Source organism: Salmo salar, chromosome ssa13 (assembly GCF_905237065.1).
Source record: "Salmo salar chromosome ssa13, Ssal_v3.1, whole genome shotgun sequence".
NCBI lineage: Eukaryota > Metazoa > Chordata > Actinopteri > Salmoniformes > Salmonidae > Salmo > Salmo salar.
In genome coordinates this window covers 45496297-45558272 of record NC_059454.1, presented here as the reverse complement: position 1 = coordinate 45558272, position 61976 = coordinate 45496297, and the positions used below count along the sequence as shown (strand labels likewise).

Here is a 61976-nt window from a genome sequence, read left to right as displayed (position 1 = left end):
GACTAGGTGTGTTGATTTTAGGCAATCACTCAACTGATCAATTAGTACAGTTGGTCAGGGCTGCGTTCACTACATAAAAACGTAATAGAACATTAAATGGAACTGAAACGGTGCTGTATTGAACAACTAGTTGAGAAACGGGGAGGGGTTTGGTTGTGGGTTCAAAAGGTACCTTAAATACGTAACTTATTGCTTCAAGCCACACCCACCAAACGGAGGAAATTAATATCTGTTCAATACCATTCAATAATATTTTGGGAACAGGGTTGCCTACCCCTGCTCTAGGGACCTGTGGTGTAAGGACTGCTGTGCAACAGCGTTCTTCCAGGGACCATATTCACAAAGCATCTCAGTGAAGGCATAATGTATCCTAATATCAGGGGAATATGGGCCCTGGCCTATCAGCATGCTAGCCTGTCAGCAATGCCCCTCCACTTGAAATGCAACAAAAACATAAGTAAGAATTAGCTTAGTAACTTAGTTAATGAAACACTAATGTAAATGTGCACAAGCCCCCTAATCAGCGAAATTATATGGAAAATTTGGGACATTTTCTTGCCAACTTTCAGTTACAAAAGCATGAATAAACCCGGCAAGGGAACAAAGTAGTTTGACAAAAACTGTTCAAATTGCCAGTAACTACTAGTAGCTACCAATTATATAGCCAGTTATTTTCTAGAAACGTAACTAGAGTCCATTTAGCTAGCTAAAGTGAACTTTGTTGGTGGGGGTTAGCTAAGGTAAACTCTGTTGGTGGTGGTAAAACAACGTTAGCTAGTTTGCCCCCAGCTGTTTCAAGATAGCTGGCTAGTTAATGGCATTTTTTTTCCACACGGAAAGCAGGTAATCTGGAGAACTGTAATGTTCAGCATCGGCCAGCACTGTATGTGAAGCGAACCACTAAAATTAGCCACAATAGTGACATTTGCGGTTCGCCTTCAAAATAAAGGTCTCGCACTGAAACGGACAGTGGAATCATGACATCTTTGCACTAGATAATGGTTAATAATTTTGGAATGTTATATACATTCAACAAAATACAATTATTTGAATAAAAGGACAAATCAGTTGAAATCGCACTGTGGATGTGTTAGACTTCATAATTGCATTGATGGCATACTTATATCTCACTTATATCTCGCCTTACCTATGGATTGTGGATCAATTAAATGGGGTATTGGCCTTTGCAGTGACACCCACAGAACACAGCTGTGAAGAGTTTACACATTAGCGTCTTAGCTTTTATTGCATGACTTTGACTCACCTCACTATTCAGACTTGTGCATATTGAACATTCATATTGCAATGTACAGCCTAACCCCATATCATTGACCCAAGATCCATAGGTATCAGCCTACTCGGAGACCTACTCGGTGACACCCACAAAACACAATTGTGAAGTGTACATAAATATTACCATTGTAGCTCATTTTGCAGGACTTTGACTGTGGGAAATCACCTCCCCAGTCGGTCTATTGTGAATATTGGACATTCATACTGCAATGTGCAGCACAGTGGAGGTCGATGCCGTTTAAGATGAGGGAGGACGAGAAAATGTTTTGTGAGCGTTGCCTTATTTCTATTACAGCATATTTGATGACTCATTCATATTCCATTCATCCAGCTCAATGTAACATCGATAGGTTTTGCTACCACATGATACTTGAATTTTCCCGATACCAATCATGAGTTTTCTACAACCTAGCCAGTGGTGATTTTAGCAAAAAACATATATTTTTTTAGATGCATGCCAGCAAAGCCACAACACTAAACAATGATGTCGATTAAGGCAGCCCCGCGCACCTCTCTGATTCAGAGGGGTTGGGTTAAATGCGGAAGACACATTTCAGTTGAAGGCATTCAGTTGTACAACTGCCTAGATATCCCCCTTTCCCTTACATTAACAGCACTATAACGGTGACAAACGGTGCCCACAAAAGGGCCTACATAAAGCTGTCCCAACAGCAGAGTCCCAACCACAGTCCCAACACTGCTACACCTGGCTATCAGCGGAGCCTTGTCTGGCAGCAAAACAGTTCATTCAGCGCTTACAATATTCAATGATGATATTTCTCTAAAACAGGCTATAGGCTACATGTGCACCACCAAGTCAGAACAGTAGGCTAAGTTATGAGAGAAAGGGGGACCAAATTATTACGGTGAGGATTACTTTCTTAGCTGCAGTATACAGTGCCTTCAGAAAGTATTCAGACCCCTTGACTTTTTCCACATTTTGTAACATAATAGCCTTATTCTAAAATTGATTTTTTTTTAAACCCTCAGCAATCTACACATAATAAATACCCCATAATGAGAAAGAAAAAACAGTTTTTTTGATTTTCTTTGCCAAATGTATAAAAAAAAGAATAACACCGTATTTACATACATTACCAGTCGAACATTTGGACACACCTACTCATTCCAGGGTTTTTCTTTATTTTTACTATTTTCTACATTGAAGACATCAAAACTATGAAATAACACATGGAATCATGTAGTGACCAAAAAAGTGTTAAACAAATCAAAATATATTTTATATGAGATTCTTCAAAGTTTTTATTTTTTATTTATTTCACCTTTATTTATCCAGGTAGGCAAGTTGAGAACAAGTTCTCATTTACAATTGCAACCCGGCCAAGATAAAGCAAAGCAGTTCGACACATACAACAACGCAGAGTTACACATGGAGTAAAACAAACATACAGTCAATAATACAGTAGAAAAATAAGTCTATATACAATGTGAGCAAATGAGGTGAGATAAGGGAGGTAAAGGCAAAAAAGGCCATGGTGGCAAAGTAAATACAATATAGCAAGTAAAACACTGGAATGGTAGATTTGCAGTGGAAGAAAGTGCAAAGTAGAAATAGAAATAATGGGGTGCAAAGGAGCAAAATAAATAAATACAGTAGGGGAAGCGGTAGTTGTATGGGCTAAATTATAGATGGGCTATGTATAGGTGAAGTGATCTGTGAGCTGCTCTGACAGCTGGTGCTTAAAGCTAGTGAGGGAGATAAGTGTTTCCAGTTTCAGATTTTTGTAGTTCGTTCCAGTCATTGGCAGCAGAGAACTGGAAGGAGACATGGCCAAAGGAGGAATTGGCTTTGGGGGTGACCAGAGAGATATACCTGCTGGAGCGCGTGCTACAGGTGGGTGCTGCTATGGTGACCAGTGAGCGGAGATAAGGGGGGACTTTACCTAGCAGGGTCTTGTAGATGACCTGGAGCCAGTGGGTTTGGCGACGAGTATGAAGCGAGGGCCAGCCAACGAGAGCGTACAGGTCGCAGTGGTGGGTAGTATATGGGGCTTTGGTGACAAAACGGATGGCACTGTGATAGACTGCATCCAGTTTATTGAGTAGGGTATTGGAGGCTATTTTGTAAATGACATCGCCGAAGTCGAGGATCAGTAGTATGGTCAGTTTTACGAGGGTATGTTTGGAGGTTAGTTAACACAGTGTCCAAAGGAGGGACAGAAGTATACAGAATGGTGTTGTCTGCATAGAGGTGGATCAGAGAATCACCAGCAGCAAGAGCGACATCATTGATGTATACAGAGAAAAGAGTCGGCCCAAGGTTGAACCCTGTGGCACCCCCATAGAGACTGCCAGAGGTCCGGACAACAGGCCCTCCAGTTTGACACACTGAACTCTGTCTGAGAAGTAGTTGGTGAACCAGGCGAGTCAGTCATTTGAGAAACCAAGGCTGTTGAATCTGCCGATAAGAATGTGGTGATTGACAGAGTTGAAAGCCTTGGCAAGGTCGATGAATACAGCTGCACAGTATTGTCTCTTATCGATGGCGGTTATGATATCGTTTAGGACCATGAGCGTGGCTGCGGTGCACCCATGACCAGCTTGGAAAGGTACGGTGGGATTCGAAATGGTCGGTAATATGTTTGTTAACTTGGCTTTTGAAGACCTTAGAAAGGCAGGGTAGGATATATATAGGTGTGTAGCAGTTTAGGTCTAGAGTGTCTCCCCCTTTGAAGAGGGGGATGACTGCGGCAGGAGTGACCAGGAGTGGTTTACCAGGCACAAAGCCTGCCGAGTGTCCCAAGTAGCTGACACCATGATACTGAATAAATGGGAGACCATCAAAAAATCCCTGCACTTCAGTAACAATGAAGAGAGACAGGAGGAAAATGATGATCCACTCCACAAGATCCGACCACTGGTCACTCATCTAACCTCAAAACTGACGTCAATCCCAATGGGTGAGAAGCTGGCTGTTGATGAGCAGATGGCCCCATTCAATAGAAGAAATAGCAATACCTGCCATCAAAACCAAGATACTTGTCTTGGCAGGCTCTGATGGTGTCCCGCACAACTTAGAAATCTACACAGGGAGAGTTGTACAACCCCCTGAGCTAGCAGATGTGGGAGCAAGTGGCAACGTTGTCCTCCGCCTGGCCCAGCCTATGCCAAAGTGGAAAGAGTCTGGAGCCCAAGAAAGGTGGTCCCAGTTCCACAATTGCTGAGTATGAGGAGAAGACGAGAAAAGGACCCACTGCTTCAATTCCAGTCCATGATGTGCGCCTGGAACTACAACCCACTGGATGATTATGGCTAAAACAAAGAGGAGTTGCAAGGTACCAGGGTGCACAGGTACACCAAAAGCCAAGTGCCGGAAATGTGATGTCCACCTCTTTTCACATCCACCAGCAACTGCTTCCTGAGGTTCCACATAATAGGAAATCAGAGTGTGCTTTGTCAAAAAGAGAAACACTGATTCAAACAATAACCCACACAAACACACATTGACACACTGAAATACACACTCGCACATATAAACACACAGGCTAACCCCTCCACACACACACACACACGCACACGCACACACACACACACACACACACACACACACACACACACACACACACACACACACACACACACACACACTGTCACGTCCTGGCCAGTATAAGGGTTAATTGTTATTGTAGTTTGGTCAGGACGTGGCAGAGGGTATTTGTTTTATGTGGTTCAGGGTGGTGTTTTTGTAGTAAGGGCATTTGATTTAGTATTCCGGGGTTTTTGGGGCACTGTTTGAGATTAATGTATTCTATGTTTAGTCTAGGTAGTCTGTTTCTATGTTGAGTTAATTGGGGTGGACTTCCAATTGAAGGCAGCTGTGTGGTGTTGCCTTCGATTGGAAGTCCTATATTAGTTGGGTGTGTTTGTCTGTGTGTTTGTGGGAGATTGTTTCTTGTTTAGCGTGAGTGAGCCTAACAGGACTGTCTAGTAATCGTGAGTTCGTTTTGTTATTTTGTATGTTCAATTTTGAGTTTATTAAATGTTCAAAATGAACTATCTCAACTCTGCTGCATATTGGTCCTCATTTTCCGACGATGATTTCGCCATATCGTCTGACAACGAAGAAATCCCTGACAGAATCTCCCACCAACAAAGGACCAAGCAGCAGAGGAAAAGGGATTTCGAGTTGGACTGGCGGGAGAGATGGACCTGGGAGGAAGTTCTGGACGGGGCTGGACCTTGGCACCAGGCTGGGGAGTACCGTCGCCCACGGGAAGAAATTGAGGCAGCCAAGGCAGAGAGGCGGAGGTACGAGGCCTTGGACGCGCTGAGGGAGAAGCAAGAGAGGCACCCCGAATAAAAAAATTGGGGGGGCACAAGGGTAGTTTGGCTAGGCCTAGGAAGAGCCGGAAGCCAGCTACCCGTGGTTATATGGAGGAGCGTATGAGGTGGAGGGCGCCATGTTTCGCTGAAGAGCGCACTCTCACCCATACGTACGCACAGTCCGGTGCGCGTTATTCCAGCCCCTCGCAGGTGCCGTGCTAGAGCGGGCATCCAGCCTGGTAGGAGGATGCCTGCGCAGCGCATCTGGTCGCCGGTACGCCTCCGAGGACCAGGCTACCCAACTCCCGCTCTACGCACGGCTACCATCAGGCCCCTGCACAGCCCAGTCTGCCCTGTACAAGCACCCCGCTCGTACAGGGCTACTAGTTCCATCCAGCCAGGACGGGTTGTGCAGGACGTAAGATCAAGACCGCCTGTGCGCCTCCATAGCCCTGGGTTTTCAGTTCCTGTCTCTCGTGCGGACACGGAAGTGCGTCAGCCCAGTCCGACTCATCCTGTTCCCGCTCCCCGCACTAGCCTGGAGGTGCGTGTTCCCAGTCTGGTACGTCCAGTACCAGCACCACGCACCAGGCTTCAAGTGCGTCATCCCAGTCCGACGTCGCTAGAGCTGCCCGTCAGTCAAGAGTCGCCAGAACCGCCCGTCAGTCAAGAGTCGCCAGAGCCGCCCGTCAGTCAAGAGTCGCCAGAGCCGCCCGTCAGTCAAGAGTCGCCAGAGCCGCCCGTCAGTCAAGAGTCGCCAGAGCCGCCCGTCAGTCAAGAGTCGCCAGAGCCGCCCGTCAGTCAAGAGTCGCCAGAGCCGCCCGTCAGTCAAGAGTCGCCAGAGCCGCCCGTCAGTCAAGAGTCGCAAGAGCCGCCCGTCAGTCAAGAGTCGCCAGAGCCGCCCGTCAGTCAAGAGTCGCCAGAGCCGCCCGTCAGTCAAGAGTCGCCAGAGCCGCCCGTCAGTCAAGAGTCGCCAGAGCCGCCCGTCAGTCAAGAGTCGCCAGAGCCGCCCGTCAGTCAAGAGTCGCCAGAGCCGCCCGTCAGTCAAGAGTCGCCAGAGCCGCCCGTCAGTCAAGAGTCGCCAGAGCCGCCCGTCAGTCAAGAGTCGCCAGAGCCGCCCGTCAGTCAAGAGTCGCCAGAGCGGCCAGACTGCCCGGAGATGCCAGAGCGGCCAGACTGCCCGGAGATGCCAGAGCGGCCAGACTGCCCGGAGATGCCAGAGCGGCCAGACTGCCCGGAGATGCCAGACTGCCCGGAGATGCCAGAGCGGCCAGACTGCCCGGAGATGCCAGAGCGGCCAGACTGCCCGGAGATGCCAGAGCGGCCAGACTGCCCGGAGATGCCAGACTGCCCGGAGATGCCAGAGCGGCCAGACTGCCCGGAGATGCCAGAGCAGCCAGACTGCCCGGAGATGCCAGAGCGGCCAGACTGCCCGGAGATGCCAGAGCGGCCAGACTGCCCTCCGGGTCTGCCAGAGCGGCCCGACTGCCCCCCGGGTCTGCCAGAGCGGCCCGACTGTCCTCCGGCCCAGCCCGAGTGGCCCGTCTACCCGGAGCTGCCGGGGTGGGTCGTCTGCCCGGAACTGCCAGAACCAGAGCCACCTCCAGATATAGGTGGGTTGGGGAGGGGGGGTGTAGCACAGTGCCGTCGTTGACGGCAGCCACCCTCCCTTCCCTCCCTTTAGTTAGGGGGATTTTTTGTTGTTGTTTGGGGTTTTTGTTATTTTTGAGGTGCTTCCGGGGTTAGCACCTTTAGGGGGGGGGGTACTGTCACGTCCTGGCCAGTATAAGGGTTAATTGTTATTGTAGTTTGGTCAGGACGTGGCAGAGGGTATTTGGTTTATGTGGTTCAGGGTGGTGTTTTTGTAGTAAGGGCATTTGATTTAGTATTCCGGGGTTTTTTGGGCACTGTTTGAGATTCATGTATTCTATGTTTAGTCTAGGTAGTCTGTTTCTATGTTGAGTTAATTGGGGTGGACTTCCAATTGAAGGCAGCTGTGTGGTGTTGACTTTGATTGGAAGTCCTATATTAGTTGGGTGTGTTTGTCTGTGTGTTTGTGGGAGATTGTTCTGTGTTTAGCCTTGTGCCTTGCCCGACTGTTTGTTGATCGTTCGTTCTCTTTTTTTTGTTATTTTGGTGTTCATTTTGGAATTTATTAAAAGTCAAAATGAGCATACACATACCTGCGGCATTTTGGTCCTCCTTAACCAACGACAACCGTGACACACACACACACACACACACACACAGTCATTGGATGTTGGTTTATATGTTGATATGAAATGTGAGAAACATTTATACATGAGGTGTTAGTTGTAATTAGTAGTAGTTTGTTTATTTGATTGTTTGCTGTTTTGACTTTAAAGCTTCTAATTGTGATTGTTTGGAACTATTTGTGGTTGATGTTTTGTCAAAATAAAACTTTTTCTAATGCATTTATTGCTTGTTTTCCTTATTCCACGTATCATTTGTACTGTAGAAAACCTTGGTGTTTCAGTATCCTCGTAGCACATTGTTGCCCTGAGGCAACAAACCAATATGTGGTTGGGGGGGGGCGACAAATTTTACGATGGATGTATTAACAAAAGAATTGGGTGAAATATATTTTTTTCCCCAAAAAAATAAACATTCATGCCATAGAGGGTTAAGTTCTGCAATTAGAGCTGTGACACTAATATTTGTGTAAACTCTTCACAGTTATGAACATTTAATTGACCCAAGATCCATAGGCAAGGCTGTACAGTATGCCCCCAATGCAATTCTGAAGTCTAACACATCCACAGTGATTAAAACTGATAAAACATTTTGTTGGTCAAATTAACAAATTGTCTTTTGTTGAATTTATATAACAACAATCCAAACTTGTTAGGCATTATCCAGTTCAAATATGTAAAGATTCCACTATTTGTAACTGTCTACGACAGTTTCAATGCAGGACTATTATTTAAAAGGCGAACCACAAATTCTACTATTGTAGCTAATCGTTATTGTGGCTATTTTCACATAGGTGGTGCAAAAGCAGTCGAGCAACATGCTGTGATAGTGATCAACCAATGATGTGTTAGATACCACCCACAGACTTTTGATTGACACCCCCTCATCATATTGGAGGAAAAAAATACAGAAAAAAATGTATGAGTATATAAATTAAGAAAATTAACTCAAGTTTGAATAATTACATAATGCATAGATACTTAATTAAATACATACAGATATGTAGAGGATTTATTCATTGTAGTCAGTATTTTTTTATTTCTTTGCTCATCTATTTAATTATGTGGGGAAACATTTTATCTATTTATATGTGCATTTACTAATTAATTTGTAATTACGGTAGGTTTGGTCAATTAGGTAAAAGTTACTTAGAACACATGCTGAGTAATTCTCATTCTGGTCCAGACACTATTGATTTTTATGTTTAATAAACTGTTTCTTTGGACATACCTTATTTGTAGTATCAAATGTAGGGCCTCCTGTCATTTTAAACAAACAACGATTTCTAAAGGGTTTATAGAGCATTCATATAGTCTTCATAAGCACTACATAGGCTACGTCTTTCACAAATCATGTATAAGGCCTAAGCAAAGTCATATGAATGATATAAAATGTCCTTCTGGTGATTTGCCAAATATGACAGTGGCACAATTGCCTATGAATGATTTCTGAAGCCTCTATATAGGCCTAATTTTAAATAGTTTCATTTTTATTCTTTGTAAATTACTTTCTCACAGCGAGCAAGAACAACTAACACCATCGATCATAGTTAACGAGTTTTAATGTTATTCCGCCTTTGCCACACATATACCACAGGTGTCATAAAAGAGTGTCGTAAACCATCACTCAGAACCCCGTCAATACATCTTCCTTTTTTTTTCTTTATATATTATTATTTTCTATACAAATGTACACATTTCATCAACAAGCAATGTCAATTCACAAATATCAATTAATCTCCGTTTTCAAATAATCAATCATGAACATATCAAAACAACCCCCAACAACCCAATGAGTCAGTCTTTGGTCCATTAAACATCACTACTGAATATTCAGTCTTTCTGGAGGCCTGCTGGCCCTCTCAGACCTGCGCAGGGTCTGAGGCACTGTGTCCGAAGCTTCTGTCACATCCCCACTTGTTCTCCTTTCTTTTTCCTGTGTGTCCAGTGGCAGTATGCTGGTGTCCTCAAACGTCTCCTGTGTTCTCAAAAGGTTTTGTCTACTGCACCGATACACAACCCCATTTTCTGTCCTGATTGTATATGACCAAGGCGCAACCTCCAATACCGTAGCCTTTCTATCCCATGAATCCGGACCCCGAATTCGAACCACATCCTGAGCTGCCAACGGTAACAACACTCTACCAGTTTTGTCATAGTAACATTTTTGTCTTGCCTTCAGCTGTATAATTTTTGTCTTGCCTTCACAGCATAAAGGGCAGTCATTCAGGTAGAAACTAGGCAACCTGGAACGCAACTTGCGTCCCATTTTTAAGATTTCTGCAGGTGACCAGCCAGATTCCAAGGGCGCTGCTCTTTAAGACAATAAAGCCAAGCATGGATCAGTCCCACTGTGTGCTGCCTTTTTTAACAGTTTTCACGATTTGCACACCTTTTTCTGCCTTTCCATTACTTTTAGGATATAGCAGACTAGAGGTTAAATGTCTGAAATCATAATGCTCTGCAAACATCTTAAACTTTGGCGCAATATCAGGTGCATTACCAGAAACCACCACGAGGGGAATCCCATGCCTAGCAAAAAGTGCAATGACTGTCTTTGCTGTTGTGCTGGACAAGAGTGGAATTTCAGGGTAATTTGACAAGTAGTCGATAGTCAACAAATAGTCCTTACCATTGCAGTGAAACAAGTTGACTCCAACCTTCTCCCAGGCTGTGGTGGGTACCTCTCCCATAACTATGGGCTCCTTGGGCTGTCTATAATGAAATTTGAGAGGTGTCAGAATTTATATTTGGCCAATAAAGCGACTCTCTGGCCCTTCTCTTACATTTCTCAGCTCCCAGATGTCCTTCATGTACTCTCTTTAGCATCTCCCTACGCATTGAAGTAGGTATCACCCTTCTGTTATTCTTCAACAGCACACCATTGACCCCTGACAGCTCTGCGCATAGTGGGAAGTATTGCTTTCAAGAGCCTTTTTGCCAGCCATTTTCCAGATTATGGATTACCTTGCAAAGAATGGGATCTGTTGTGATCTCTCAGCTATTCTCCGTAGTTGCTGCTCAGAAACAGGAAGTGACTCCATGACCATATCCACATGCAAGGCAACCTCCTCCTCCAGAGACTCCTGACTGAGGCTGATTTGGGCCACCACTGGTGGAGCCCTTGAGAGGGCATCTGCTTCGCAGCATCAGTCAAAGAACGGGCCGCATAAGCCACAGGCTTCCACACACCTTGATGCTCCTGAAGCAGCACTGCTCCAATGCCATCTTTGGAGGTGTCTGTGGACACCTTAGGTCTGTCAGGTTAAAAAAAGTTAGCACTGGTTCTTCAGACAAAATGTCCTTTACATTGTTCCACTCTCTTTCATGTTCTCTGTTCCACGAGAACTCTGTCTTGTCCTGAAGGAGTGTCCTTAAATTCACTGTTTTAGCTGACAGATTTGGTACAAACTTCCCCAAATAATTGACTATACCCAAAACACGCTGAATGCCTTTCCTATGTGTGGGATTAGCCATCTCCCTCACCGCTTTGACCTTGGCATGATCAGGCTGCACACCCTATGTGATTTCCTTCCACAGAACTGACATTTAGCCCCGATTTAGCTTCAAACCATGCTTCTGAACCCTCTGCAGTCTTTTCCAACTGTTCATTGTGTTCCTGAATAGTGGACCCCCAGACCACAAAATCATCCACATACACTCAAACTCCCTCTAACCCCTCAATGACACTTTCCATGGCCTTGTGAGTTCAGGGGCAGAACTTATTCCAAAAGGTAACCTCTTAAAGGAATATCTTCCAAAGGGGGTATTGACTGTACAAAGCTTGGTGCTCGCTGCTTCCAACCTCATCTGCCAGAATCCATTTGAAGCATCCAACTTGGAGAAATAGTGTGCGCCAGCCATTTCACACAATATCTCCTCCCTCTTAGGTCCTTGGGGTCCATACAGACTATCAAATCTCAATTTCTTTTCCAAACACACACCATGGAATTGACCCAGTCTGTTGGCTCCTCTGTTTTCACGAGCACATCGAGTTTCACCGTTCTTCCCAACTCCTTCTTTAGATCCTTCCGTAGTGGCACCGGAACTCTGCGTGGTGCATAAATCACTGGCTTGGCTATTCTCTGTGAGGGTAATGGAGTGAATGAGAGGCAATGCTCCAAATCCTGTGAACACATCAGAATATCTTTGAGCAATCGCCTCACCATTTTGATTACTTGTCACCCGTTGAACACTGTGCAGCCAGTCAAAGTCATTAATGATGTACACTCGCTTAACCAGTCCCAACAACTCACATGCTGTATCCCCCAAAAGAGAATCATGCCCATCTGGTACAATCACAAACATAAGTGTGTGGCTTCTTGTTTTCCCTCTTTACAGTTAGCCGACACAAACCTTTAGTCTCAATTGCTTGGCCATTGTACGCTTTGAGAGCCACAGCCTTTTGCATGATGACTGGTTTGTGCTTTAACTCATGAAAAACCCTCAGATTCATTAGGTTGGCTTTAGCTCCTGTATCCAGCTTTAAGGTCAAAATTGTACCATTGACCACTAGTGGTACAACCCAGTGGTCACTAGCTACAGAATGGACTTGTGATGGTTCTTGCCCGGTCCTCCATGCAATCCACACTGCACACAAACAAATCACTTTGTTCATTCTCCTCAATTTCAATGATGTGAACATTTTGTCTCCAATACTTGTCCTATGCAAAACACATTTTTCCAAAATGATTTTTCCCCTTGCACTTGTAGCAAAATTTACCAAACCAGGACACTTCCTGGTCTGGTGCCACACCTGATACAATCAGGTTGCTTGTGAAATCTTCGATGAAAGTCATATTGCTTGTGGCTCTTTTGCTCATAGCGCCCCCTTGTGTCCTTCTCTACAAAATCCACTGCTGCTCTTTCGACCTCCATAGCAGTGCTTGCTGGTGTGGAGCTAAAGGTTTTAATATGTCATTATGCCAGCTCATTCGCCTGACATATTTTTACTGCAGTGTCCAAATTTAACTCCCTTTCACACAGCAATCTTTCTCTAACTCCGGAGTCATTTAACTATACCAAACACAATCTGATCTCGAAGCATAGATCATTTCAAATCAGTAAGAAAGACGTCGAACTTTTCACCTTGCTGTTGAATACGACAGCGAAACACATATGTCTCGTTCTTCTTAGGTGAACAATATGCATCACACTGATACAGTACCTCCGCAAACTCATCTTTATCGTCCTCATTTGCGAACGTGAAAGTATTGAATATATCGATTGCCTGCGTTCCCGCTATAGTAAGAAAAATAGCAACTTTACGTTCATCCTTCTCCTTTGTAACTCCAATGGCAGACATATACAGCAAAAAACACTGCCGAAATGTTTTGAGTCCACATTCCCATCCAGGCTCAAAAGGCTCAAAGCCTATGGTGGCTTGATTACATCCATTGCACTTCCATAAACTCCAACTTTCACAGTAAAAACACGATTTCCACTCCTGGTACCATGTATTACTTTGTTAGTTACAGCGAGCAAGGACAACCCCCCCAAAAACACCATCGATCATAGTTAACAAATTTCAATGTTATTCTGCCATTGCCACACATATATCACAGGTGTCGTAAACCATCACTCAGAACCCCATCAATACATTATGAATGATATAAAATGTCCTGGTGATTTGCCAAATATGACAGTGGCACATGCCTTTTTGTGACCCTTTTATACCATAAACAATTGCCTATGAATGATTTCTGAAGCATCTATATAGGCCTAATTATAAATAGTTAAATTCTTATTCTTTGTAAATGGCTTACATGAGGTTGTTAGCTCCCTCCATAATTGCCTGATAATTGCCTAATCAGGAAGAGTCAGAAGAGGTGGGTTCCAGGGTGGCCTCGTGAATGTCAAGTGTTCTTCTGTTCTGTCCCAACATCATTTTAGAAAAAGAGTGCCACAGAACAATGCAGGCTATTAGTCAGTTACTGTATCCTTGTAGTAATGTCTATAGTTGCTGACATCAAATCTAAATAGCAAATTATTCTATGAGCCATTCTGAGTGGTCAAAGGCTATTTCTAAATATTTCCAGACTTTTCTGGAATTTCTTACACTTATTACTGTCAAGTGGGGAAACGACTTTTAGCTTTTACACCACAAAATTCTGGAATGACGTACCATGCCATACCGGGGACCTTTTTACACACAAAGTGAAGATTCACCTCTTTAGTTTGGCTTGTAATTAGTCTGGCTAGCTTTTGTCTTTCTTTTTAACATCTTTGTCACTCCCGTGTTTGTGCTTGTCTCCACCCCTCTACAGCTGTTGCCCATCTTCCCCATTATCCATTCTGCCTGCCTTGACCCTGAGCCTGCCTGTTGTTCTGTACCTTGTTATACCACCCTGGATTACTGACCTCTGCCTGCCCTGAGCCTGCCTGCCGTTCTGTACCTTGACCTTGACCTGTCGTTTTGCCTACCCCCTGTTCTAGTAATATACTTTTGTTAATTCGACACTGTCTGCATGTGGGTCTTCTCCTGAGCCTCGACAATCTTATTCCTATGTGTTTGTATTCATATTTGTCATTCTATGCTGCTTTTGTTTGACATTTCTTTGTAATTTTATATATTCTTTATTATAATTATTTATAATAATAGTTGTGGTCTGTATGACATTTTACAAATAAAGTGTATTATTCAATAGAAAATGTACGTTAAGGCACATCTCTATCATATTCAAGCTTTCCTATATCTTTTTTGGCTGATGTGTATGTCAATTGTTTTATCTTTAGTCTGTAGCAGCACCAAGAGACATTTCTATCCAAAAATATTTATTCCATCTTATTTTAACAAATTAAAATCAAATTGTATTTGCCACATGCTTCGGAAACAGGTGTAGACTAACAGTGAAATGCTTACTTACGGAACATCCCCAACAATGCAGAAAGACAGAAAATTGAAAAATAATAAAGTAATAACACATAATAACAAAAGTAATAATAAATACACAATGAGTAATGATAACTTGCCAATATACACAGTGTACCAGTACCGAGTCGATGTACAGGGGTACGAGGTAATTGAGGTAGATATGTACTTATAACTAATAATAAAGTGACTAGACAACAGGATAGATAATAAACAGTAGCAGCAGTGTGTGAGGAGTCAAAGTTAGTACAAAAAAGGTCAAGGCAGATAGTTAAATAGTTAACCAAATAGCTACCCTGACTAACTATTTAGAAGTCTTGTGGCTTGGGGGTAGAAGCTGTTCAGGCTCCTGTTGGTTCCAGACTTGGTAAATCAGTACCGCTTGCCCTGCGGTAGCAAAGAGAACAATCTATGACTTGAGTGGTCTTTGACAATTTTTAAAGCCTTCCACTGACACCGCCTGGTATAGAGGTCCTGGATGGCAGGGAGTTCGGCCCCAGCGTCGTGTCGTCAGCAAACTTAACGATGGTGTTGGAGTCAAAAATGGCCATGCAGTCGTAGGGTATCATCGGATGGGCCACAGTGTCTCCTGACCCCTCCTGTCTCAGCCTCCAGTATTTATGCTGCAGTAGTTTATGTGTCGGGGGGCTAGGGTCAGTCTGTTATATCTGGAGTATTTCTCCAGTGTCCTGTGTGAATTTAAGTATGCTCTCTCTAATTCTCTCTTTCTTTCTTTCTTTCTTTCTTTCTTTCTTTCTTTCTTTCTTTCTTTCTTTCTTTCTTTCTTTCTTTCTTTCTTTCTTTCTTTCTCTCTCTCGGGGGACCTAAGCCCTAGGACCATGACTCAGGACTACCTGGCATGATGACTCCTTGCTGTCCCCAGTCCACCTGGCCGTGCTGCTGCTCCAGTTTCAACTGTTCTGCCTGCGGCTATGGAACCCTGACCTGTTCACCGGACCTGCTACCTGTCCCAGACCTGCTGTTTTCAACTCTCTAGAGACAGCAGGAGCGGTAGAGATACTCTCAATGATCGGCTATGAAAAGCCAACTGACATTTACTCCTGAGGTGCTGACCTGTTGCACCCTCGACAACTACTGTGATTATTATTATTTGACCATGCTGGTCATTTATGAACATTTGAACATCTTGGCCATGTTCTGTTATAATCTCCACCCGGCACAGCCAGAAGAGGACTGGCCACCCCTCATAGCCTGGTTCCTCTCTAGGTTTCTTCCTAGGTTTTGGCCTTTCTAGGGAGTTTTTCCTAGCCACCATGCTTCTACACCTGCATTGCTTGCTGTTTGGGGTTTTAGGCTGGGTTTCTGTATAGCACTTTGAGATATCAGCTGATGTAAGAAGGGCTATATAAATAAATTAGATTTGACTAAGCACGCACGCCTGAGATAAGATATACTTTATTAGTCCATACAGGATAGAAATTTGGCTTCTGCTTTTTATCCAACCCCCCCAGATATAGCCACACATTATGTTGGAGAGGCTGGAGCAGAGAGCACCCGCAGTGCAGCGCCCCCAATGAGCAGATTAGGGGTTAAGTTCCTTGCTTAAGGGAACATCGGCAGTAGGTTGCACCCTGGACATTCACCTAGATTTTTGCCCCCTTCAGCAGTGGGATTTGAACCTGCAACCCTCAGGATACTGGCCTGCTTCCTTAACCTCGAAGCTACCACCACCCCCGCCCTTTTGTCCAGGTGGGAGATGGAAGTGTGGAGTGCAATAGAGATTGCATCATTTGTTGGGGCGGTATACGAATTGGAATGGGTCCAGGGTGTCTGGGATGATGGCGTTGATATGAGCCATGACCAGCCTTTCAAAGCATTTCATGGCTACAGATCTGAATGCTACGGGGTGATAGTCATTTAAACAGGTCACCTTGGCGTTCTTGGGCACAGGGATTATGGTGGTCTGCTTGAAAGATTTAGGTATTACAGACTGGGTCAGGGACAGGCTGAAAATGTCAGTGAAGACACTTGCCAGCTGGTCAACGCATGCTCACAGTATGCGTCCTGGTAATCCGTCTGCAGCCTTGTGAATGTTAACCTATTTAAAGGTCTTACTCACATCGCCTATGGAGAACGTGATTACACAGTCGTCCAGAACAGCTCTCATGCATGGTTCAGTGTTGCTTGCCATTTAGCTCGTCTGAGAGCCTCATGTCACTGGGCAGCTCGCGGCTGGGTTTCCCTTTTGTTATCCATGATTGTTTGCTAGCCCTGCCACATCAGTTGAGCATCAGAGCCGGCATAGTAGAATTCAATCTTAGTCCTGTATTGACGCTTTGCCTGTTTGATGTCTCGAAGGTTGTAGAGGGATTTCTTATAAGTGTCTGGATTAGTGTCCCACTCCTTGAAAGCGGCAGCTCTTACATACAGTATATCAGTGCGGATGTTGCCTGTAATCCATGGCTTCTGGCTGGGATATGTACATAAGGTCATTATTGGGATTATTAATGAAGCCGGTGACTGATGTGGTCAACTCCTCAATGCCATCGGATGAAGCCTAAGCGCGAGAGCCCCAAACTACCCCAATCCTTTGTCATGTTAATGCACTGCTGGCACTGTTTGAGTACTGGTTGATGTGTGAAGGGCTTGTTGTTAATGGCCAGGCCCTGTTGTCCCACACAAAGAAAGGCTTTAAAGTGACACTCCAGTCTCATTTTCACCTAATTTAAGATATGGAGATTTACATACAACGCCCTGATTGGCTGATAGGATGGTCTAGAGCACAACCTCTTACCCAGATGGTCAGTTATTGGTCTATTATAATCAGATCATATTGTTAAATCATGATGTGGGCCAAAAGTTCCATCCCACTTTAACAGGCTGAAATTCCAGCCATTTCTTTTAAACAGCTCTTACACAAAATGGCATTACCATCATTTCCACAATTTCAGTGTTATTTCAACCTCATAGTGTAAAACAAATGACATTTCTTTAATAAGAAAATCACTTTTAATTGCACTGCCCCTTTAAGTAGTACTAACCGTAAGGTTGTCACCATACTCAATTTTCCATGGCTCTTTGAAAACCTGCTTTATGTCAAATGTGGTACAGCTTGGAAAATAAACAAATGTGGTACAGCTTGGAAAATAAACAAATGTGGTACAGCTTGGAAAATAAACAAATGAAGTACCGCTTGGAAAATAAACAAATGTGGTACCGCTTGGAAAATAAACAAATGTGGTACAGCTTGGAAAACAAACAAATGTGGTACAGCTTGGAAAATAAACAAATGTGGTACAGCTTGGAAAAGAAACAAATGTGACTCCATAAGGCTGACAACATAAGTCTGTTTGTTTTTAACATTAGCCTACAGTTCTCAATAAATTAAGTCTGCTTCACGTTTTGTTTGCTGGATATGATACTTCTGAGTATCACGATACTGGTATATGGTTACAACCCTAGTACCAAGTCCCCTTTAGTTCCAGTCAGGAGTGTAGGAGCGACTCTGACATTTTGCTACAGGGATCCAGATTTAATGTTGTTGAAAAACAGCTTTTAAATGCTAATTTCTAGTGAATTTTTTGAAAAGGATACAAACTAATTTTAACTTACATATGGGCAAATTTAAATTGATAAATGGGCAAACTGATATTGCCAACTACTTTAATAATTTTTTCATTGGCACGATTAGCAAACTTAGGCATGCCAGCAACAAATGCTGACACTACACATCCAAGTATATCTGACCAAATTATGAAAGAGAAACATTGTAATTTTGAAATCAGTAAAGTGAGTGTGGAAGAGGTGAAAAAATTGTTGTCTATCAACAATGACAAACCACCAGGGTCTGACAACTTGGATGGAAAATTACTGAGGATAATAGCGGACAATATTACCACTCCTATTTTCCATATCTTCAGTTTAAGCCTACTAGAAAGTGTGTGCCTCCAGGCTTGGAGGGAAGCTAAAGTCATTCCGCTACCTAAGAATAGTAAAGTCCCCTTTACTGGCTCAAATAGCCGACCAATCAGCCTGTTGCCAACCCGTAGTTAAATTTTGGAAAAAATTGCGTTTGACCAGATACAATGCTATTTTACAGTAAACAAATTGACAAACTTTCAGCATGCTTATCGAGAAGGACATTCAACAAGCACAGCACTTACACAAATGACTGATGATTGGCTGAGAGAAATTGCTGATAAAAAGATGGTGGGGGCTGTTTTGTTAGACTTCAGTGCGGTCAAAGTCTGCTGCTGTGTATTGGCTACAGTTTGCTGCTCCTTTACATTTTCAACCATCTCGGTAACGCACCTTTCAACAGTTCTGGCAGACACAGGCATGTCTTTTATCTTTGAGATGATTGTGTCTGTTAGGCAATCCATCAAATAAGGCCTGTGAACTACTGAGGAAAGCCTCCTTGATATATATATATATATAAATGGTTTTCATGTTTAGCAATGCACTGTGCAACTTTGTAGCTCACCTATAGGGGCGGGCTCCTGAGTGGTGCAGCGGTCTAAGGCACTGCATCTCAGTGCTAGAGGTGTCACTACAGACCCTGGTTCAATTCCAGGCTGTATCACAACTGGCCGTGATTGGGAGTCCTATAGGGCGGCGCACAATTGACCCAGCGTCGTTAGGGTTTGTCCGGGGTAGGCTGTCATTGTAAATAAGAATTTGTTCTTAACTCACTTGCCTAGTTAAATAAAGGTTCAATAAAATAAAAACCTCTGTAGCTTTTATCATACCTGGACACTGCCTTATTGATTCCTTCAGCCTTGTCCTCATCCTTGAAGTTTTTCTCACGTCTCGTTTCAAAATAATGCTGTACACTTCATGTCCGACAAACAACAGTTATACTACAGAGAGCGCAAACAGACCTTCAGCAAAACAAACCCATATTCCTTTGTCCAAGAAGGCAAAAAATGAGCGGACACCTGCCTTATTTTTCTTTGCTGATGACATTTTGCTCCGCAAACTTTTTTAAATAACAAAAGAAGGCTTACTAGCTGTTAGCCATGTGAAAAGGAATCTCTCATTTTCAGTGCTGCCTTGGTTTTGAATTTGGCGGGAGAGGCGAGGGGGGGTTGTCTTGCGCTGAACTAATAATATGAAACTCCTGCAAAATCTTGAAAGCACATTGGCTAATCAGGATTGATATACCTTGGGAACTACAACGTTGCAGTGAATACCAATGCAATTTCGAAACCAATGCATGCAATTTCAATTATTTTCTCCAGTTTAAAAAAATTATAATTATCGGCAAAAAAAAAGTCAGATAATAAACGTCCAGCAAAGGCTTAGCACGCCACACAAAAAAATAATACAAAAAATAAAAAACATTTTACTAGGACGAATTTCACTGTGATGAATTTAAAGACATCTAAGTTGAAGGCAATCAACTTTGCAAGCTAGTTTGCCAGGGGTGGTATGCAGGCAGTTGCAGAGAACCTACTTACAGTCCTTTACACTACAGAGAAAATCAATGTGATATATCAATGCACTGAGACTGCACTTGTGAAGGTGGTAAATTACCTTTTAATGATGTCAGACCGAGGCTCTGCATCTGTCCTCGTGCTCCTAGATCTTAGTGCTGCTTTTGATACCATCGATCACCACATTCTTTTGGAGAGATTGGAAACCCAAATTGGTCTACACGGACAAGTTCTGGCCTGGTTTAGTTCTTATCTGTCGGAAAGATATCAGTTTGTCTCTGTGAATGGTTTGTCCTCTGACAAATCAACTGTAAATTTCTGTGTTCCTCAAGGTTCCGTTTTAGGACCACTATTGTTTTCACTATATATTTTACCTCTTGGGGATGTCATTCGAAAACATAATGTTAAATTTCACTGCTATGCGGATGACACACAGCTGTACATTTCAATGAAACATGGTGAAGCCCCAAAATTTCCCTCGCTAGAAGCCTGTGTTTCAGACATAAGGAAGTGGATGGCTGCAAACTTTCTACTTTTAAACTCGGACAAAACAGAGATGCTTGTTCTAGGTCCCAAGAAACAAAGAGATCTTCTGTTAAATCTGACAATTAATCTTAATGGTTGTACAGTCGTCTCAAATAAAACTGTGAAGGACCTCGGCGTTACTCTGGACCCTGATCTCTCTTTTGAAGAACATATCAAGACTGTTTCAAGGGCAGCTTTTTTCCATCTACGTAACATTGCAAAAATCAGAAACTTTCTGTCCACAAATGATGCAGAATTATTAATCCATGCTTTTGTTACTTCTAGGTGGGACTACTGCAATGCTCTACTTTCCGGCTACCCGGATAAAGCACTAAATAAACTTCAGTTAGTGCTAAATACGGCTGCTAGAATCCTGACTAGAACCAAAAAATGTGATCATATTACTCCAGTGCTAGCCTCCCTACACTGGCTTCCTGTTAAGGCAAGGGCTGATTTCAAGGTTTTACTGCTAACCTACAAAGCATTACATGGGCTTGCTCCTACCTATCTTTCCGATTTGGTCCTGCCGTACATACCTACATGTACGCTACGGTCACAAGACGCAGGCCTCCTAATTGTCCCTAGAATTTCTAAGCAAACAGCTGGAGGCAGGGCTTTCTCCTATAGAGCTCCATTTTTATGGAATGGTCTGCCTACCCAGGTGAGAGATGCAACCTTTAAGTCATTACTGAAGACTTATCTCTTCAGTGGGTCCTATGATTGAGTGTAGTCTGGCCCAGGAGTGTGAAGGTGAACGGAAAGGCTCTGGAGCAACGAACCGCCCTTGCTGTCTCTGCCTGGCCGGTTCCCCTCTCTCCATTGGTGTTCTTCCATGCCGTCCCTAGGAGGGGTGCGTCCCTTGAGTGGGTTGAGTCACTGACGTGGTCTTCCTGTCTGGGTTGGCGCCCCCCCTTGGTTTGTGCCGTGGCGGAGATCTTTGTGGGCTATACTCGGCCTTGTCTCAGGATGGTAAGTTGGTGGTTGAAGATATCCCTCTAGTGGTGAGGGGGCTGTGCTTTGGCAAAGTGGGTGGGGTTATATCCTTCCTGTTTGGCCCTGTCCGGGGGTATCATCGGATGGGGCCACAGTGTCTTCTGACCCCTCCTGTCTCAGCCTCCAGTATTTATGCTGCAGTAGTTTATGTGTCGGGGGGCTAGGGTCAGTCTGTTATATCTGGAGTATTTCTCCTGTCTTATCCGGTATCCTGTGTGAATTTAAGTATGCTCTCTCTAATTCTCTCTTTCTCTCTTTCTTTCTTTCGCTCTCTCGGAGGACCTGAGCCCTAGGACCATGCCTCAGGACTACCTGACATGATGACACCTTGCTGTCCCCAGTCCACCTGGCCGTGCTGCTGCTCCCGTTTCAACTGTTCTGCCTGCGGCTATGGAACCCTGACCTGTTCACCGGACGTGCTACCTGCTGTTTTCAACTCTCTAGAGACAGCAGGAGCGGTAGAGATACTCTCAATGATCAGCTATGAAAAGCCAACTGACATTTACTCTTGAGGTGCTGACTTGTTGCACCCTCGACAACTACTGTGATTATTATTATTTGACCATGCTGGTCATTTATGAACATTTGAACATCTTGGCCATGTTCTGTTATAATCTCCACCCGGCACAGCCAGAAGAGGACTGGCCACCCCTCATAGCCTGGTTCCTCTCTAGGTTTCTTCCTAGGTTTTGGCCTTTCTAGGGAGTTTTTCCTAGCCACCGTGCTTCTACCTGCATTGCTTGCTGTTTGGGGTTTTAGGCTGGGTTTCTGTACAGCACTTTGAGATATCAGCTGATGTAAGAAGGGCTATATAAATAAATGTGATTTGATTTGATAAAGTTTTAGAGACATCTAAGCTTTCAATGTCCTTTACACTCCTTTGAAAAAAAACGATGTCTATTTTATTTTCTCTCTTCTTGACTGGAGGCACATCCATTGCCAACTTGCTGACCCTATGATGAAGACTAAGACAGTGATTGTGCAAGTAATTCTGAAGCTGACAAGTATTCTTGGCGTCAAAACATTCACTATTAGTTTTTTCACACAGCCAGAACTACCCAGCTTTAGCTAGTTAGATAAAAACCTGTAAAGCCAACTAGCTACTAGCCAAGAGAAAGTTTTAGTTGCTCACGTTTGTTGTAACATATCAAAGTTTATTCTCATTCATACAGGTTTTACTTGAACTTACTTTGTTGTTACCAACAACAATTACTTTACCCGGTGCAGTGAGTAATGATGGTGGTGCTACACACACGGCCAGACTGCTTGTAACAACTGAGAGTGACAATGAAGCATTCAGTGGGGGCGGGGGAAGTGACACATTCCAGCAGCGGAGGCCTTTTCTAAAAGAAATTCCCTCAACAAATCTGGGGATTCATTTTTCTGAATAAAATTCTTGCAGATTATTATTTATATTATTTGGGGGAACCGTTTTACCTGGTTTTAACATGGGGGGGGGGGCATGTCTACCCTTTCCCCCCCCCAGCTCCTACTCCCTTGTTTCTGGTCAGACATTGGAGTTACCACTTACCAGCTGGTATATGGGCGTAAAACAAATGGGCCTACATTTCCCTACTTACAGGAACTTATTCACATACCATATATAGCATCTAGCCTAACCGGTATGGAGATGTGAGGAGAATCATTGTTGTACTGTAATTCATGGTAATCTATCGCATAATTTTATGAGTGTGTGTGTGGATTGTGCTGGGCTAGGTCTCTGTCTGCCCACACGCCTCAGAGTGTGGTGCTGGTGGATGAAACGTACACATACCGGACTGTCACTGCGCTGCGGGGGTGGAGGATGGGGGCGGTGGAGAGCGAGGACATTCAGCCCCTCTGAAAGAGCTGTTTGTACCCAAGGCATCCCTGGAGAAACTCCTTCCCCAACCCAATAGTACTGGCCATCAGAGTCAGTCCACCCCATGTATGTCCAGAGTCTCCTGTCTGTGGGCAGTAAACACACTGCACATCTTTGAGGGGGGGGGGGGAAGAAAAGAAAGCTTGTTACGGCCACACAACCCCAGCTCATTGTGATCTGGTTGAGAGCTCCTGCTTCAATACTGAGACGCACAAGTTAAGGTCCAGAATTGTGTCCAACCACAGGTAAGATTACTGCATTAAACTTGCTTGAAAATAACATGATTAATAATATCAATGATAAACAAAATGATGAGACATGCGGTCAGGACAGTGCTTTGAGATTGACTGTCATGTTAAAGATACAGTATGTTTCCAGTGATACGTGCAAAGGGCTTATGCTAGTACAGGGGTTCCCATTTCTTTTGGCCTGCGACCCTGTTTTGATATTTAAAAGAAATGACCACCCCACCATGTAAAAAAAAGGGGTGTAATCAACGGCCAATGTTAACTTTTTCAATTGGGGCTATGGCAGTCTATTACAAATCAGTCTGACAGTTCTTCAGTCTAAAGGAAGTATAGTTTGAAGTGACTGAAATTAATGTATTGGGAAGTTCACAAGGTCATAGGCAATAATTGTATATGATATTCTGTGTGTAGAAAATAACATCATTAACCAGGTTTCCATCTAACCTTTATATGTGAGTAGTCTATTAGTCTAACCCTAACTCAACCTTTATATGTGAGTAGTCTATTAGTCTATTAGTCTAACCCTAACCCAACCTTTATATGTGAGTAGTCTATTAGTCTAACCCTAACCCTAACCCAACCTTTATATGTGAGTAGTCTATTAGTCTATTAGTCTAACCCTAACCCTAACTCAACCTTTATATGTGAGTAGTCTATTTGTCTATTAGTCTAACCCTAACCCTAACTCAACCTTTATATGTGAGTAGTCTATCTGTCTATTAGTCTAACCCTAACCCTAACCCAACCTTTATATGTGAGTAGTCTATTAGTCTAACCCTAACCCAATCTTTATATGTGAGTAGTCTATTAGTCTAACCCTAACTCAACCTTTATATGTGAGTAGTCTATTAGTCTAACCCTAACCCAACTTTTATATGTGAGTAGTCTATTAGTCTAACCCTAACACCTAACCCTAACCCAACTTTTATATGTGAGTAGTCTATTAGTCTATTAGTCTAACCCTAACCCTAACTCAACCTTTATATGTGAGTAGTCTATTAGTCTAACCCTAACCCTAACACCTAACCCTAACCCAACTTTTATATGTGAGTAGTCTATTAGTCTATTAGTCTAACCCTAACACCTTACCCTAACCCAACTTTTATATGTGAGTAGTCTATTAGTCTATTAGTCTAACCCTGACCCTAACACCTAACCCTAACCCAACCTTTATATGTGAGATGTCTATTAGTCTATTAGTCTAACCCTGACCCTAACACCTAACCCAACTTTTATATGTGAGTAGTCTATTAGTCTATTAGTCTAACCCTGACCCTAACACCTAACCCTAACCCAACCTTTATATGTGAGATGTCTATTAGTCTATTAGTCTAACCCTAACCCTAACCCAACCTTTATATGTGAGTAGTCTATAAGTCTAACCCTAACCCTAACTCAACCTTTATATGTGAGTAGTCTATTAGTCTATTAGTCTAACCCTAACTCAACCTTTATATGTGAGTAGTCTATTAGTCTATTAGTCTAACCCTAACCCTAACCCAACCTTTATATGTGAGTAGTCTATTAGTCTATTAGTCTAACCCTAACCCTAACCCAACCTTTATATGTGAGTAGTCTATTAGTCTAACCCTAACCCTAACCCAACCTTTATATGTGAGTAGTCTATTAGTCTAACCCTAACCCTAACCCAACCTTTATATGTGAGTAAAGTACATGTTGAATAAAAAAATGTCACGTCAGGCTCGATGGAAACAGAACATTTATCAGTAACCTTTCCATATGTCGACAAAACAAAATACGCTAGACAAGGTGCAATGTTTTTGTGTTAGTGAAACTAATTATGCGAGAAATGTTGGTGGAATCGCTTTTATGCACAAATATTGATATAATAACCATGATATCGAAGTTGACTTGCAGTGGTGTAAAGTACTTAAGTAAAAATACTTTAAAGTACTACTAAAGTAGTTTTTGGTGGCATCTGTACTTTACTTTACTATTTAAATTGTAACTGCTTTTACTTCACTACGTTCCTAAAGAAAATAATATACTTTTTACTCCATTCATTTTCCCTGACACCCAAAAGTACTCATTACCTTTTGAATGTTTAGCAGGACAGGAAAATAGTCAAATTCATGCACTTATCAAGAGAACATCCCTGGTCATCCTACTACCTCTGATCTGGTGGACTCACTAAACACACATGCTTCCTTTGTAAATTATGTCTGAGTGTTGGAGTGTGGCCCTGGCTATCCGTAAAAAAAAAAAAAAAGGAAAATGGTGCCGTCTGGTTTTCTTAATATAAGGAATTTGAAATTATTTATACTTTTACTTTTGATACTGAAGTATATTTTAGCAATTACATTTACTTTGATACTTCAGTATATTTAAAACCAAATACTTTTAGACTTTTACTCAAAGAGTATTTTACTGGGTGACTTTCACTTTTTCTTGAGTCATTTTATATTAAGGTATCTTGACTTTTACTTGAGTACTTTTCCACCACTGTTAACTTGGAGTCACGCGATGACTTTGTATGGTCGTCCCACTACGACTTGTCTGGAAAGCATGCAGTTTATTAAGCTACAGATTAAATAAATGATGATGAACTTCGCAGGGTGGTGAAAGTAAGTGCAATGGATGAGCTGATGCTCCTTTCCAATAAATATCGAGGGCCTTATTCTGGTGACATGATCATCAATGCTTGGCTGCTGTCTGATAAAAAATAATCTTGCTCCTTTGTCCATAATAGTTTCATAATGTTGGCTATACTCGCACTGTATCTGCGAGCTGTTGGCTCACGTGCCAATACCAGAGTGTGTACACTCGATATATAACGCACATTTTTGGTGAGAAAATCATCAGTAGAGTGTTAAATGTTATGTAAACCCATTTAACAGTATTTATTATTCGGTACATGGCAATTTAACAGCAAAAGGTATTTTTATGTGCACTACGTCATCACGCACAGCCTTTTATCCACAACAGTCAATTTGTTTGTTGCGGATTTAGTGCCTGATCTTGTCCACACTGTTCTAATGAATCCTGTGTGGCATGTGGACATTCCTGGGAGTCTTATCTTTCAGTGATGGGGGCATAATATTTTTTGGCTTAAACTGTTCAAAAGTTAGTCATATTTGTAGGAAGAAACAGAAAACACTATTTTTATTACAGCCGTATCTAGCGGCTACCAGAGGTTACTGATGTAACCCCGGGTCTATGAACCAATTTTTTTTTTGTTCCAGAGTTTCTCTTGCAACTTCATTTTCAAAGACACACCTATTTGATATTTTATCTCGCGTCTGGAACAGTTGTTCTCAAAGAGTGATCCTTTGAAACAGGGCTCAGTTTGGTGAATTGAAAGACAATTTCTTCAGGGTTACAAACCAAAATCTGTTTTCTTTTTGATAAACAGATGTTTTATTTAGTTTATTCTGCCTTTTCTTTCAAATTTTCAAAATGGAATAACAATTCCACATTGAACACTGTACAGTGATGAATTACGGCAACGACATCTGTTTGGTGAGTAGGCCTAGGCTAAATGATTCTGATGAAAATACGCTCCATCTTTATCAAACTATTGTATTTGCATATTTTCAGTGTGGATCTGTCTATGTTTAGGGGGTTATAGCCAAGGCTAACCAATTCTAAATGGCGCTAGCAGTTTGAAAAGTATAGACGGGACGCAATTATTTTCCCAAAACTGCAGCTCGTTGCTGGAACACACATTTCCCCTACTTGAATCAAACCAATCCATTTTGAAAATGTGATAAAACTGTCGCCATTTGGCAAGGAATGTAGCTTGTGTATCACATCAGTTAGATGCATTTATTTCTGTAGGCCTATGGGAGCTTGTGTGCGCACTCAGCATCACACATGTGGAGAGGAAGTGGTTGGAATGTAATTGAGTGAATGAGACATGGAGGGGAAAGGGAATTTAGGGAGAAGAACTGTGTGATGCTAGGTCTCTTTTTTGTTGTGACCCTCAAAATGCACAAGTACAAATGGAACACTAGAGTCAAAGCAAATTAACATTGTCTTCAAGACATTTACATTTTCATCGGGACAACATTTCACTTGCCCATTTGGGCAGCCACAAAGCACATTCCACCAAATAGTTTTACAGTATAAAAAAAAGATCTCTGGTTAAAGATCGAGTTTTGTCGTCCGTTCTAGTACTCGATTACTCATTCCCATCCCTACACTGAACATTCACATTGAGATAAGAGAGCAAACACTGCCTGGAAACATTAGCTACTCTGGCCTCTCTAATGCAGGGGTTAGGTCACCGAGGTGGTATTGAACAGATACTAGAGTAGATGTGTGTGTTTCCCCCTCCTACACACCTTACATAGTCTACAGCCTGCTATGTATTACTAAGCATCTGGAAAAACAGGATATTACATTTCAGATATGCCAACTAACCTATTAGCAGCACATATCATAAACATCCCAACCACTATTCCGTCATATTGAAACACCGTTCAGGCCATATATTTACAGTAGGCCTACTCATACATTTACATCACTTTGACCATACTTTGTTAAGATATATTTTGATTCCAGAATACCAGATGATAGGGGGTGACAACATTTTAAATTCAACTCCAGACCATAATCTTCGACTCCAGAGTAAGGTTTTCACCAGTATAGCAATACTACGTAACCAGATTTTCCTCGTCAAAAAAGAAAACATGAATCAGACTAAACTCGACGGTTCTTTGAAAACCTACTTTATGTGAAATATTGTGTGCTATAACTTGACAAATACACAAATAATGACTCTGGGTTATAAGATAAGGCTGTTTTCCAATATTAGGACTGTTTTCCTAAAGAAATTAAGTCTGCTTCATGTTTTGTTTCCTGGCCACAATACTTCTGAGTACGCGATACTGGTATCGCGCCAACCCTAGTCTAGGGTTTAAACAGTTTTAGCCTCATATGATGTTAGCCCCACACTGCATAATACGGAATGTCAGGCTAGAACACTTTTACAATGCAAGACAACAATGGTAGCTTCCAGCTTTAATTGTATGCTAACTACCCTAGTAATTAATGCAAAATATGTGGATTTAAAAGCTGATTGTCACCAAAAACGTTATTAATTCACTTAGATTCCCTTGCCACCAAAAACTCATTCACTTCTTCGTCTCCCTCGGGGGGGTATTCAGAAGATAGCCTCATTTGGTAAAAGACCAAGTCCATATTATGGCAAGAACAGCTCAAACAGAAATAAAATGACAGTCCATCCTTTCTTTAAGACATGAAGGTCAGTCAATACGGAACATATCAACAACTTTGAAAGTTTCTTCAAGTGCAGTCGCAAAAACCATCAAGCGCTATGATTAAACTGGCTCTCATGAGGACCGCCACAGGAATGGAAGACCCAGAGTTACCTCTGCTGCAGAGGATAAGTTCATTAGAGTTACCAGCCTCAGAATTTGCAGCCCAAATAAATGCTTCACCGAGTTCAAGTAACAGACACATCTCAACATCAACTGTTCAGAGGAGACTGTGAATAAGGCCTTTATGGTCGAATTGCTGCAAAGAAACCACTACTAAAGGACACAATAATAAGAAGAGACTTGTTTGGGCCAAGAAACATGAGTAATGGACATTAGACTGGTGGAAATGTGTCCTTTGGACTGGAGTCCAAATTGGAGATTTTGGGTTCCAACCGCCATGTCTTTGTGAGACGCGGTGTGGGTGAACGGATGATCTCCGCATGTGTATTTCCCACCATAAAGCATGGAGGTGTTATGGTGTGGGGGTGCTTTGCTGGTGACACTGTCTGTGATTTATTTAGAATTTAAGGCACACTTAACCAGTATGGCTATCACAGCATTCTGCAGTGATACGCCATCCCATCTGGTTTGGGCTTAGTGGGACTATCATTTGTTTTTCAACAGGACAATGACCCAACACACCTCCAGGCTGTGTAAGGGCTATTTTTGTCACGCCCTGACCGTAGAGAGTCTTTTTATTTCTCTATTTGGTTAGGTCAGGGTGTGATTTGGGTGGGCATTCTAGATTATGTATTTCTATGTTGGCCTGATATGGTTCCCAATCAGAGGCAGCTGTCTTTTGTTGTCTCTGATTGGGGATCATATTTAGGCAGCCTTTTCCCACTGGGTTTTTGTGGGATCTTGTTTTTGTATAGCTGCTGTTGTTTTTCTTAGTTACTGTGTAGCCTGCAGAACTTTACGCTCGTTCTTGTATTTTTTTACGTTCGGTCTTATATTTTTGTTGTTCATTTGAATAAAGAGAAAATGTTCGCCTACCTGTTCACGCACCTTGGTCTCCTTCTTACGACGAACGTAACAATTTTACCCAGAAGGAGAGTGATGGAGTGTTGCATCAGCTGACCTGGCCTCCATAATCCCCCGACCTCAACCAAATTGAGATGGTTTGGGATGAGTCAGACTGCAGAGTGAAGAAAAAGCAGTCAACAAGTGCTCAGCATATGTGGGAATATCTTCAAGACTGTTGGAAAAGCATTCCTCATGAAGCTGATTGAGAGAATGCCAAGAGTGTGCAAAGCTGTCAAAGGCAAAGAAAGGGTGGCTATTTGAAGAATCACAAATATAAAATATATTTTGATTTGTTTAACACTTTTTTGGTTACTACATGATTGCATGTGTTATTTCATAGTTTATGTCTTCACTATTATTCTACAATGTAGAATGGTAAAAATAAAGAAAAACCCTTAAATTAGTATGTGTTCTAAAACTTTTGACCGGTAGTGTACATGTTATAAACATACTAAAACATGCTCAAGTCAATTGTACTGTATCATCCAGAAAGCCATGTATTGATGTGCTTTAAAATTAGAATTCTAATAACATAGTAAAATAAAACCCCAACCATCAATAATATTCAACACAAATTTAGTGCCTCACGTTGAGTCTATCACTCAAATTCAAGACCCTCAACTTAGCACACACCAATACAGTTTGTAAATGTATATTCTAACGGGATCATATATAGACAGTTTGTACTACTTATTACCATTATTAACCTTTTATCATTACAGCTCACGTTTATCCCTGTCTTACACTGCCGTGAGTGTGACAGATCAATATCTCAATGCATCCGTAGTCTAAATAACTATACATTTAGCAGTGTGTAAACCTCCTCAATCAGCCTGATACCCCAAAATAACAATTTTAGACAAGTCTAAATCATTTATGGGCACAGTTGACCCCCCCCCCCCTTCCCCAGCACTCAATCTTCTGGCATTTCTTCATTTTTCTTCAGATAGCGTCACAGTTCAAAGTGGATGGCCCATGACAATGTCCCAATTTCAATGTCTCACCTGAGCCCCACCACAACTGCTACTATGTCTTGTCCATTTGCCAAACAGAATACCACCAACATGAGATGTTTTGGAACGGATCTCTCTCCATGCTCACTCCACGTGGACTTCTGTTGCACTCCTGAGACAGTTCTATCCTTCACGTGGTCCGAATCACACAAATAACTTAATTATAAACTTCTCCGTAATTATCAGTATTATAAATTACCTTCAAATCAGTATTACAAATGACCTTAAATCATCAACCAAATGCTTTCCAGTGAGGGTGATCAAACTACACTAGAAAGTCAGGACAGAGGTCAGACGTCATTCAAACCTTTCAAATAAGTGTTTCTCTGTATTAGATTGTTTTTAATAATTAGTCAAACATGTCATACATTTCGCATCCCAGGTTACAGATTCTTTAGTACATTATCAAAATTATTCAAAAGAATACACATGTTAAATTAAAACTCAGAAAATAAAGCTTCAGAAAATTCCATTTGTGTGCCCCTTTCAAGATGCCTCGGTTCTAACCCGTGAAAAACCCACTGAAACCAAATAAAATAACCACACACAATAAATCAGACATGGTTTTGAAACACTAACAAACATTCACAACGTAGGATAAAACAAACAAAATGTCCCTGGCCTTATTTAATGTGGGAGCTCCTTTAACATGCATACTGTACTGGACTTCCATCAGTCCTGGAAGAAAGAATCCTACTCAAAACACATCAGATAATATAGTGTCCCATTACAAGGAATAGACACCTCCAAAGTAAACAATCCCAGAGCCCCTTTCTGGTAATCCTATAATTTTAACCTATTGCATTAATTTTGTCAAAATATAAAACCTGTTTTAACAAATCGAGGACCTTCAAAAAAGTTGGTGCCGTCAGCTCAATATTCAGAACTAAAACATTCACTTTAGATACTTGCCACTGTTCCACATAATGGAAACAGATTATCGTTTTAAATTACATTACCTTCCTGCTCAAATTCACTGGTGTTACCATAACTACAAAACCGAGCAACAATAATCAGAAACTGTCAAAGAACGTTTCCGATTCAGCTATTCAGACCTCTGCTTCAAATTTACCACTGTGTCCCTTACAGCCTGGTATAGCCCAGCGAACACGACTCACTTTCACCCACGGACTTAAACATGGCATTATTAGAGTCTATCCAAAAAACACTAATAACATATTTCCAGTCACATTATTAGAAGGCATTGTTTTCATTTGTCTTACCAAACAATATTACTCTATTAAAAATATACCAACCTCTATAGGATATTCCCTTTCTGCTTCATACTTAAACGCCTACTATTGAAAGATTAACATGTAATGCGTCAAATACACAAAATATATCAACCAATTCCTAAGGGAAAAGATACATTTTGATGGGAGTTAAAACAGTTCACAGTACTTGAGCCTTTTTCTGCCCACAACTTCAATTCAGTCAGTAAATGACCAGTAAACCCCGCAAATAACCCAATTATAATGGTTTGTAGTCTTAACATCTGGCACATAATAACACAATTACCAGAAAATGGCCTTAAAGTTCATCTAAGTATTTCTTTGCAAAGATTTCCCATGTGCAAAGGAGATTTAGCAGTCGAAGAGTTGAATCGACATTCATTGATTTGGAAACAGATCTGGCAAGGTCAATAAAAGCAGAATATATTTTCCCTTGCGACATAATGAAATTCCTTTATTACATCACATTTACTCCACAATGATTTTTAATTTGACGGAAACCCTAATTTGGTTTCTTACGTCATTACAAGTTATGTCTACATTCAGTGTTAATTCTCCCTAACTCTTACTGTGAAAAAAACCAAAACATTTTCAAGCCGTATGGGCTATTTTATTAAAATGTATTAACCGGACAGAGAAAATCCCATAAGCGTTTATAGTTTCCTTGGTTAGGGTAAGTGAATTCCCCATACTTTCCTGTCATAAATTTAACAAATATTGCCCCTGAATGACCAATGGCCCCACACACTACGCTTCAGTATTTTTCTGCTACCCCTGCAATATCCATGCTGATAACTGGTTTCCAACCTGCCATCAAAGCAGACGTACACATTCTATCAATATACTCACATACCCAAGCTGTGTTCAAATACTATTAGTTCATTTTAGTATATTGTAACCAAACAACCTTTCAGTTGAGCTTTACATGTCTACTGGAAGTTGATGCTGTTGCTATGCAGCCTCTTGCTAGCTTGTTAGCGTAACAAATTACAAGTTAGACATTTTACGTCTTTGTGTGTTTTGGAAATTCGGACTGTTTAGAGAACACACTGCCCTCTCTGGCCAAGGAGCAGGGTTGATCCAAGCTCTCTGACCTCACAAAGGCAGTCAAGCACCCAAGCTAACTGGCTAAAGTTGGCTAGCTTGCTTGCTATTTCCAGACACAAATAAGAAAACATCCTCACTTTGACCATTTACTCACCCTAGCAGAGCTGGTTACGTTTTTTCATGTTATCCAACGCGCTGGTGACTAACTGCGCTGCTGGCAACAATATAATTAAGTTATTTCCCTGATGTTTACTGACACCGGCCATATACAACAAGCATTTGTAAGTGCATCAGTTATTCTGCACTATGGTACATTCAGACGAGAGTGCTCTGAAATTCGAACAAATATCCAGAGCGAATTTACAAAGCACCCCATCTAACAATGTCCATTGAGATTGCACAACGACAATACCATTTAGCTAAGCTAAGAATGAAGTGAATAATCAAGTCAATAAACGTTGGGTAGTTGGATAACATATAGTTAAAATACTAGCAAGTTCGATGCAATTATATGCTATGCGGTTCAAAAGGATAGCGTAACCAACAAATTTGTCAGCCAACATAACATGTAACGCAACTTGATTTGAAAAGTCATTACTTTATAACATTGCTCAACATTTTCTTAACATTTGTCATAATTAGTTAAAGCAAGGAATTTGTATTTATGACCAATAAGTATACAACATACTCAATTTACTTCAAAAGAAACGTCCTCTCACTGTCAACTACGTTTATTTTCAGCAAACTTAATATGTGTAAATATTTGTATGAACATAACAAGATTCAACAACTGAGACATAAACTGAACAAGTTCCACAGACATGTGACTAACAGAAATAGAATAATGTGTCCCTGAACAAAGGTGGGGTCAAAATCAAAAGTAACAGTCAGTATCTGGTGTGACCACCAGCTGCATTAAGTACTGCAGTGCATCTCCTCCTCATGGACTGCACCAGATTTGACAGTTCATGCTGTGAGATGTTACCCCACTCTTCCACCAAGGCACCTGCAAGTTCCCAGACACTTCTTGGGGGAATGGCCCTAGCCCTCACCCTCCGATCCAACAGGTCCCAGACGTGCTCAATGAGATTGAGATCTGGGCTCTTCGCTGGCCATGGCAGAACATTGACATTCCTGTCTTGCAGGAAATCATGCACAGAACGAGCAGCATGGCTGGTGGCAATGTCATGCTGGAGGGTCATGTCAGGATGAGCCTGCAGGAAGGGTACCACTTGAGGGAGGAGGATGTCTTCCCTGTAACGCACAGCATTGAGATTGCCTGCAATGACAACAAGCTCAGTCCCATGATGCTGTGACAGACACACTGCCCCAGACCATGACGGACCCTCCACCTCGATCCCGCTCCAGAGTACAGGCCTCGGTGTTTCGACGATAAACGCAAATCCGACCATCACCCCTGGTGAGACAAAACCCCGACTCATCAATGAAGAGCACTTTTTGCCAGTCCTGTCTGGTCCAGCGATGGTGGGTTTGTGCCCGTAAGCGACGTTGTTGCCGGTTATGTCTGGTGAGGACCTGCCTTACAACAGGCCTACAAGCCCTTTCTCAGCCTATTGCGGACGGTCTGAGCACTGATGGAGGGATTGTGCGTTCATGGTGTAACTCGGGCAGTTGTTGCCATCCTACACCTGTCCCGCAGGTGTGATGTTTGGATGTACCGATCCTGTGCAGGTGTTGTTACACGTAGTCTACCACTGTGAGGACGATCAGCTGTCCGTCCTGTCTCCCTGTAGCGTTGTCTTAGGCGTCTCACAGTACGGTCATTGCAATTTATTGCCCTGGCCACATCTGCAGTCCTCATGTCTCCTTGCAGCATGCCTAAGGCACGTTCACAGATGAGCAGGGACCCTGGGCATCTTTCTTTTGCTGTTTTTCAGAGTCAGTAGAAAGGTCTCTTTAGTGTCCTAAGTTTTCATAACTGTGACCTTAATTGCCTACCGTCTGTAAGCTGTTAGTGTCTTAATGACCGTTCCACAGATGCATGTTCATTAATTGTTTATGGTTCATTGAACAAGCATGGGAAACAGTCTTTAAACCCTTCACAATGAAGATATGTGAAATGATTTGGATTTTTACAAATTATCTTTGAAAGACATGGTCCTGAAAAAGGAAGGTTTCATTTTTGCTGAGTTTAGTACGGTTATGCTGAGTACATTCACGAAACTTGGTTCTATCGGGTTTTTCTCCTCTGCCGATAGAACGGTGACATCAAAACACTGATATAGATTTTTCTATTGTGTCATTGACTTTTGTTTATCCTATGTGTAACTCTGTTGTTTTGTGTCTCACTGCTTTGCTTTGTATTGGCCAGGTCGCAGTTGTAAATGAGAACTTGTTCTCATTTAAATAAAAGGTTAAATAAAAAAATGTTTTGAGCCTTAGACTTTCATTTCATGTCATTGTGCCAACTCTCAATAGCATCTGAATTCTTTGATTTGAATTTTCCATCAGCAGGGAAATGCTGCCGAATTTTATCCAGAATTTTATTTTTTTCTCCCCATATTCTAGCCGAATTGGTAGAATATGCTTGCTCTTCTTTTAGTGCATCTATGGCTTTGCTATAGTTTACCTCTTCCTGGCTGTGGCCTGAGTGTTTAGATTTACTCACTGCTCTAATATATGCCAATTTAACCCTTATCTAAAGTAGTGGTACACACTTCCCTGGAGAGTAGTTATGGTATTTGTGCCTTTTAATTGGTAACGGTTTTGATACCTTTTATTAGAACCAATACTAGAATGTCTGCCAATTTACTACTTGAGAATATGTGTTCCTTTATTCGTTCACACAGTGCAGCCAGTCGGACTGATAGGGTCCATCGTCCGTCCATAATATACATCTCTCGTCAATACACACTCTGGAAACAAAAATAAACACACAAAACAAACAGTATTTGGTTAGGAATGTCTTCCTTTCTAATTTGAAAAGAGTAATTTCTCCTCCATAAAATGGTTTAATTACTCTGTAATTTTAAATGTTGTACCCACATGGTAGTTCCTCCTATGCACATTTCCGTGTAGCGTTTAACTTTATAGCTGGTTTCCCAATCATAACCAACTGTTTTACCAGTACACTGATTACTCATTACTCTTTTACAATGTTAATTTTTCCGTTATTTAAAAAAAAAAAAATACCTGTAGGAATATTTGTATTTTTTCTCAGGATTATGCCCTGGAATCACATCGCTTGTAACTGTGTCATATCATCCCATGGCTGTTTCTCTACTTCAGAGAAACACAACCCCTGTCTCTAAACAGGATACTTCTGCTTTAACAAAAAGATGCCAATCGGAAATGTCCCCTGCTCCTACAGGGTCACCCTGCTTCAACAGGGTGTTTGCCCTATAATTACTTCTAGGACTTCCCCTATTCAGAAATAACTCTGCTACAACAAAGTTTCTAACTAGGGGTGTCTTTGCTACAACAAAGACATAATGTGCACAACCTGTTCTTAGAACAGGATTTTCTATGATGTTTGAAAGAAAATCAGTCTCACCCTGAATTTCTCATCTGTCTGGAATGACTTATCTACTCACTGACACTCCCGGCAGGTCCAAGGTGGGTCCCTCTCTGCGCCGTTTTAGTCAGAGTGTGTGGTACCCTGAGCCACATCTAACGGAGCCCCTGCGCGCAGTTTAACCTCGTCTCTTGGGAGCAATCTGCAAGCGGAGTGCCATTCTGGGACTTTGGCTAATACAGCTTTTTTTAAATGTTGTGGTACCGTTTTGATATCGAGTATCATGATATTAAACCTGGTATCGAAGTCAGAATTTTGGTATCGTGACTACACTACAAAGACGATCATCAACATCACCCAACAGTTATACCTACAGTTATCCTGCAGAGTAATACACAATGGACACCTCACTGATAGCTTCCCCGTAAACACAGAAGTTTGACATGGCTGCCTGTGGTTCCCCCTTCTCTTCCCAATGGCAGTCAGCTGGATAATGAAGGAAACCACCACAGGAGAAAACCTTGGACCCTCTGGTTCCAACTAGCAGACCATGACTTTGTTGACAACATAGTACACATAAAACATTTGTAGAACAAGATGTACTGGAGGAAGTGACACATTCACTTATCTGGGAAGTGTCATCAGGAAAGATGGAGGAAGTGACAAAGATCGACAAACAATAGGAAAGGCAAGAACTGCATTTCTAATGCTAAAGCGAATATGGATCTCAAAACAAATAAACACTAAACAATCTGCATCTTCAGTTCCAACGTCAAATCAGTTTTACTATATGGAAAACCACAAGTCACAAGCAACAAACTACAAACATTCATAAACAAATGCCTAAGACACATCCTGAGAATACACTGGCCATATGGAATGAAGATCTCTGGGAAATTACACAGCAAGAACAAATTGTCATAAATAAAATGCAGGATATGGGGCTATATCGGGAACACCTTGAGGAAACCACCCAGCACCACGACCAGACAAGCTCTAACCTTGAACCCACAGGGAAAAACCTTGAACCCACAGGAACACCCAGAAACAGCTGGAGAAGGTCTGTGGAGACAGAAGATTATCCTTGAAAGAAGCAGACAAAACCACCTAACACTGAGCCCACTTATCTGACTATCATTAAATGTGACAACTGTATATTATCAAATCAATTCTGTAATTTAATTATGCGATTAAACTAATCATGTAACTTTAATTAGGAAGACGGGGCACCACAGAAAATACGTTTATAGAGTGTCAATTTCCCAAATATAACTCCTCAGATATTTTCAAAACAGTCACTTATTAATGTATTATTATTTTCAAAACAGTGCTTAATGTATTATAATTACCTCATCAGTTCTCATTACTGAATGTCGCAAACACTTGGATATCAGCACGAACCCCAGTATAAATTAAGAATCAGTAATATACAAATTGGCTTAATTATTTACTAACTAATCAAATCACAGAAACACATGAAAACACACAATTAGTTCATGCATGGGGTATGACATGATACAAAGAAAAAATCCCTAGCGGACAAAACCAATATGTTTGCTTGGTAGACAAAGGAAAGGGGGTGTGGACCGCTCAACAGCAGGAAACTCATAGCTGATAACTACTCATAGAAAATGCTAATACTTTACACTAACGACTGCTCATTCGAAAATAAATTGCAATTGACATATTTACGAGTGCATGTCTTGTTGTCTCTGTGGTTGCCGGTCCGTCTGCTGGAGAGAGTCGACAGAAAGTCTCCGGTTATAAAGGCACAGGGCGAGACCCAGATGCAGACACGGGAGGCAGATGGTTCGAGTCTCTGATATTTTTAATAATCCAAGGGGCAGGCAAGAGAATGGTCGTGGACAGGCAAAAGATCATAACAAGGTCAGAGTCCAGAAGGTACTGAGTGGCAGGCAGGCAGTATGGTCAGGCAGGCGGGATCAGAGTCAAGGCAGGCAGGGGTCAAAACCGGAAGGACTAGCAAAAACAGAGAAAAGCCTAGTAAACTGCATGCTTTCCTGAGTTGTCGCATGACCAAGTTTACTTCGATGTGATGGTTATTATATCAATATTTATGCATAAAAGCACTTCCACCGCCATTTCACGTATAATACATTTTACCGACACAAAAAGATCCCACCTTGTCTAGTATGTTTTGTCGACATCTGGAAAGCTTACGGACAAATCAGCGGTTTCCATCAGGTGTCACGGTTGTCGAAAGGAGAAGCGGACCAAAGTGCAGCGTGTGTGTTGTTCCACATTTTATTTTCAGCGTGAAACTATTCGATACATACAAAAATAAACTGAAAGAACAAAAACAACAAACCGTGACACAGAGGTGAAACATATACTACTCAAAAACAATCTCCCACAAACCCAGGGGGGACAAACACCAACTTAAATATGACCTCCAATTAGAGACAATGATGACCAGCTGCCTCTAATTGGAGATCATCCCAAACAAAGCCCAACATAGAAATACAAAACTAGAACAACCCAACATAGAAATACAAAACTAGAACATAACAACATAGAAAAACTAAACTAGAAAAAAACCCTGTCACGCCCTGACCATAGAAAATAACAGCTTACTATGGTCAGGACGTGACATCAGGCCTGTCATGACATTTTTTTATCCAACGTATTTTACTCGCATAAAAAGGTTGGATGGAAACCTTGTTATTGTAAAACAACTATTCATTTAAAAAATTGAATAAGTCAAAGGCAGCCATGTTGCTTGGTTTGAAATTCAATCATGCTCAAATTCATCGATAGAGCTATGAATGCAATAACACTTGATTTTGGTGGAATCCAAACAGAGTGTTGAGGCATGATACATCCATTAAAGGGAAAGTTCGCCCAAAATACTAAATTACATATTGGTTTCCTTACCCTGTAAGCAGTCCACAGACAAGATATGACAATAATCCATGCTTTGGTTTAGTTTCCTGGCACCATTTCCAAACGTTTTAGCATTTGTGGCACAAATCCCAATCAAGTCATAGTACAATATTAGCATTCTTTACAGGGTAAGGAAGCCTGTGTCATTTTGTAATTTGGGTGAACTATCCCTTCACAGGGAGAGTTGAAGTTTCTTATTGTTGAAATCCCTAGGGTGTAGTTGTTTCTGTAAACAAGTCACAAGAGCCCAGGTAGTACTGATAACACAAGAAAAATGTTTCATTGCTTGGTAGAAGCTGTTTGTAAATTGCTGCTAACTGTTCCATATGTCACTCTCTCTTCAACAGCTTTTCCCTGAGCATGGTGACATTGGGTGGAACGTCACAGACCCAGTAGGTTACTTCTGGAGCTGTGCTCAGTCATACGGCAAAAGCTTCAACATGCTGGCCATCATTGAGTCCTGGGAAGAGGAGGGGAGCTACTACGAGGACAGCACCGGTCAGTTTCTGTTCATCTTGCTGTTAAAGGTGGGCCTGGACTGCCTGGTCCTGTCGATGTGCTTGTGCTTGCTGCACACCTCCTTCATGGGCGTCTGTGGCCTCTCCGTCTTCCTCGTTGATGTGGTGTTGGTGTGCGCTGTGGCGGCTGTGTGGTTCCTCGGACCCGCCCGTTCCCCGGTGTCCATCTGCTTCCTCTTGGCGCATGCCTCAGCCGTGTTCAACGCGCTGCCTCTGCCCATGCTGGGCCTGGGGCTGCTGGACTACGCCTCCGAGCCATGCTACACCACCTGTCACGTCGCTCCCTGTAGGGACCTATGGAACTATGCCCTGACGCTGCTGGTGTGGGTGCTAGCCGGTGTGCACTCCTGCTGCTCAGCCGTCACAAACCTCCTAGAGGTTGAGTACGAGGGAGGGAGGAACGCTTTAGGGTGCGCTGTGCAGGAGTCTGAGTTTGTGGTACATTTCTCAGTGGGGATCTCCGTGGCCATCTGCTGTGTAATGCTGCTCCACTACAAACATCTGCCTTTGTGGCTGAAGGAGGCCAACAGGCTGTCAGAGCAGAGGGATAATGTTAACCCAATGCTGCAGAGCCACTTGAGATTCAGGTATGCCAAGTTACAGCAGCTAAGGGGTGACGAGGACGAGCAGAAAGCACTGGCAGTGGAGACTGAATGGCAGAGGCCCCCCCTTTACCTCAGCCTGACTTTGGACTTTGGCACAACGTGGGCATCTTACCTGGTCATGTGCATCGCCTGTGAGCTTTTGGGCCTTGCAGTCCCTGCTTACATCAGCATCAACCTCCTATGGTTGGAGTGCGCCAACAGCGTATTGGTGGGGCTGGTGTTCTGGCTCAAGAGCGACTGACTGGGGCCTTACACCGCCAGTGGCATGTTTGTTTACTGGCACTTAAAGTAAAGATTCACCAATTTTTTTTTCTTTCTTTCAAATATTTTATTTTACAATTTTCCATACAGACAAAACCAACAATAACACACAAACAACGATATGTATATATATTATTATATTGTGTTTGTGCATCTCTGAATTAAGTTTTATCGATTCCCTGGGTCAATTCATGTTTTCATGTGTATCTGAGATATTGCTGTTCGAGCAGGCAGAAATTCTGCCCGTATGACGTAGCGTTGAGATAAAACCACTCTCAACCCTGGAAGTTAATTTTATTTATTTATTTATTTCACCTTTATTTAACCAGGTAGGCAAGTTGAGAACAAGTTCTCAATAATAGCTTGACAGGTGACTCGTTTGGAGGTAAGACATGTTCAAAAATATTACTACATCCGGTTAGGTTCTAATTATCAGAGTAAGAACTCGACGGACGCTATGAAGGCTTAAACCAAGTTTATTTATCCCACAGGGTTGAACAGCTGAACTGACCAAAATACATTTCCAATAGTGGTGGTGTATGTACCCCAATTTGGGGTGAAATCTTCTCCTTCTCTCCAAACACTAGATCTCTGTTGCTAGGCAGGAAATTAAGTGGAAATAAACTGTGCCTTCTCCCTTAACGTCACCTCAACCCCCTTCATCACTAATCCACAGCTCTCTTCCCTTATCAGTGCTGCCACATGTGATCGTATTCGCTGCACTCAGTACATTCCAAGCTTAATTGCCCCCACCATATACCTTCCTCCTACAGATAACCATTAACTTCTGGTGTAGACCCTCTAACCCTAAGCATTCAATATTTCAAAAGGATACCTGATAATTAACCCTATTCCAAGTTTAGGCGTTAGAACCCAGAATCCATCAGTCCCCCGTTTTGAACATTTAACTCCATACTGTTCAACATTACATAAACTTGGGAATTACTTATAGATGGACAAACAATAATAATAAAACACAAAAAAAAAATAAAGATGATTGACATTCACCATGAGGTTTACAAACTCAGAGACTTATGGCCTCTGTTCTATGATCACACCATTTCTCATAGAAACTGATAATAACATGTCCGCTGGAGTTGTCGACCCCTTCCATTTCAACTTTCTCCTTCTGGTTCCCAAGTGAGTGATAGCACAAGACTTGAAAATCAACGAGAAACACAAAACATAACAGTATTAACAATGTGGTAAGCTTTGCATAATTATATATGCAAAGAAATCCCAAAGTTTGATAACATGATGATTCCCACTCTCTCTTCGCCTGATTCTATGCCTTCAGAATTCTGGATTCTGCTGGATTCCGCAAAAATGAAGACCCTAGAAAACCTCCTCATGCTTTGATCCAGTCTTCCCCATCAGGCCACAGGTTATAAGAGGTGTTCCCAGGCCATGTCATTTTCACTTGATAGGCACGTCACCTGATAGGCAAGTGCTGCCCTTTCCCACCTGGACAAAAGGAACACCTATGTGAGAATGCTGTTCATTGACTACAGCTCAGCGTTCAACACCACCTGGCGAGGGCACCAGGCTGCCCTGCATTACACACTCCTGCCACCATCATTTACGGACACCTGTCTTCCCTCGTCACGCGCTTCAGTTATAATAATGGACTCACCTGGACTCACTCAATCACCTGTTTATTACCTCCCCTATATTTGTCAGTTCCCCAGCTCTGTCCCCCGCTGCTGCATTGTTTGTTGTTTGTCATTGTGTATCTGTGTTCTGATGCTGTTTCTGTCTTGCTCTTTGTCTGTTCATAATTAAATGTCAACTCCCCATACCTGCTTCTCATCTCCGGCATCGGTCCTTACACAATGACGAGACAGCCTATAGGGAGGAGGTCAGAGATCTGGCAAAGTGGTGCCAGGACAACAACCTCTCCCTCAATGTGAGCAAGACAAAGGAGCTGATCCTGGACTATAGGAAAAGGCGGGCCGAACAGGCCCCCATTAACATCAACGGGGCTGTAGTGGAGCAGGTCGAGAGTTTCAAGTTTCTTGGTGTCCACATCACCAACAAACTATCATGGTCCAAACACACCAAGACAGAGGGCCCGACAACAACTTTTCCCCCTCAGGAGACTGAAATGATTTGGCATAGGTCCCCAGATCCTCAAGAAGATCTACAGCTGCACCATTGAGAGCATCCTGACTGGTTGCATCACTGCCTGGTATGGCAACTGCTCGGCATCTGTAAGGCGCTACAGAGGGTAGTGCGTACGGCCCAGTACATCACTGGGGCCAAGCTTCCAGCAATCCAGGACCTATATACTAGGCGGGGACAGAGGAAAGCCAATAAAATTGTCAGAGACTCCAGTCACCCAAGTCGTAGATTGTTTTCTATGCTACCACACGGCAAGCGGTACCGGAGCACCAAGTCTAGGACCAAAAGGCTTCTACTCTCAAGCCATAAGACTGCTGACCAATTAATCAAATGGGTACCAGACTATTACATTGACCCCTCCCCCATTTGTTTTGTACACTGCTGTTACTCGCTGTTTCTTATCTATGCATAGTCACTTCACCCCTACCTATAGTTGAAGTTGGAAGTTTACATAAACTTAGGTTGGAGTCATTAAAACTTGTTTTTCAACCCCTCCACAAATTTCTTGTTAACAAAATATAGTTTTGTCAAGTTCGTTAGGACATCTACTTTGTGCATGACACAAGGATTTGTTCCAACAATTGTTTACAGACAGATTATTTCACTTATAACTCACTGTATCACATTTCAAAGGGGGTCAGAAGTTTACATACACTAAGTTGACTGTGCCTTTAAACAGCTTGGAAAATTCCAGAAAATGATGTCATGGCTTTAGAAGCTTCTGATAGGCTAATTGACATCATTTGAGTCAATTGGAGGTGTACCTGTGGATGTATTTCAAGGCCTACCTTCCAACTCAGTGCCTCTTTGCTTGACATCATGGAAAAATCAAAAGAAATCATGCAAGACTTCAGAAAATAAATTGTAGACCTCCACAAGTCTGGTTCATCCTTGGGAGCAATTTCCAAACAGTTTTGCTGCAGGAGGGACTGGTGCACTTCACAAAATAGATGGCATCATAAGGGAGGAAAATTATGTGGATATATTGAAGCAACATCTCAAGACATCAGTCAGGAAATTAAAGCTTGGTCGCAAATGGGTCTCCCAAATGGACAACGACCCCAAGCATTCTTCCAAATTTGTGGCAAAATGGCTTAAAGACAACAAAGTCAAGATATTGGAGTGGCCATCACAAAGCCCTGACCTCAAGCCTATCGAACATTTGTGGGCAGAACTGAAAAAGCGTGTGCGAGCAAGGAGGCCTACAAACCTGACTCAGTTACACCAGCTCTGTCAGGAGAAATGATTCAATATTCACCCAACTTATTGTGGAAAGCTTGTGGAAGGCTACCCTAAACGTTTGACACAAGTTAAACAATTTAAAGGCAATACTACCAAATACTAATTGAGTGTATGTAAACTTCTGGCCCACTGGGAATGTGATTAAAGAAATAAAAGCTGAAATAAATCATTCTCTCCACTGACATTTCACATTCTTAAAATAAAGTGGTGATCCTAACTGACCTAAGACAGGGAATTTTTACTAGGATTAAATGCCAGGAATTGTGAAAAACTGAGTTTTAATGTATTTGGCTAAGGTGTATGTAAACTTCTGACTTCAACTGTACATGTACAAATTACCTCAACTAACCTGTACCCCTGCACACTGACTCGGTACCGGTACTCTCTGTATATAGCCTCGTTATTGTTAAGTTATTGTGTTACTTTTTTATTATTTTTGTTTATTTGGTAAATATTTTCTTTACTCAAATTGAACTGCACTGTTGGTTAAGGGCTTGTAAGTAAGCATTTCATGGTAAGGTCTATCTTTGTTGTATTCGGTGTATGTGACAAATAAAGTTTGATTTGAAGTGTGTATATCTTATCAACGCTACATCTCCTTGAGGTAACTCAGAACTGTATATGCTTTCACATCAATGCCCTCAGAATGTTGTCCAGTGTACAATTACCCCAACATCTATCCTTTCATCTGATGCATTAACCAGTAAAGCAACTAACCCAACCCAACTAAGGCGGTTAATGTAGCTCCAGACCCAACCCATCTGTATGTCTATAGTGGAATCTAGTCTTTTTCACTCTCTTTAGCTCCACTTCCTCTGTCATGGCGTCTTCAAGCTCACCCATTATGCAGCTGGATCTCACTTCACGTGAGAAGTATGAACCCACCGAGGAGAGAAATGACGATCTTTACCGACTGGAGGTGCTGCAAGGAGTACTGTGTGTGGACCAACAACCCCGCCTGCTGTATCTTGATGTAAACTCAATCTCTAGAATTCAGCCCGTGCTCTCAGTTATCTCCTGCTCCTCATGTGCCGCTTCCACCTGGGAATATACACACTGCAGCGCATGGGTCATTTCCTGACAACATAGACTCTCCCATTATGGCCAGATCACTAGCCTGTGACATGTGAATAATAGCCCCCGGTTCTCCCATCGGTCTCCCAGTTACCAGCTACCAAGCCATTTGGCATGAATCCTCATAAAATGATATCCCATCAATGCTACTAAAGTATCATTCAGTACCCTGTACCAGTACCCTGTACCAGTACCCTGCAGCTACTGACACTGCCCATGACGCATACCTCAAACTCCCTCGCCGTAGTCATGAGCCCCACAGATCTCCATCCCACTTAACAGCCTCATGTAAACATTCTGTCTCAAACACTGACCTCATTTATATAATTATATTGGACATGTTATCCTTTATCACATGCCAGTATTTGTATCCAATGTGTTTATCTTAAATTAGGATGAAGTAGCCTAGGCCTTATCTAGTTAGATTGCATCATATCACCTTTTCAATATTACTTATCAACTAATATAAAGCCATGTTATCCTAAACATCAGTGTCATTTAATATAATATGCACAGGTGTGATAGTTGAATTAATTAATCGCAATGTAAGCCTACCACAGGAGGTTGGTGGCACCTTAATTGGGGAGAACGGGCTTGTGGTAATGACTGGAATGTGGAATCAGTGGAATGGTATCAAATACATCAAACACATGGTTTCCAGGTGCTCCAGTCTGGTTTCCATAGCCACAAAGTCAGATTCCACAGCCACATTCTGCCTTGTGAATGACAGCATTACTCAGTTGGTAGAGCATGGTGTTTGCAACGCCAGGGTTGTGGGTTCGATTCCCATGGAGGACCAGTATGGGAAAAAAAATTATGAAATGTATGCATTCACTACTGTAAGTCGCTCTGGATAAGAGCGTCTGCTAAATGACTAAAATGTAAATTTAAAATGTCAAAGGGACAGTGCACACTTTTTATAAAAGAAGTGTGCTTCTTCTGTGCAAATGTTGTTGATCAGTACAATACAATATGTTCTCCTAGCAGTTGCCAATAAAATAAGTCATAAAAGGAAGGGATTGTTTGTCATCTGTAGCCCCGTGAAATCAGCTAAAACAAGCTCAATGCATGCACACACTCCTATTGAATAATATGCATTCACCTGTATTGTGACTAGACCGAGGCTACATCTTGATTCACCCAGTTTATCAGTGAAGATGTACCATTCAAATAAATGATTACTATTGTTGTTTTGTAGTTAGATTGGTAAAAACAAAGTCAAATTGATTGTATAATTGATTCATTAACGCATACATGGCTGTCTCAAATTTTTTACATTAAAATGTTCAAATGTAATGATATTGAACTCAAAAGATGCCCAACGATTGAACAGAGCAGTAGCTGAGTTTATCTGTCTGGATCAAGTGTCATTCTATGACTTTGGCTAATATGCCCAAAAAAATTTGCAGTGGTATCATTTTGGTATCGAGTATTGTCATACTAAATCTTGTATCGAAGCAAAATTCTGGTATCATGACAACACTACCTCCATCTGTTACCGTTTTTTCATAAAACAGCATTTCCCCTTAACCTCTAAGATTAGGCAATCCTCTCCCCAAGCTTCTTTGGACTTTGCAGTTTCCTACATTTCCAACAAAGTCTCTCACCATTCCACTCTATGAGCCACTGGGCAGCACCATGCAATGCACCCTGGACTGAAGAGGCAGAAAAATAGGAGAATTGTGGTGGACCCTGTTAAATTACAAATTTCTCAAGGTAGGAATATTGCAAAAATATTATCAATGGGTCATGCGAGAGAAGACAACTTCCCGCGTTATGACATCGTCCAAAATTGAAATCTGACATGTATGATAGACCTTTTAGCAATCTAAAAATCATCTTCCTATTAACTTCCTGTTTAGTGAGAGCGGCTTTATCACAATGCTACATCATACTGACTGTATTTCTGCCTGTGTGAACGGCAAGACCTCAGATACACATGAAATGACCCAAGGAATCAATAGAACATTGCTCAGAGATGCCCTAAAACATTCAAAATGGCTGAATCTTTCCTTTAAGAACACTGATGACAACAGTTAGGCTGTTACAGGCTTCTACAGAGAACCTAGTTAGTAGGCCTAGCCTATGTAATTACAATAATTATTGACCTTAGTTTAAGCTACAACATTGTCCCCACACTGACACTTTCACTCTCTCACACATATGCAAGGACAAGGACATAAAAAGGACCTGCAACAGTTTATATAGCATACTTTGTATGCTTCTTCAATGTTTGATCAATAAACTCTGTACATACTCTCACTCCTCGAGTTTCATGTTTCTCTGTAACAGTAGGTAGATACACCAATGAGGGGACACTACTCGACACTGACAGGTTATTCTGGTACGTAAAATCATTGTGGTTATAACTGACCATGAGAATAGACAGCTACTGTACCAACATGATTGAATTGAGCCCCTAGTGTTGGCATACAGATACACTACCCTACACAAAATAAAAAATCTACTTTGTCATCAAATGTGATGACAGAGTCCAACCCTTTTGCTGCCAAGTACGCTGCCTGTGTGTGTGTGTGTGTGTGTGTGTGTGTGTGTGTGTGTGTGTGTGTGTGTGTGTGTGTGTCTGCAGTAATGTTCCAACATCTAGTGGAAAGCCTTTCCAGAAGAGTGGAGGCTGTTAAAGCAGCGAAGGAGGACCAACTCCATATTAATGCCCATGATTTTGGAATGAGATGTTCGACGAGCAGGTGTCCATGTACTTTTGGTCATGTAGTGTATCCCCTTACCTTGTCCTTGTCTGTTGGCTTTTCTGCATATAAAGAAATTAAATACAGATCCTATTTCGACACACAAAACCATTCAAATTAAGTCTCATGGGTTTTCTTCCACTTTTCTGGAAACATTTGGATAACATCACAAACCCTGCTGCTGATGGAAGTGGCATATGTTATTCAAATAGATAAATAATGTTGACTAAGCTACATAAAATAGGCCTTTTACAACATTAAAACATGACAGGAGCGTTTGATTCTTATTAAAGAGATGGAGTCCAGGCAGGATACTTTAGGAAATGTTCTGAAGGGACATATAGGCCTATAGAGAGAATCAGCAAACACACGCACCCGTCAATCAAAGCCACCTGCATATTTCAGACACAAGCAAATATTTCTCCTTTCCTTAAAATGTATTAAAAAACCTAGGCCTACCGAAAGTATGATATAAGATAATGAACTGACAAGGAAAGTATGAAGGGGACAGCTATGCAATAGTATGAAGATGAAATGAACAATCATTCAAATAGAAACAAATACACGCAACATGTCCATAACCTTTTTATTAGCAACACTGATTATCGAAGGGGAGTGTGTTGGAAAGATTTTTCAAATATTGTGAGGAACTGTTATTATTTGGATGGATGAAAAAAATAATAATAATACTTTGTTGACTTACTGTGTGAGGTGAAGAAAAAAATGACAGAAGCCCAGCTGGGCACTTTCCTTCTTTTGACATTAAGTGAAAGGAGGCGTAACCGATGTGAAATGGCTAGCTAGTTAGCGGTGGTGTGCGCTAATAGCATTTCAATCGGCGACGTCACTCGCTCTGAGACCTTAAGTAGTTATTCCCCTTGCTCTGCAAGGGCCGTGGCTTTTGTGGCGCGATGGGTAACGATGCTTCGTTGGTGACTGTTGTTGATGTGTGCAGAGGGTCCCTGGTTCGAGCCCAGGTTGGGGCGAGGAGAGGGACGGAAGCTATACTGTTACACAGGCCAGGTACTTACTTCTGTGAGTGCTCAGTTTGCTCACATGGAGCATGTAAATGATGGTATGAAATAAATCAAAACTTGTTTCTCAGAAGTGTAGCAGGTTGTGAAATCTGCAAACTACGTTTCCACTCTGAGAATGAAAACAGTAAATTACTGTACTTAATACATGCATTAACAGAAATTAATATAACCAAATGAGAGGGATTAATGGTAAATTGCCTGTTTTACAAACGGTAGGCTACCACATGGGCATTCATAAAAGTGCGTTGCGGGCCAACACTATAGCCTAAGCTACTATTCTACTTCGAGGGGATAGGAGTGCTGTAATTTTGGGGGGTCTTGTCTACGATAGCATATCGGCCAGGACCGGACCTGATCAGCAATGATTATTCTATAAATTAAGAAAAGACTCCTTATCAAATTATACCATGCCAGGTTGGAAAGGATTGGTGCATTGTCCATTTGACACAACATTAGCGCATTATAGGCCTTAGAGCCAAAACAAACTTATCCACTGCTGTTGAATAATTATTGAATAGTCCGATAAATCAAAACTTTTTTTTTTTAATTAGACCAATTTATTTATTTATTAGCAAGCAATGAAAATTTACATTGTATAAAAAAGTCTACACAAATTATTGTTTTTACTTTAGTGCCAAAAGAAACATCCTCTCACTGTCAATTGCTTTTATTTTCAGAAAACTTAACATGTGTAAATATTTGTATGAACATAACAAGATTCAACAACTGAGACATAAACTGAACAAGTTCCACAGACATGTGACTAACAGAAATTGAATAATGTGTCTCTGAACAAAGGGGTGGTCAAAATCAAAAGTAGCAGTCAGTATCTGGTGTGGCCACCAGCTGCATTAAGTACTGCAAAGACTGCACCAGATTTGTCAGTTCTTGCTGTGAGATCTTACCTCACTCTTCCACCAAGGCACCTGCAACTTCCCGGACATTTCTGGGGGGAATGGTCCTAGCCCTCACCCTCCGATCCAACAGGTCCCAGACGTGCTCAATGGGATTGAGATCCGGGCTCTTCGCTGGCCATGGCAGAACACTGACATTCCTGTCTTGCAGGAAATCACGCACAGAACGATCAGTATGGCTGGTGGCATTGTCATGATGGAGGGTCATGTCAGGATGAGCCTGCAGGAAGGGTACCACATGAGGGAGGAGGATGTCTTCCCTGTAACACACAGCGTTGAGATTTCCTGCAATGACAACAAGCTCAGTCCGATGATGTTGTGACACACCGCCCCAGACTATGACAGACCCTCCACCTCCAAATCGATCACGCTCCAGAGTACAGGCCTCGGTATAACGCTCATTCCTTCGACGATAAACGCGAATCCGACCATCACCCCTGGTGAGACAAAACCGTGACTCATCAGTGAAGAGCACTTTTGCCAGTCCTGTCTGGTCCAGCGACGGTGGGTTTGTGCCCGTAAGCGATGCTGTTGCCGGTGATGTCTGGTGTGGACCTGCCTTACAACAGGCCTACAAGCCCTCAGTCCAGCCTCTCTCAGCCTTTTGCGGACAGTCTGAGCACGATGGAGGGACAGTCTGAGCACTGATGTGCGTTCCTGGTGTAACTCGGGCAGTTGTTGTTGCCATCCTGTACCTGTCCCGCAGGTGTGATGTTCGTATGTACAGATCCTGTGCAGGTGTTGTTACACGTAGTCTGCCACTTCGAGGACGATCAGCTGCCTGTCCTGTCCCCCTGTAGCTCTGTCTTAGATGTCTCACAGTACGGTCATTGCAATTTATTGCCCTGGCCACATCTGCAGTCCTCATGCCTCCTTGCAGCATGCCTAAGACACGTGTACACAGATGAGTAGAGACCCTGGGCATCTTTCTTTTGCTGTTTTTCAGAGTCAGTAGAAAGGCCTCTTTAGTGTCCTAAGTTTTCATAACTGTGACCTTAATTGCCTACCGTCTGTAAGCTGTGTCTTAACGACCGTTCCACAGGTACATGTTCATTAATTGTTTATGGTTCATTGAACAAGCATGGGAAACAGTGTTCAAACCCTTTACAATGAAGATCTGTGAAGTTATTTGGATTTTTACGAATTATCTTTGAAAGACATGGTCCTGAGAAAGGTACGTTTCTTTTTTTGCTGAGGTTAGCTTAGAGTGCTCTACACCCCTGCGCATCTAGCAGATTAGCTACTTGAGCAAAGGACAGTTGGAAAGAAGAGGAGATTTATAGACAGTCTAAGAAGTTTAATAGACAGCCTAAGATAGCAAAACAATTGCTTATAATAATTTATAAACACTCCTGCTATTAGGTAAAGTTTATATACACGAAAAGAAAGTTAATAAATCCTAAAATGAATATAGGCCTATGTAAACGGTTTAATGGTTATTTTATTTTCATCCATTTTATTTTCATCCATAACCATCAGTTACACTGTTATTGAATTACCGTCACAGCCCTAATGCTGACTAGGCTAGGAGACCCTTAGTTTGTGCATTTGTTTCAAGCCATTACTAAACACCAGTGGAAGCTCCTCAGAGGAGGAAGGGGAGGACCATCCTCCTCAGTGAATTTCATAAAAATAAAGAAACAATGTTTTCCTTTTTAGATAAAACTATACTAAATACACAGTTGAAGTTGGAAGTTTACATACACCTTAGCCAAATACATTTAAACTCAGTTTTTCACAATTCTGACATTTAATCCTTGTAAAAATTCCCTGTCTTAGGTCAGTTAGGATCACCACTTTATTTTAAGAATGTGAAATGTCAGAATAATAGTAGAGAGAATGATTTATTTCAGCTTTTATTTATTTCATCACATTCCCAGTGGGTCAGAAGTTTACATACACTCAATTAGTATTTGGTAGCATTGCCTTTAAATTGTTTAACTTGGGTCGAATGTTTCGGGTAGCCTTCCACAAGCTTCCCACAATAAGTTGGTTGAATATTGGCCCATTCCTCCTGACAGAGCTGGTGTAACTGAGTCAGGTTTGAAGACCTCCTTGCTCGCTCACACTTTTTCAGTTCTGCCCACAAATTTTCTATAGGTTTGAGGTCAGGGATTTGTGATGGCCACTCCAATACCTTGACTATATTGTCTTTAAGCCATTTTTGCCACAACTTTGGAAGTATGCTTGGGGTCATTGTCCATTTGGAAGACCCATTTGCGACCAAGCTTTAACTTCCTGACTGATGTCTTGAGATGTTGCTTCAATATATCCACATAATTTTCCTTACCTCATGATGCCATCTATTTTGTGAAGTGCACCAGTCCCTCCTGCAGCAAAGCACCCCCACAACATGATGCTGCCACCCCCGTGCTTCACGGTTGGGATGGTGTTCTTCAGCTTGCAAGCCTCCCCCTTTTTCCTCCAAACATAACGATGGTCATTATGGCCAAACAGTTCTATTTTTGTTTCATCAGACCAGAGGACATTTCTCCAAAAAGTACGATCTTTGTCCCCATGTGCAGTTGCAAACCGTAGTATGGCTTTTTTATGGTGGTTTTGGAGCAGTGGCTTCTTCCTTCCTGAGCAGCCTTTCAGGTTATGTCGATATAGGACTCGTTTTACTGTGGATATAGATATTTTTGTACCTGTTTCCTCCAGCATCTTCACAAGGTCCTTTGCTGTTGTTCTGGGATTGATTTGCACTTTTCGCACCAAAGTACGTTCATCTCTAGGAGACAGAACGCGTCTTCTACCTGAGCGGTATGACGGCTGCGTGGTCCCATGGTGTTTATACTTGGGTACTATTGTTTGTACAGATGAACGTGGTACCATCGGGCATTTGGAAATTGCTCCAAAGGATGAACCAGACCACAAGGTCGACAATTTTTTTTCTGAGGTCTTGGCTGATTTATTTTGATTTTCCCATGATGTCAAGCAAAGAGGCACTGAGTTGGAAGGTAGGCCTTGAAATACATCCACAGGTACACCTCCAATTGACTCAAATGATGTCAATTAGCCTATCAGAAGCTTCTAAAGCCATGACATAATTTTCTGGAATTTTCCAAGCTGTTTAAAGGCACAGTCAACTTAGTGTATGTAAACTTCAGACCTACTGGAATTGTGATACAGTGAATTATAAGTGAAATAATCTGTCTGTAAACAATTGTTGGATAAATTACTTGTGTCATGCACGAAGTAGATGTCCTAACCGACTTGCCAAAACTATAGTTTGTTAACAAGACATTTGTGGAGTGGTTGAAAAACAAGTTTTAATGACTCCAACATAAGTGTATGTAAACTTCTGACTTCAACTGCATATTTACGTCACCAAATAATTGTTTAAAACACAGTTTTGAAGGTCTACAGTAGCCTCAACAGCACTCTCTGGGGTAGCCCCATGGTGTTGCATGAACTTGCAGCATGAACTGACATGTTGTCCACCCAATCAAAGGATTAGAGAATGAATCTAGTACTGAAAGCATAAGCTACATTGCGGTGCTTAAAATGTGGTGGGCAGTTGACTCAAAGTTGACTCACTTTCACTTAGCAAATGTAGCTATCTAGTTACAGAGAGCGATGCTATGTTAGCTAGCTGGCTATGACTATCCAACACTGGAATTCTTCCAAGTCAAGTTAATAGCTATGTTGACTATGATGTTAGCTAATATGGTGACAACGATGTAGGCTGTGTGTAGCGGTAATGATATGAAGGTTTGACTTGGAAAGGTTTTTTCACCTGGTCACAGACAGTTGTTGTGTTGCGCACTGAAGTCCACAAGTGAAGGAAAAAGGTATGAGGAGGATAGCGCGTAGATGCGAGACAGAATTATACAACGAGCAAAGTGATCATGCTGTTTGTATGTGAAAGTGAACTGTGTTTGCGGGTGATCAAGGGTGTATTCGTTCCGCTGATTCTGTTGAAAAATGTTTCTTAAATGGGAGCAAATGGAACGGGGATAAACATACCTGAATTTGTTTTACTCAGGAGTGGCTTCCGTCTGGCCGAGTGTTGCAGAGATGGTTGTCCTTCTGAACGTGGATGTCGATTAAGGCAGCCCCCCGCACCTCTCTGATTCAGAGGGGTTGGGTTAAATGCGGAAGACACAATTCATTTGAAGGCATTCAGTTGTACAACTGACTAGGTAACCCCCTTTCCTTTCCCTTCTGGAAGGTTCTTCCATCTCCACAGAGGAACTCTGGAGCTCTGTCAGTGATCATTGGGTTCTTGGTGACCTCCCTGACCAAGGCCCTTCTCACCCGATTGCTTAGTTTGGCGAGGCGGCCAGCTCTAGGAAGAGTCTTGGTGGTTCCAAACTTCTTCCATTTAAGAATGATGGAGACCACTGTGTTCTTGGGGACCTTCAATGCTGCAGAAATGTTTTGGTACACTTCCCCAGATTGGTGCCTCGAGACAATCCTGTCTCGGAGCGCTACGGTCAATTCCTTCGACCTCATGGCTTGTTTTTTGCTCTGACATGCGCTTCCAACTGTGGGATCTTATATAGACAGGCGTGAGCCTTTCCAAATCATGTCCAATCAATTGAATTTACCACAGGTGGACTCCAATCAAGATGTAGAAACATCAAAGATGATCAATGGAAACAGGATGCACCTAAGCTCAATTTTGAGTCTCATAACAAAGGGTCTGAATACTTATGCAAATAAGAACTTTTTTTTTTTATTTATACGTTTGCAAACATTTAAAAAAAACTGTTTTCGCTTAGTCATTATGGGGTATTGTGTGTAGCTGATAAGGAAAACATTGGGGTCTGAAAACTTTCCGATTATATATAAACAGAACTACCAACCACATTTTTTATTTATCCTTTATTTAACTAGGCAAGTCAGTTAAGAACACATTCTTATTTACAATGACGGCCTACGAACAGTGGGTTGTTCAGGGGCAGAACAACAGATCTTTACCTTGTCAGCTTGGGGATTCGATCCAGAAACCTTTACGGTTACTGGCCCAACACTCTAACCACTAGGCTACCTGCCGCCCCAGCAGACCAGTGTAGTGAAAGTCGGGCTAATAACACTTCCCTGTGGATATTTTGTATCAGATTACCTCCTACATGAGGGCAAAATCAGCAGACAAACAGGTAAAGTAAAGTTTATTCAGTCTGACTTTTGATGGGACTGTTCACTAGTGATGGGTATTCCGGCTCTTTTCAGTGAGCCGGCTCGTTCGGCTCAGCTCACCAAAAAGAGCCAGGTCTTTAGGCTCCCAAACGGCTCTTTAAAAAAAAAAAGGTTTTCGTATTTTTTCAAGTCAAACAGTTTGCAATAGTTTGACTATGATTGGTTTGTTATTAAAAAGAATTATATTAAACATTTGCATTTAAAGTATAACTTTTTAATGTATATAAACAAAGTGCATATAAATGTAACAATTCAAAACGTGTTCAATCTGAACAACATAATAATATAATATTGCACCATATCAAAGAAATATAAATAACAATGTGCAAAACTGCAGCATCCCACTTAAAACATGAAACTGGTCCCTCTTTTCTCTCTCTTCTTTATTGCCATGTTATAACCAGCAGCACTGAAGGCTGTGTGCTCTCGTACAGTTGTGGAATAAGTGATTTTGAAAGTGTTTTCCTGCTTGGAATTGTGTACATTAGATTTAGACTATTGCTATAATTTATAAAACCTCTGTCCTCCACAATTGAAAATGGCTAGAAATCGGTGGCAATCATTTTAGCCAATGCAATACCAATTTGGCCTTGTTTTGCTAGACATAGTCTTTGGCATGAACTGGTTAACTGGTAGAACCGGTTTTATATGAGATTTTGTTTTGGCAAATTCTACACTGTGCTCTAACACTGTCTACATTATTAAAATGCATCCAAATGCTACTGTGCTTCCGACTCATTTTCCAGGTGTTGTTTTCACAGCTGTCCTTCCTCTCTCTCCTCGGCTGCTAAGTGTGTGACTGTGACTGAGTTGGCTCGGCCCTACCTCACGCATCTTTGGTTCATTGGTTGACACTACGTTTCTGATTGACAGGAACAACAGGTGAGGCTGTTGGTCTGAGCAGACAGTCAGAACAAATGTGTGTGTGCTTGAGCATTTAGGTCTATATTATTTTATACATTTTTTCGTTCTTTGAATTAGTTAATTCTATTCATTTAAATCTTTTGATTATTCATATCTTATTTTAAAAATATTTTTATAGATAGATTCGGCTCTTCTGATATGCGAGCCGGCTCCCAACATTCAGCTACAAGAGCTCGTTCGCGAACAACCCATCACTACTGTTGACAAAAAGTGAGCCTACATGTTAAGAGACGAGAGAGGGGTCTTCCACTCTTGGATTCGCAGAGGCTATGGTCGACCTTGGTCTTCAAGCAAGCTATCCTTAGCATTTGATTTGTAACGTTAGTAGTTAGCTAGCTATCACTTACCATTAGCAATGCATTATCCATTGCTCAAGACCACTTGTGTAGATATTATATGGGAAGTTGTTTTTGAGCCTCAATGTGATAGCTAGCCAGCTTGCTAGATTCGTCATCACATTTTGGGACAAAGTTAGCTAGCGCCTAGCTTTCCCACACAACGGTAGGCTAATGCTGTATGGCTAGCCAACTTGATAGCTCTGGGATTTCATACCTTCTGAAAAAACCTACACTCGATCCCTCCGATGTCAACAACTACAGACCAGTATCCCTTCTTTCTTTTCTCTCCAAAACTCTTGAACGTGCCGTCCTTGGCCAGCTCTCCTGCTATCTCTCTCAGAATGACCTTCTTGATCCTAATAAGTCAGGTTTCAAGACTGGGCATTCAACTGAGACTGCTCTTCTCTGTGTCACGGAGGCTCTCCGCACTGCTAAAGCTAACTCTCTCTCCTCTGCTCTCATCCTTCTAGACCTATCTGCTGCCTTTGATAGTGTGAACCATCAGATCCTCCTCTCCACCCTCTCCGGGTTGGGCATCTCCGGCGCGGCCCACGCTTGGATTGCGTCCTACCTGACAGGTCGCTCCTACCAGGTGGCGTGGCGAGAATCTGTCTCCGCACCATGCGCTCTCACCACTGGTGTCCCCCAGGGCTCTGTTCTAGGCCCTCTCCTATTCTCGCTATACACCAAGTCACTTGGCTCTGTCATATCCTCACATGGTCTCTCCTATCATTGCTATGCAGACGACACACAATTAATCTTCTCCTTTCCCCCTTCTGATAACCAGGCGGCGAATGGCATCTCTGCATGTCTGTCAGACATATCAGTGTGGATGACGGATCACCACCTCAAGCTGAACCTCGGCAAGACGGAGCTGCTCTTCCTCCCGGGGAAGGACTGCCCGTTCCATGATCTCGCCATCACGGTTGACAACTCCCTTGTGTCCTCCTCCCAGAGTGCTAAGAACCTTGGCGTGATCCTGGACAACACCCTGTCGTTCTCCACTAACATCAAGGCGGTGACCCGATCCTGTAGGTTCATGCTCTACAACATTCGCAGAGTACGACCCTGCCTCACACAGGAAGCGGCGCAGGTCCTAATCCAGGCACTTGTCATCTCCCGTCTGGATTACTGCAACTCGCTGTTGGCTGGGCTCCCTGCCTGTGCCATTAAACCCCTACAACTCATCCAGAACGCCGCAGCCCGTCTGGTGTTCAACCTTCCCAAGTTCTCTCACGTCACCCCGCTCCTCCGCTCTCTCCACTGGCTTCCAGTTGAAGCTCGCATCCGCTACAAGACCATGGTGATTGCCTACGGAGCTGTGAAGGGAACGGCACCTCCATACCTTCAGGCTCTGATCAGGCCCTACACCCAAAGAAGGGCACTGCGTTCATCCACCTCTGGCCTGCTCGCCTCCCTACCTCTGCGGAAGCACAGTTCCCGCTCAGCCCAGTCAAAACTGTTCGCTGCTCTGGCACCCCAATGGTGGAACAAGCTCCTTCACGACACCAGGACAGCGGAGTCAATCACCACCTTCCGGAGACACCTGAAACCCCACCTCTTTAAGGAATACCTAGGATAGGATAAAGTAATCCTTCTAACCCCCCCCTAAAAGATTTAGATGCACTATTGTAAAGTGGTTGTTCCACTGGATATCATAAGGTGAATGCACCAATTTGTAAGTCGCTCTGGATAAGAGCGTCTGCTAAATGACTTAAATTTAAATGTAAATAGCTATGAAAGCAATAGAACTACTTGTCCTTCAATGGTGACGTCAAAGAACACAAATCGGGTTGTTGGGATTATAGGGCTAAACATTCATTGTGATTTACTTTCACAAGTAAAGCAATAGGTTAAGTGAAACTATTCAGTGGTTAGACGAAAGCATGTCACTTATAATTCAAAAAGAACTGCACTTCCTAAATCTACGGTAGCCGTGGGCTGACTTCCAAGGACAAATATAGAGTTTGCCAGCTTGTAGTCCTAAAACCCTGAAATAAGTTACCTCTGGTTTCTTCAGCCATCCCTATGTGAAAAAATAATTATGGTGAAAGAATACAGTTTCGATTTGAACGCCTAAAATAAGGTCTGAAGTTAACACAGGCATAGGAGATCTTATAAGTTTTGTGCTATGATATAATAGCAGTCAGTTAACCTTCATGAATTATGAAGCATTTATGTATTGTTTTTTATTATTACATAAATTCTTCAATTCACAAAAAGTGATGTTAGCCGATTAAGATTCTGATTAAACAAAATGTATAAAATCTCCTAAGCCTGTGTATACCACAGACCTTATTTTCAGCATTTATCCAAAAACACCATTCATTTTCTTCATAGGCTTTGTCCAACGAACCATGGCGGAGTTAGTGCCTACAAAAACACTCTCGTTCTCTCTATTACCGACTGCCCCCACTCAACCTAAGGTTAAATACAATTCTTAGTACTTTTACACCATCCTGATAAATATTTTACCAACTACCCACAACTCTTCCCCTTGTTATTACCAGACTACATAAACGAAAAGGCAACAAAGCACAAAGTCAGAAATAAGTCATTGTTGAACGTTTATTTGTATCAATAAACAAGCTCAAAATTCCACATGAAGCAAAGTATGCTCTACTTTAAAAGAAATAATGCTAACAGAACAGTGACTGCAATTAATATTCTACTGACATCTTTAAGAACCATGATCATAGGGGGTTGTAAGAGCAATTTCCTATGTGAAGTAATGAGGTTTCTTTACATTGATGCCATACTCAGAAAGGGCAGGGGAGAGGTCCTCCATGGTCAGTGTGTACTTCTTGTCATGCTTTGGGAGGAAAGAGGTGGGAGGACAGAGTGAGAAACCAATCAAAAAGATCCAAACAGCATTCATACTTGTGCATCTCACATTAACAACAGTTCATGTGTTCATTTCATGGGAAATGGAAAAAGAGCCTGTGACGAAACTTCCGCTTTTGGACGTTAACCAAGGCGACACTCCATCTTAACTTCTTCACATTTACTAGATTGGTTGAACAGGGCAGAAGAGAACCTCCCCTGACCGGTTTTCTCTCTCGTCTGGACCAGTAAGAAAGAAATGCTGCTCATGCGTTTATTTTACGCCTGCAACGTTAGGTTAGAAATGTACTAACCTTTGTCTTGTTCCTGGAGCTCCCCGAGGCAGTTCCCTTCATTTTACAGTGCTGCAGGGCATCGTTAGCGATGTCTGAGATGAACTTCTGAGCCGCAAGGGAGACCAGTCGGATTCTGAAAATGATGGACATAAATAATGTTTACATTTAAGCGCTCACGTGAGTTAATATTGAATTGGTGTAAAAGCTGAAATAAATGGAGAGGACTCTTGGCAGTTAAGGAGCTAAGAGGCATGCTTACATTCGCGGATCAGACGCCTCAAAGCCGGCCCGGTTGAGATAGTAGCCTGTCACTGCATCAGGGATCTGGCAAAAACATGGTAGAGGTTGAACTGAAGTCATTGCAATGCGTATTTTTTGTTGTTGTTGGTACACTAGCATCTCACAATTGACACCAGAGGACATTTACATGCTAAGTGAATCAGAGGCACCTGATAACTACATAACCCAAATATGCGTTATGTATCTGGACCAAGCGACTGTTGACATCAGCCTAGGTATGTGAAAAAAGTCATGTACATTTTGTATTTTGTTTAACTAACATTACTCCAATTAAGGGGGTTTGACTCACTGTGGGAGTGTAGTCCTCCAATTGCATAAGAAAGTCAGCCAGTGGTGTGGTTGTGATTACAGGCTTCACATCGCCGTTGGCAATGCCACTAGGCACATACACTCCGTTGGACACGGATGTGCCAGATGGTGTGGCCATGGCAGCTGTGGTTGGGGCTGAAACAAAAAAAGATAAATACATGGTTTATTATCTTTCTAAATGTAGCTAAGATTTTGATAGCCAAGGTCCAGCAGTGGTCTAAGCCGTTGTTTCACAAAGCAGCAAGCAATGTATAGGGCTAGCTCTAAGATGGTTCTCAAGTTCTGCACAGTGCTATATGGTGCGGGCTACTGCACTTAAAGAATTTCGACAAAAGTTCTAACCTAGCTACAGTAGATAGCAGACCATTAATTAGTGTAACCATAAAGCTGTTCGTAACCTCAAAACTCGTCTGAATACTTACAATTACTTATGGCAACCGAGGGTATGCTGACGTTAATTGCTGCATTGTTGTTAGTGAGGCAATTATTGGATGTCGAGGAATTTGAAGAGCCCCCTGTTATGACTGGCTGTGGAGTATCAACGTTCATGTTTGTTGCTGGCTGCACCGCAGTTCGCTTGGTAAAATAGCCAAAGTAACAAAATGAAGTTTGCTAGCTGAAGTGAAAGGGTTCAATTGAGTGCCCAAAATAAAATTGTACGATAGTTTATGGTCAAATAAAGAAAAGTAAGATAATTCAGCCACTATAACCGTGTTAGCCTGCGAAACTGTTTTTCTTATTTTTTTCGCGTTCCGTGTGCGTCGATTTCAAAGTCCGGCGTAAACATGTCTTGTGCTTCTAATTGTTCCCCCCAGGAAAATCTGCGCAGATTTTCATCCACCATGGCCAATCGATTGGACACACTGAAGAAGACACCACCACATGTGTGAGGTGGTCAAGGTAGGTCGTCTATCAGTTTATCTACTGTAGCTTATATTGTATGCAAACGTTTCTAGAATAAATATATAGATCAAGATCTTTCTGATTTTCACGTTTTATGAACACAGTCAAAGATAAACGCTCACTGGCATGTAGCCCAAAGGCCGGTAGGTGGCGACATTGAGTCGTAAGATGAAACGACCTAATAGAGCTCGACAGTTACTAGTCCTTTAAAATGATGTACCTCTCAAATCACATTTTATTTGTCACATGCACCGAATACAACAGGTGTAGACATTGCCGTTAAATGCTTACTTGTGAGTAAGAATAGTAGCAATAAAGTAAATACTAAACTCTTGAGAAGTTTGTCTCTTTATTTAACAAGTCAGTTAAGAACACATTGTTATTTATGCTGAAGGCCTACCCCGGCCAAACCCAGACGATGCTGGGCCCATTGTTTGCGGCCCTATGGACGGCTGGATGTGATACAGGTTTCCTCAGTGGGTCGTGACAGGTTGCCAGCATCCTCCTTTATATGGCCTCACAGGTCTCCATAATGCACTGAGACACCGTCTGGAATCCAAGACGATAGGTAAAGGCCAGGTTGCAAATAGAGTCTCCAGATGCCAAGTACCTGTAATGACAAACCATGCATATTTCACTCTTCATAGATGTTGAACTGCGCAAAACCAGATGGAAGTCCCTCTGTGACACTTTAAGACATCTACAGAAGGCTCCATTTATTAAAAAAGATTGCAGTCAGAGTGTAGTATAACAGCAGTACACTGCAATATAACTGCAGTATGCATTTTTTTTTACTGCAGTAATTTTGCAGTGTAACTGCAGTTAGAGTGCAGT

General features: G+C 42.1%; 2 protein-coding genes across 2 annotated transcripts; one reads left to right on the top strand and one right to left on the bottom strand.

The window, feature by feature from the left end:
* Positions 1-23523: 23523 nt before the first annotated feature.
* Positions 23524-42878, top strand: LOC106566960 (uncharacterized). The gene is made up of 2 exons (XM_014135659.2): positions 23524-23681; positions 39972-42878. The coding sequence occupies exon 2, from the start codon at positions 40065-40067 to the stop codon at positions 40986-40988; it is 924 nt and encodes a 307-aa protein (XP_013991134.1). The 5' UTR covers positions 23524-23681; positions 39972-40064; the 3' UTR covers positions 40989-42878.
* A 16183-nt stretch (positions 42879-59061) lies between these two features.
* Positions 59062-61032, bottom strand: LOC106566962 (transcription initiation factor TFIID subunit 10). Its single transcript, XM_014135660.2, has 5 exons — positions 60662-61032; positions 60220-60374; positions 59890-59954; positions 59649-59763; positions 59062-59323 (listed from the first exon to the last, which is right to left on the bottom strand). Exons 1-5 carry the CDS (start codon positions 60786-60788, stop codon positions 59231-59233), a joined length of 555 nt encoding a protein of 184 aa, XP_013991135.1. The 5' UTR covers positions 60789-61032; the 3' UTR covers positions 59062-59230.
* Positions 61033-61976: the final 944 nt, after the last annotated feature.

Coding starts and splice junctions, on each gene's coding strand:
- LOC106566960 (XM_014135659.2), top strand. CDS start 40,065: ATGCTGGCCATCATTGAGTCCTGGGAAGAGGAGGGGAGCTACTACGAG.
- LOC106566962 (XM_014135660.2), bottom strand. CDS start 60,788: ATGAACGTTGATACTCCACAGCCAGTCATAACAGGGGGCTCTTCAAAT. Junction 59,955..60,219: donor TGGAGGACTACACTCCCACA/GTGAGTCAAACC, acceptor TGTTTTTGCCAG/ATCCCTGATGCAGTGACAGG. Junction 59,764..59,889: donor GAGGCGTCTGATCCGCGAAT/GTAAGCATGCCT, acceptor CATCATTTTCAG/AATCCGACTGGTCTCCCTTG.